General features: G+C 41.3%; 4 protein-coding genes across 4 annotated transcripts; 3 read left to right on the top strand and 1 right to left on the bottom strand.

Annotated features, from left to right (window-relative positions):
* Positions 1-692: 692 nt before the first annotated feature.
* Positions 693-20,230, top strand: LOC308099669 (uncharacterized protein; the record flags this gene model as incomplete). The annotated part of the gene is made up of 5 exons (XM_080448403.1): positions 693-2,079; positions 12,103-12,188; positions 13,577-13,810; positions 14,049-14,358; positions 18,843-20,230. The coding sequence occupies 5 exons, from the start codon at positions 693-695 to the stop codon at positions 20,228-20,230; spliced, it is 3,405 nt and encodes a 1,134-aa protein (XP_080304529.1).
* A 9,824-nt stretch (positions 20,231-30,054) lies between these two features.
* Positions 30,055-32,268, top strand: LOC308098211 (nuclear factor 7, ovary-like). The gene has a single exon (XM_080446471.1). It carries the CDS (start codon positions 30,324-30,326, stop codon positions 31,719-31,721), a length of 1,398 nt encoding a protein of 465 aa, XP_080302597.1. The 5' UTR covers positions 30,055-30,323; the 3' UTR covers positions 31,722-32,268.
* A 1,332-nt stretch (positions 32,269-33,600) lies between these two features.
* tsen54 (TSEN54 tRNA splicing endonuclease subunit) lies at positions 33,601-53,665 on the bottom strand. Its single transcript, XM_080446463.1, has 13 exons — positions 53,594-53,665; positions 50,758-50,916; positions 48,866-48,929; positions 48,645-48,728; positions 46,661-46,759; positions 46,517-46,569; positions 46,307-46,408; positions 45,463-45,619; positions 44,751-45,020; positions 43,493-43,712; positions 43,092-43,152; positions 42,794-42,907; positions 33,601-34,727 (listed from the first exon to the last, which is right to left on the bottom strand). Exons 1-13 carry the CDS (start codon positions 53,647-53,649, stop codon positions 34,577-34,579), a joined length of 1,590 nt encoding a protein of 529 aa, XP_080302589.1. The 5' UTR covers positions 53,650-53,665; the 3' UTR covers positions 33,601-34,576.
* Positions 37,201-39,403, top strand: LOC308098218 (E3 ubiquitin-protein ligase TRIM39-like). Its single transcript, XM_080446479.1, has one exon. It carries the CDS (start codon positions 37,453-37,455, stop codon positions 38,740-38,742), a length of 1,290 nt encoding a protein of 429 aa, XP_080302605.1. The 5' UTR covers positions 37,201-37,452; the 3' UTR covers positions 38,743-39,403.
* Positions 53,666-72,089: the final 18,424 nt, after the last annotated feature.

Here is a 72,089-nt window from a genome sequence, read left to right on the forward strand (position 1 = left end):
CACAGCGGGGGAGTGAGAGTCACATGAGAGTCACATGAGAATATTGATTGATTAGGTCAGATGAGGAGCTGGGGGACAGTGGCTACTGTTGTAGAACAATGCTAAAGCATGTGTTTCCACATTTAAGACAATACACAAGTCACATGATTAATCAACAGAAGGTTACACCCACATGGGTAGACCAAACCCATATAAATAGAGAGAATGCTCATAAACAGGACGAAGTGTTCTACATGCATCAGTGTTACTAGTTACTAGGGTGTTTTTGCTGCATTTGTCATTTTCCATTATGAGCTCCAAGAGACTGACGGTAAGATATGTTTTATAGTTTTGTGTGTATATTTCATGTCAGTAATTTGACGTTGTGTTGGTTTGTGTTTCCCTTTTTATAACCTGGTCTAAAAGTGTTAGTGTGTGTTTGTATTGTGTGTGAGTGAATTATAAAACCATCAAAGACACAGGTCTGAGTGGGCCCCTAACTCGGTTTGCTCAACAACCCTTTACATGGGAGATCTATCTATTGCATAGCCAGTGTGATTGGTAGATTATTGTACAACAGCACTATCATCAGTGTTGTGTTGATGAATGTTTTTTTGTTTGTTTATTCACATATTATTGTTATATCGTGACTGTGAATAACTGACTGATTTCCCTTGCAGAGCAGTGTATCTGTAGCTACACTCTGAGACAAAATGGCTTCCAACGCATCTCGCCCAGAAGAGGATTATTCATGTCCTGTGTGTCAAGACATCTTTAAAGATCCTGTTCTCCTGTCATGTAGCCACAGCTTCTGTAAAGCCTGTCTGCAGGAATGGTGGAGAGAGAAGGTAATAAAGGAATGTCCACTTTGTAAGGAGAGACATTCAGTGGATCCACCCAGAAACCTGGCTCTGAAGAACCTCTGTGAGGCCTTCATACAGGAGAGACATCAGAGAGCTTCAACAGGGTCTGAGGTTCTCTGCATTCTGCATGCTGAGAAACTCAAACTCTTCTGTCTGGAATGTCAACAGCCAGCGTGTTTTGTGTGTCGAGATTCTAAAAAACACACCAAGCACAGATTCAGACCCATCGATGAAGCTGCACTGGAGAAGGCAGTCCATAAATTACTGAAGCCTTTACAGAAGAAACTGGAGGTCTTCAATAAAGTTAAAACAAACTGTGACCAAACAGCAGCACACATTAAGGTCCGGGCCCGGCACACAGAGATGAAGATGAAGGAACAGTTTAAGAAGCTTCATCAGTTTCTACAAGAGGAAGAGGAGGCCAGGATCACTGCACTGAGGGAGGAAGAGCAGCAGAAGAGTCAGATGATGAAGGAGAAGATTGAGGGTCTGAATAGAGAGATATCAACCCTTTCAGACACAATCAGAGCCATAGAGGAGGATCTGAGAGCTGAACACATCTCATTCAAGCAGAACTACAAGACCACAGGGAAAAGAGTCCAGTTGGCACTGCAGCACCTACAGCTGATCTCAGGAGCACTGATAGACGAGGCCAAACACCTGGGCAACCTGACTTTCAGAGTCTGGGACAAGATGAAGGACATTGTCTCCTACACTCCTGTCATTCTGGACCCCAACACTGCCCATCCAGAACTCATCCTGTCTGATGATCTGACCAGTGTGAGACATGGAGATGAACAGCAGCTTCCTGACAGCCCAGAGAGGTTTGACGTATTGTTCAACGTCTTGGGTTCTGAGGGCTTTAACTCAGGGACTCACAGCTGGGATGTTGAGGTCGGAAACAATTCATGCTGGGAACTGGGTGTGTTAACAGAGCCTCATCAGATGAAGACATTCACAGGGGGTCAATTCTGGAGAATAGAGTTCCGTGAAGGTAGATACAAAGCAAACTCCTCACCAGGGTCAGTCACTGTTCTCTCAGTGAAGCAAAAACCCAAGAGGATCAGAGTCCAGCTGGACTGTAATGAAGGACAGCTGTCCTTCTCTGATCCTGATACTAACGCACACATACACAACTTCACACACACTTTCACTGACACACTTTTTCCAGCCATTTACACTACTGATACTGTGAAGATATCACCATGGAAGGTCAATGTAACTCTGGAACAACGCAGTTAGACGTGATGATGATGATGATGATGATGATGATGATGATGATGATGATGATGATGATGATGAGGATGATGATGATGGCAAACTATAATCAATAATAATCAATAATTAAAATACCCTTTGTCTATTTTAAAATGTCTATGATGTAATATCAGTAATAGTAGTAATGCTAACAATAATAACAGGATGTTTTTGAATGATTAAAATGGTATTGCTATTAACATTGCAGGAGTCGAATTATCAAATGTATCAGACTAATTAATATACTCATTATGAGACTTTACTTTACTTGCCGTACTTTACTGTAATATACAAGTTGTTTACACAATTTCCTCATAAAATATAGAATCACCACTTTGAAATACATAAAAAAAACTTTTGGCATAATTCTCCTGACATAAAATAATTCAGCAATATATTTTGCTTAATTTTTTTTATCCCACGATTTTTGTAACATGCAAACTCCACACAGAGTGGGCCCTTTCGCCAACCCCACCTAGGGTATGGGCGCTGATGACGCGGAGGAGAAGACACACTACAATACGGATGTACTCCGGAAAGACGCCGCCATATTTAAATCTTTCAGTAAATTCTGTGACATGCATAGCCTCACCTAAATGATAAAAAATATCACGAGGGTAGGCCCCACTTCTCAGACCATCATTGACCTCATTTTGACATCAGACCAGTCGAGGATTCCTTTAAGTGGGGTCATTGAGTGCAGTCTAAGCGACCATAACATCATTTTCTGCACGCGTAAGCTTCACAGATCTGTAGTTGATTGTCATAGCACGGCCAGCTGCAGAGCTATGAAAACGTACTCATCAGAAGCTCTCACAACAGCTCTTGAGAAAATGGATTGGTCAAATGTACTCAGTGGCTCCTCGGCTGAGGAGTCTTGGACTGGTTTCAAAACTGCTTTTGTGTCTGTTATTGATAGCCTAGCGCCCAAGAAGGTGGTGAGAGTCAGAGCCCGTACACAACCCTGGATGAATGGAGACATCCTAAATGCCATCAAACTCAGAAACAAAATGTACTCTGAGTTCAGGAAATGCAAAAATGTGCAACTACTTGAAAGATGCAGAAATCAACGAAATGTAGTAAACAAATTGGTCAAAACTGCCAAAAATAATTTCTTAAATGAAAGCATTGAGGCAAACAAAAGCCACCCACAAAAGCTGTGGGAAGCGCTACAGAAATTGGGCTGCAACAACAAAATTCAAGCCAAAACTACAAACATCTGCATTATTTCAAGTGGCGTGCTCATTACCGACAAGCAAGCGGTAGCGAACTGTTTTAACAGCTTTTTGACCACCATTGCAACCCAGTTGGTAAGCAAACTTCCTCAGCATTCAGGTTTGTACGGCTCTGACCACATCCATGCTCACTATGTCAAACTAGGGGCTAAAAAAGACTCCTTTTCATTCAAACCAGTAAATGCTGATGATGTGCAGAAAAAACTACTCGCCCTCCAGCCAAACAAGGCCACCGGCCTTGACAATATCCCCACCAGATTCCTCAGAGACGCAGCTACTGCTATTGCCCCCATAGTAGCCCAAATCACAAACCTATCCATCAGCCAGTGTCACGTCCCACAGGATTTCAAGTTGGCAAGAGTAATCGCTCTGCATAAAAAAGGAAGCAAATTAGAACCTGGCAACTATAGGCCTGTTTCCATCCTTTGTTCCATCTCAAAGGTTGTAGAGCGATTAATTCAAGAACAAATCAACAGCTACCTCAGCGAGCATAAACTGTTGTTTGAATTCCAATCAGGCTTCAGAACCTCCCATTCCACTGACACATGCCTACTGTATTTGACCGACTACATCAAACGTGAGGTAGACGCAAATACTGCGGCATGGTCATGTTGGACCTCCAAAAAGCGCTCGACACTGTAAACCATTCAATTTTACTTGATAAGCTGAGGGCGACTGGTTTTGACTGCACATCACTAAACTGGATGAGATCTTACCTGGAGGGAAGAGAACAAGTGGTTGACATCAACGGAACCATGTCCTCATCCCTCCCGGTGAGCTGTGGGGTTCCTCAGGGCAGCATTCTAGGGCCGTTACTGTTTCTTCTATACATGAACGACATGAATGCTGCCTGTAACTGCAAATTGTTCCTGTTCGCTGATGACTTCGGCACTCCTGATCTCAAGTTGAGGAGGCGCTCAGCTCCGAACTCTCAAAAATCCGTACTTGGCTTACCGATAACAAACTGTCACTACACCTTGGGAAAACTGAATCCATTCTCTTTGGGACCAAACATTCCCTCAGACAGATGGATGTAAATTATTTCAAGGTCAAAGTCGATGACACAATTATCTCTAGCAAAGAAGAGATTACCTATTTGGGTTGTATTCTTGACAAAGAATACCACCTGACAGGTGAAAGCATGGCTACAAAGGTGGTCAAAAGAGTAAACCAGAGAACCAAATTTATGGGCAGAGTTTCCTCTTTTGTCAACCCTCAGGCCCTCAGGACCCTCTCTGGGGCCCTGATTCAACCACTTTTTGACTATGCTTGCACCTCCTGGTACTCCAACACCTCAGTGTCACTGAAGACTAAGGGCCCTATTCCCAGGGACATTTGAACAAACCACTAATTAGGGATTTCGGACTAGGCAAGAGGCGTTTCATCACCGTGCCAGAAGCCATTGCCTTTAAGAGAAGACTGCGCTAGCCGTCATCCCGATCCAATATATGCTCTAGCCTATCTACCTGTCTGCACTGTTGCCTGGTCTGATTATTATAAGCCACATTGGGCTTGTTTTCCTTCTTTTTTTTTATTTTATCCAAATACATTTTTATATTAATTTGTAGCCTATTGTGTTCACAATAAGCTTGTCATATTAGTCAGATCCGGAATAGTATATGAAAGCCATTTAAAATATGTATACTATTGGTACACACTGGCTGCTCCCAAATAATTAATTACATCATGTTGCGACAACGCTCCTACGTGGTACACAGACAAACAGTAGCACATGGGTATAATAAATTGGACAGTTTTAGGAAAGGTCTATAGCCTATGTACTCACGTTGGCTGTTATCGTTCTATTTCCACCGTTCTAATGGATTCCAGGGGTGTGTAAACATCTCTGAAGTTGCTCCATAGTTTCCTCTGAAGTGACGCAGTTAAAGTTAACTTACATCCATATTGTCCCCGTTATCTTTCATCATCCACCTTTGTTCAGTAATCCCGAACAGAGCTAAATTTTAAGTTTACATCAATCAAAGCCTCTCAAACCCAGACACATTGCTGCGATGCGTATGTGCGTCGCCTACCTACCCAAAATAACAGACATACAAGCTATCAACGGCGCTGCATCATGTCGTGTCGACAGCTTACATTACGTGGTCAACAACATAGCCTACTAGACATGTAACTTGCTTGGAGCTTTTAATGCAGTGGTTCTCAACCTGTGGGTCGAGACCACAATGGAGCACCCAACGCCTGGCGAGCTTGTAGATCTGCTATTTTCACAATATTTATCTGTGGAACCGAGTCAAACAAAATGGGGGGGTCCCCAGTTCAAATATGGTTATTTTGGGGGGTCATGAACGTAGCGTTTACGCGGGGAATATAATAATAATATAGCAGGCTAATATATATAATATAGGCTATAATATAATATTCCCCCACACGTCCCGCAGCATGGGTTTAATGAGACAGCAGCCAAAATGAAAATCACACTATGATCCGATCATCTTATAAAAAATGTAAGTGCTTAAGATTTTAGCCCAAACCCAACGGGACCCGACCCGGCCCGTCGGCACCGGCTGAGCTGGGTCTACGTTTTTTTTACATCCAAATAAATTCACATATTAAAGGTAGTGTAAGTGATTTGCAAAGTTTCAAATAATTGCAAAATGGGTCTATGTTCTGATAGTGCTCGTTACTATAGAGTGTCCTGTCCATATAAAGAGTCTCCATGTCTCTCCAGCTCTTTATAAAACAGAAAATGTATTTTGTAGTTTTTTTTTTTTTTTTTGTAGTTTCATTTCCAATTTTATCCAACCAGGACAGAGAACTCAATCAGGATACAGATTAAACAAGTGAAATTGGAAGTGATGACACTAAGAAATGAGCATGCAAAATTGGAACTGAAAACTATACAAATTAAGCTTAAAAATGGGTACTTTCTCCTGATTGGCTGAGATTTTGACACCTACCGAAAAATGTATTTTCTGTTTATTAAAGAGCTGGAGAGACGGGGAGACTCCTGTTACTGAACAAACACTCTATAGCAATGATTACGATCAGAATATAGTATTTTAACCTTTAAAAAAAATACTTTTTGTTTTAACCAAAAAATATCACTTACCCTACCTTTAATTAATTTGTAGCGTAGGCTATTGTGTTCACAATAAGCAACTTGTCATATTAGTCAGATCCCCAAGAGTATATGAAAGCCATTTAAAATAGTTATATATTCCTACACAGCTGATGCCAAATAATTAATCAACAGGGCAGCGCAACGCTAAAGTAGCCTAGGTCAAATCAATCACTGTGTTGTCATGACGCAGCAGTAGAGAGCTCCCTTTAAAGTTTAAACCATAACATGACATAAATAATGGATCTTCAGAACTTTCTTCATGTCTTTTTCACCTCAAAGTAAATGTTGGATTACTTCTTCAAATGAAAGCACAGGCAGCGGCCAGAAGGTAACATTGTGATTTCTCCATTGCAAAAATGATTACGGTTATTCTATGAAACATATATTTCATAGAATAACCATAATCATTTTTAAAATGGTTATGGGGAAGTGTATATATTTATATAGCCCTATTTGCTCCAAGCTGTTTTTTAAATAAAATATAGACTGTTAGGGTAGAATGACTCCTGTTCTTAACGAATTACCAAGATTTAATGAGAAATAAGGCTTCTTTAGAAAAATGACTGACGGGCTGGGCTGGGTCTAATTTGTCAATTATTAGTCGAGCCAGGCTGAAATATTTAGGGGATATGAAAGCTCTAGTTAGTAGTTTGAAGTGCTCATGTGGCTAGTTGCTTCTTTTTGTTTTCATAGACCTGCGGACTGCGGTTGCTTATTTCTCTCCAAGGCTGGCAACATGGCTCATGGTCCAACGCACAAAGCCATTGTAGTGTCTGTGTGCACTTGACGGGTGATTTTATAAACCAGCGGGTGCTTTTAGAATCCACTATCCCCCCTCCCCAAGCCGTACCCATGTGTGGGTTGAGAATTTCAATGTGGGGGATATAGCAGCAACACGCCCACGGGCACACCTCCACACGCAAATAACGGCGTCGGCATAATGGTGACGGGTAGAGCAGGTGCTAGAATAACCTATTGGGGCGGCGCAGGTCCATTATCCCGATTTAACGGGGAATTTTTCGCCACAGAATGGGGCCGTAAGCTTCAAACCTCCCAAAACAAACTGATTCGGCTACTCCTCGGATTGGGGCCCATGTCCCACCTTTCTCCCACCCATTTTGCCAGCCTAGGCTGGCTCAGGGTGGAAGACAGGGTTAAACAACTAAAAATGGGACTGGCCTTCAAAATTGTAAATGCAAATTTGCCCGATATGCCCCCTATTCCCGCATATCTGAGTAAATACCTCCAAAAGGTTAGCGACACCCACAGTCACAATACCAGAGGGAGCGTTAACAACAATTTGGTACCACCCACCCATAAAACAAACATGGGCAAATTCTCCTTCTACAGCACTGCCACCCAGGATTGGAATAGTCTAACTCCATCCCTCAAAAAATGCATTTCGCTGGGCTCATTTAAAAGAGCCTTAAAAAATCACCTTTCAGGAGGCCAAAAGAGGAGGTATTACCATTTTTCCGTTAGACAGCAGACCCCCCCCCCCCCCTCTTGTACATATCTTTTTCCCCCTCTTTTTATTTTTTTTGTTGTACATAGTGTTATTTTTTTGCTGTTTTTTTTTGTAATGATATTCGAACTGTGGTGCCACTATATATGTCTATGAATTGAATACCAAGGCCCTCATTGGAAACAAGTCCGCAAGGACTTTTATGAACGGACCTGTTAGACAAAGTATTTTAAATGTAACTGTGCTGTTTTACATTTTTTGCCTAATAAAATATTCAATCAATCAATCAACTGACGCGGAACTGCCGTTGGAGGAGTGGATGCTGCCGGCAGTGACTGCCTGCGGCCGCCGGCGGTGGAGCGGCGGGCTGCAGGGGAGGAGCGGCAGTTGCCGGCAGGGGAGCGGCAGCGCGGAATCAGTAGAACTGTAGTCTATTAATCCTTGTAATAAAATATTACTGGGGTTAGGTTTAGGTATAGTTTCACTGAGGTTAGGGTTAGGTTTAGGCATAGTTTTACTGAGGTCAGGGTTAGGGGTTAGGGTTGGGGGTTAGGGTTAGCTCCGCCGCCGGCATACCACCGCTCTCCCGCCGGTAGCCCGCTACTCCGCCGCCGGCAGCTCCGCGGCAGCTCCATGCACTCGCTGTCCCTCTGAACTACTCCTTTAAGCCTATTTTAATATAACTAGAGGTTCGGGCAGCTATGCGGCCCTCACACCTATCCGATCCGACCAATATGTCTTTGGTCGGATTTGTGCCCATATATGGAAATGTCGATTTCTGTCTGTCTACCTGTGGCCCTTTTATGCCCATATATGGAGATATTTGTATTTGTCAGTCCTTGTCCCCTTTATGCCCATATATGGAGTACCCTGTTGTCACCAGTATATGCCCATATATGGGCATATTGGTCGGATATGGACAACTGGATATCCGATCTACTCGACGGCGGGCACCACACTCCCTCGAGTCCTGTAGCCATTTGAAGCATTAAACATTGCTCTGACTGTTAGAGCAAACCAAAAAAACACTTTTGAGACTCTAACATTGCTGTAGTGTCTCAAAAGTTGTTTTGTTTGTTTCACTATTCTCACGCCAGGCTCCTGAACAATGTTTGTTTTAAGTTTAGTGCGGATTAGAGAAACCTGTGGCCCCGGAGGGCCCATGACGTGCCTTGTACCATGAGTCAAAAGCAGCACATACTTACATACAAACCAAGGCAATATTTATTTAGTTGAACTCTTCCATTGTGTTAGGGTAATTTCTTACCTGTTTAAATAGTTAAAAAGTACCCTTTACATTTCTTTATTGGAAAAGGCTTCATGATATCCTCAGAAACAGCTATTTTAACGCAACAAAATTAATTACCACCATTTTAGTTAATTCTGATGGTCTCTATAAAAAAAAGTGACACCTGTGGTGTTTAGGGTGAAATATGACCCGGCAGAGAAGTGTGGCTCAATTCCCCCAAAATTGTCAATATTCAATGTTTACATGTTTGAGAGTGAGAGAAACTTGTCCTCAATTTGCATTTGCTATTAGGAATAAAATTTTGGTTTATGAAAAAAAAAGGTAATGAGTGAATTTTAACATTTTTATAATTGAAATCGAGCTATATTGAAAGATGAAACCCTAACCCTAACCAAAAATATATTTTTTTAAAGTGTTTACATGGATATGTATGCATAACAAGTCAGCTATGAGGTTGGGGAAAATAAGAATATTATTTTTTGAGTATTTTGGGCTGAGTTAAATCACGGGTCAAATTTAACTCGCTAACACCAAATGTGTCAGCAGGTTTCTTACAAAATGCAATTGGTTAACTATCGAGTCAGTTGTTTACGGTAAGCTGATCTTGTGCAAACAACCCATGTGTCAGTTAGTGGTGACTTGCTTACCTGCAGACACACAGGCGGGAATAGGGTTTCCCCGGGTTGCTCTTCTTGAAGTCGGCTAAACACTGAAATTAATCCTCCACTCCTTGTCACCTGTCAAACTGAACACACAAAGCACAAGGTCTTCATGTTCCCGCTACACCACGCTCAACTGTTGTGCAGTATAGTAGCCTACACAGTGGTAAAATACTATTAATGATGTCATAAAAAATAGACACTCAACACAGACATAGCTGGTGGGTTTGTTCAATGCTTAATGTTCTAATAATTGTATCTAAATGGATGTGAAGTCAAATGCATTGGGACATTTGTCCATCTGAAATCAAAAGTTATAACATTACCTGGATTCTCCATCCAGTAAGTTCGATGATTTGACTAAGCTGATTATTTTTCAAGCAGCTCCGCTGAGAAAAGATTAATGTCATTGTCTTACTCTTATATCTTAGCTAATAAAATATTTAAGAGCAGCATAACACCATCTCTGGTGCCTAGGATTAATTGTTCTCAAACATTTTCATGTCAAAGACCCCCTGATTGATACGTATTAGACCTCAGACCCCCATTTGAAAAGATTTTGTGCCAAGGACCCCATAAGAGATTTTTTTTGAAGTTAGCAATAGTACAGAAGTATGCAACTCTCTTTACTGTAGGTGAAGTGAGTTGAGTGAAACCTATGATCTGAATAATCTTTATTATCCATTCTCTCATAGGACTAACTTGGTAAAATAATGATTTTATAGTTGTATAGTGATTCACTAAACTGTTCCTCATTTTAATGGGGACCCCCTGGAACCCCCTCAGGGACCCCTGGAGGTCCCCATACCTTTGTAAACCACTGGCCTAGAGATGGTGTAGTGGTTTGAACTTTGTTAAAGGGCTCGAACACTTTGGTAGAGGTTTGGGTTGTGTACTTAACTTGTCATAATGTAATTCCAAAGGTGGGCAAATGTACAATTGCATTCATTTAATATTGTTCAAGTATCTGGGTGCGTGCTTTTGTGCTTTTGTGCTTTTGTGCTTTTGTGTGTGTGTGTGTGTGTGTGTGTGTGTGTGTGTGTGTGTGCGTGCGTGCGTGCGTGCGTGCGTGCGTGCATGCGTGCGTGCGTGCACGTGCGTTGTGTGATTACAAACAGGCATCAGGCCATGACAGACATCCCTTTTGACTAATATAAATCGTTTGTAAGCTGACTGTCATTGCAAATGACCTTGCTATTTAATTGCAAGAAAGAGCAGATCCCCATACAGTGTAGGTGGTGGTTGTAAGAGCTCCATGTGATGCTTGTCAGGCAGACTCCTTCCAGAGGCTAGACAGAGGGGTAGAAGGTTTTGATGTGGTGCTAAGGTGGTGATCTTGTGCACTAGGTATGTTGGCTGGGTTGATATATTATAGTGACATTATGCTGTAGGGTAGGCCGTAATGACTGTGAATGATGTCATCGTGTGTCTTTTTGATTTTTTTATTGTGTGCAGATGGTCCTTGTCTCCATGACAACTTTCTCCCTTGAGACCAAATGACAGGGTTGTCCCTATGTCGGACTGGCTAACTAGAAGAGTCGGTGGTTGTGTGTGTGGTTGTTTGGTATTTTTCTTAAACCAGTAATATTCCCAGGGGTCCCCAACTCCCAACTGACTCATCATTATGAGTAAAAGAACAGGACATTTTATTGCCAAAAACCCTCTTCTAGTATCATTTTATACTAATATTCACAAGGCCCCTGTAAATCCATTTGGCAGACCTATTATTAATAGCAACGAACCAATCTCTGAACCATCCTCCAAATGTATTGACCAAGGTATTTAATTAAACCATTTCTTTGCAATAACTGCATTTCTTCAAGACACCAAATACAAATAAAACAACTTAATGAACTACAGATCATTTGAGATGCATGTTTAGTTAATATGGATGCTGAGTCGTTATATACAAACATTCAACACAGCGAAGGCCTTGAGGCACTACTAAGGCACTATCTACAACCAAGACATGAGGATAGCACGTCCCCTAGTGACTTCATTGTGTCACTGACCGAATGGAAACTCCATACTTACAATTACTTGCTAAATGGATTCTACAAAGGAAAGGAACATAAATGGTTATGTCCCACGATACACCCCTCTCCAAAGAGCATTTGTTTTCAGTTACTTAAACACTATTAAATGAATGCAATTGAACATTTGTACACGTGTCTCCATTAATACAGACACGTGTACAAAGGTACAATTGCATGAATGCATATGGATTTAGAAGGACAAAAGCAGGAGGCAAGTATAAAACTTGTTCAAATATTCCCAGTCCTTAGCCTGTGTGCTCTTGGCTCCCTCTAGTGTCAGTGAAGGTGCAGGGCTGTTCCATAGATATCAGTGATGTAGCTTATATGCAGGTCATACAAACTCTGTTCTACACAGCTACTGTAGGTCCCTTCTAGCCTGGTAAACCCTCCCTCCAGAAATCTCATTTGTATTTTATTTCAGGAGTGAATCTGGCCTGCAGACCTATATGGGCAATTTGGCTGTGGGCTGGAGCTGGGCGGGAGTAATGTAGCTTTGATGTCCAGGTGGCCCTTCGATGTCCAATTAAGCCACTTTAGGCTGCAGTGATTATCACCAGGAGTCATTGGTTTGTCTTTGATGTTAATGAGCAGCTTGTATGAAAGGTGTATTGATTATTGATGTGTGAACCATTCGGGTTCCACCTGATTGGCCTACCTCCGCTGTCAATCACAATACAATGAGCGAGGACGCTGATTGCAGAGTCCATTTGGTGGACGAGCAAGAAACGCCCAGATAAGCCTTCAGGCCAGACTCACTCCTGAAATCAAATGGAAATGAGAATTCCGGAGGGAGAGGCTTTACCAGGCTAGGTCCCTTCCACACCATGTCATAAACAACATGTCTATCACTAGTTGATTTAGTCTACTCTACATCAATAAATACCGTAGAGATACACGTAGATACCTGCACCGTGTGTGTGTGTGTGTGTGTGTGTGTGTGTGTGTGTGTGTGTGTGTGTGTGTGTGTGTGTGTGTGTGTGTGTGTGTGTGTGTGTGTGTGTGTGTGTGTGTGTGTGTGTGTGTGTGTGCGTGCGTGCGTGCGTGTGCGTGCGTGCGTGTGTGTGCAGGCTTCAGGCCATTACAGGCATCTCTTTTGACTAATGTAGAACATTTGTAAGCAGACTGTCAGTGCAAATGACTTTGCTGTGACAAATGAGGATTGAATTGCAGTAAAGAGCTGATTTTGACACACTCCTGAATGATGGAACGGTAAGACGATCTATTCAACAAAACTCATTTGGATCCCAGGAGAGGAATTGATTTGTCCAGCCCTGTGTATTTTATTTAAGAAAATCACACATAATATGCAAATAAAGCTTCCTACAGATGTGCATTTCTCATTTTATTTTGTAAGCATATCTCCAATATTAATCTTTCTATTTAGTTTTAAACCTATATTTAATTTCAGTTTAGCTTTACAAAACTACAAAAAAAATATATTACGTTTATTTTTAGAGAGGGAGACAACGGACAACAGTGATTTTGTTTTTTATGAAAATGTCAACTCAATATTCCCAACAAAAGTCAAAAACACTGAGGAGACACCATGCTCACTACTTATCAGAATAGTTCAGCTCCTACATACAGTGGTTTCTGAACGGCAGACAACAAATACAACCATATGTTCTGTTGCTGCCTAAACACCCAGTGCTTTGAAAACCTCCTGATACCGCCCCAATATGAAGGATCACCCATTCTTGGAACCTGATGGTGTGGCTAGGTGAGACTATAACACTGCTAATGTTTAGGAGGCCTGTCAGCTGCGATGGTGCCATGGTGAACTGAATAACTTCAGACCTGTAGTGCTGACCTCTCACCTTATGAAGACACTGGAGAGGCTGATTCTCCACTTTATCAGACCCCAGGTGCAACATGCCCAGGATCCCCTGAATTTTGCATATCGGGAGAGGGTGGGGGTGGAGGACGCCATTCTCTATCTACTCCATCGGGCCTCAACATACCTGGATACGGAAAGTGGTGCTGTGAGGATATTATTTTTCGACTTCTCAAGCGCCTTTAACACCATACAGCCCCCCCTTCTACGAGACAAACTGACCGGTATGCATGTTGACCCACAACGTGTGTCCTGGATCATGGACTACCTCACTGACAGACCACAATATGTCAGGTTGAGGGACCGTACATCTGACACCATAATCTGCAGCACAGGAGTTCCTCAGGGGACTGTGCTGGCCCCCCTTCTCTTCACCCTGTACACAGCAGAATTCAGACACTGCTCGGAGATGTGCCCCCTGCAGAGGTTCTCCGACGACACAGCCGCTGTCGGGTGTATCAAGGGGGGAGAGGAGGGGGATCCCCGAGTACAGGAAAGTGGTAGAGGACTTTGTGGGCTGGAGCCAGCTGAACGAGCTACAGCTCAACGTCTCCAAGTCCAAGGAGATCGTGATTGACTTTAGGAGAACCCGCCTCACCCCACGGCCAGTTTCCATCGGAGGGGTGGTGGTTGAGGTGGTCGAATCATATAATCATATAAGTTCCTGGGCGTGCAGCTTGACCATAAACTGGACTGGTCAGTAAACACAGACTGTCTCTACAAGAAGGGTCAGAGTGGGCTGTATTTCCTGAGGAGACTGGCCTCTTTTAACATCTGCAGGAAGCTCCACAGCACTTTATGCACAGAAGAGCAAGTTCAGTATAGGCTCCTATCACTGCACTGTAGCACGGACAGATTGGGGAACTCTTTCATCCCAAGGACCATTAAGCTGTATAATGAAGCACTGGGGGAGAGAGGAGGGAGGGGGAGGTGTACGTTGACCAGCTAATCTATATTTATTTTTTTAGCTGTGTTCTCTTTTAACTGTGTTTTTTTACCTAGCTTTTTAACTGCTTATAACTGATAGTTTTCCCATTGATGTCATGTTTTTTTTAATGTTCATCATGCTCCTTTTTTATTGACAAATGTATGAATTTGTTGCACTGGAGCTGTTGAACAAAACAAATTTCCTTCTGGATTAATAAAGTATCTATCTATCTATCTATCTATCTATCTATCTATCTATCTATCTATCTATCTATCTATCTATCTATCTATCTATCTATCTATCTATCTATCTATCTATCTATCTATCTATCTATCTATCTATCTATCTATCTATCTATCTATCCATGGCTCCACCACAATGAACAATATGAAAGATTGAAGAAAGTAAAGGTTTGCTGCAATCCTTGTTAGTGGCTTCTGGTTCTTTAAAGGCTCCTACGCACCAAGATGACTTGCTAGGATAAACTGTAACAACAAGGGGTCGTCAGGTCAGGACATGTCTCATGGAAAGGTGATGAAATAAATTAAAAGTAGCTCCCAACACACTGCACACACTACAACTGACGACCAGCAGATGATGCTGTTTTGCACCTGACTGATAACTCAATAAAGTGAATATGTGAATGAATAATGTTACAAAGCGTTTCCACCCAAATGATCCATATGTGCAGGTTTTTTAAATATGGGAAAGCCCCCCAAAAACAAAATAAAAAACAAATAGGGATTGAATCCTTTCCAACTGCCAGTAAACATATAGGTTGTTAAAATGTATATAGAGTACGTTTGTTATTGTTTCTGGTGTGTCACATTCAACCCATATCATAGATTCAGATATATTTGTCACGGTCATACATGTATGTGTGTGTGAAATGTTGCAGTAGTGACCAGAAAAAAGGAGATACAGCTAGAAAAGTGTGCTCCTCGGAGCACAGGACTCCGCCAGGCCAGGTTGCCTACCCAGGGCCTAACCCTTTGGAAAGCAGCCTTAGCCAAATGGAATGGGATCTGAAAAATCATACATATTGATCACATGACCAAAGATATAATGTGCTCTGATTTCTGTGAGTTTTGGACTCAATCTGTAGGAGTAATAGCAAAAAGTGTGTTTTGAATTAAAAAAACATAATAAGAAAATGTAATATGGCACAAACAGGGCCTATAAGTTGTATCATGATCCAAGGAATCCAGGGGAAAAGAGACGTTGATTGTTCGACCTACGGTTCAAGAGTTATGGGCCAGAATGTGAAGTGGGCTGTTGTTGTGCCACCGTGAGGAGATTTGAAATGGGATGGAGGTTCTTCCTTGGCTTAGTGGGAATGTGTGTGCAAAGTTTCCCAGTAATCTGGCACTGCATTCATGATGTGTGCCATTTTGTGAAAAACAGGCCACCCCCCACAAACTTTGGAAGCCAATCGGAATGGAATAGGAGAAATGTAACTGATACGACTTCATCACATGACTACAGAGATAATGTTTACCGATTTGCGTGAGGTTTGCACAAAATCTGTAGGAGTTGTAACAAAAAATGTGTTCTGCAAAAATCTGTCTCATGGTGGCGCTAGAACAGGCCGATTTGAACAACAATTGGGTGGAGCTTCTTCCTTGACCTATTGGGAGTGTGCGGGTGTCCTGGTTCGAAGATACAAGCTCACAAGCGAGCTCGTATTTCTGTTTGTTTTTTTTTGAATAATTTAGATTTTTTTAAACATATATCTTCTCTTCTGGGTGTCCCTCACTCCCGCGACCAAATACATATCAATTTGGGGGTCCATGACATGAAAAAGTTTGAGAACCACTGGTGTAGAGAATGAGATTGCCCATTGGTGTGCCTTGGCCACATAGTTTGAAAACAGCCGTTTCCAACAGTAATAGACAGCACTGTTTTTATGGCATGCAGTGAGTGACATGGCCGTCATAAAAAAATTAAAAAACTAAAAACATCTTATCCCATTATCTCTATTGTTCCCTGTCTACACTAAATATAATAAATAAAAGACTTTGACACATCTCATTCAAAAAATTCAATATGTGTCTTTGGAGCATATGAGCTGCTCAGTGGCCAACAGTATGAGACTCTGTGGTTGTACTGGTCAGCTACCAGATTTGTGAGTGTGTGTGTGTGTGTGTGTGTGTGTGTGTGTGTGTGTGTGTGTGTGTGTGTGTGTGTGTGTGTGTGTGTGTGTGTGTGTGCGTGCGTGCGTGCGTGCGTGCGTGCGTGCGTGCGTGCGTGCGTGCGTGCGTGCGTGCGTGCGTGCGTGCGTGCGTGCGTGCGTGCGTGCGTGCGTGAACTTTGCAACCCTTCTGTGGCGTGCCAAGGTATCGCCTTATCAGACTCAGCAGACAGAAATAGGAAAGAGAAACAGAAACTTACAGCACACTCAGGCCCGGATTAACCCTGTGTGGTGCCCCAGGGTGACCTCAAGTTGAAGTCCCCCCTCCAACTCCCACATTCAACCGAACCGAACAATTACCTTACTTGTAGGCCCGAAAAACCAGAAAAGTTGTCATTATGTGCTTAACCCTTGCATTACGTTAGACACATGCTGACACCTTTGGTGTTAGCGACCCGTGATTTAACTCAGCCTAAAATACTATTTTTTCCCCCCACCTCATAGCTGACTTTTTATGCATTCATATCCATGTAAACACTTTTTAAAATATTATTTTTGGTTAGGGTTAGGGTTTCATCTTTCAATATAGCTCGTTTTCAATTGTACAAATGTTAAAATTCACTCATTACATTTCCTATATTGAAGACAATGGATAATGATGTTATCTAGCTATACTGATATATTATTGATTTCAGCTGTTACAATTCCAAACATGCAAACATGACCCGTTTTAATTACTTCAGTCTAGAGTAGCTTAATGACTAGTATTACATTTCTATTTTTTTTTTATGTCCAATGTATTTGTATTTAAGTTCAAAAAGTTAACATAAGTATAACTAAATGCAATTGAAATTAAAGAAAAAAATTACTTTTCAGGATTTCAATTAAAAAACAGCAAAAATAGCCGATCTACAAGCTCAAAACGCGTCGCACTGCGACGTGTTTTGAGCTTGTAGATCAGCTATTTTTGCTATTTTTGTGTGACATAGAATGGCGAAGTACGGCATTCATTTACAAAAAAAGTTAAAATACAGCGATAAGAGGTTTCTGTACAGTATATGCAATGTGGCCCTCTGGAGTGAGTGTGGAAATATACAGTAGTGGCCCTCTCCATCCTCAAAGTTGCCCACCCCTGCCATAGAAGGTAAAAAGTCATTTATTTTTCATGAACCCAAACTTAGTTTTACTCCTAAATGCAAATGCAAATGCAAATTGAGGACAAGTTTCTCTCTCTCTCAAACATGTAAACATTGAATATTGACAATTGGGGGGGAATTGAGCCACTCTGCCAGGTCATATTTGACCCTTAACACCACAGCTGTCACTTTTTTTATAGAGATTAGAGACCATCAGAATTAACTAAAATGGTGGTAATTAATTTTGTTGCATTAAAATAGCTGTTTCTGAGGATATCATCATGAAGCCTTGTTCCAATAAAGAAATGTAGGCTAAAGCGTGAAACTTGAAAATGGGTAAACAATTACCCTAACACAATGGAAGGGTTAATTTTCTCAAAGTCACGCATCCAACAAGCTTTAAACTGAGCAGATCGGACCTTTTGTTCCAGAGAAAATGGCCAAAACATCTTGAAAACGGCCACATTCGCAGATTTTCGGTCGCAGATTTTCGATTGAGTTTTGGCCATTGACGCCCGTTTTTCTTTAATAACACGTAATAGGAAGGTCGGACGGCAGCAAACTAGATACCTGAGTAAAGTTCACTTTGAGTTGCAGCCAACACATCCACTGCCATTTCCGTCTGCCTTACCGTTGGGCCGCTAGAGGCATTTGAAATTTCTATTTTGGGGGGGTAATATGGTGCCCTCATTGGCTGGTGCCCCAGGCCACTCGCCCCCTACGGCCTATGGATGATCCGGCCTTGAGCACATCCCTCGACACACACAGAGAGACAGACGATAAGATTTACCTTCAGATCATACACACAACTTCCAGTGAGGAGGACAGACTGTCTTTCCACGGTTACAGGAGGGAAAGTAAACTTCAGGGAACAGGAGGGAAAGTAAACTTCTAGAGGAGGGAGTGTTACCGCCACTGACTGGCTGATTTCCTGTGTTTGTTGCTTCATTCAGAGACAAAATGGCATCTAAGTTGTCTCTCTCAGGAGAGGAATATTCATGTCCTGTGTGCTGTGACATATTTAAAGATCCTGTTATCCTGTCATGTAGCCACATGTTCTGTAAAGCCTGTCTGCAGGAATGGTGGAGAGAAAAGGAAATAAAGGAATGTCCACTTTGTAAGGAGAGACATTCAGTGGATCCACCCAGAAACCTGGCCCTGAAGAACCTGTGTGAGGCCTTCATACAGGAGAGACACCAGAGAGCTTCAACAGGGTCTGAGGTTCTCTGCAGTCTGCATGCTGAGAAACTCAAACTGCTCTGTCTGGAATGTCAACGGCCAGCATGTTTTGTGTGTCGAGATTCTAAAAAACACATCAACCACATTTTCAGACCCATCGATGAAGCTGCACCGGATCACAAGGAGGAAGTCCAGAAATTACTGAAGCCTTTACAGGAGAAACTGGAGGTCTTTAATAAAGTTAAAACAAACTGTGACCAAACAGCAGAACACATTAAGGTTCGGGCCCGGCACACAGAGATGCAGATGAAGGAACAGTTTAAGAAGCTTCATCAGTTTCTACAAGAGGAAGAGGAGGCCAGGATCACTGTTCTGAGGGATGAAGAGCAGCAGAAGAGTCAGATGATGAAGGAGAAGATTGAGGGTCTGAACAGAGACATATCAACCCTTTCAAAAACAATCCGAGCCGTAGAGGTGGATCTGAGAGCTGAACACATCTCATTCCTGCAGAACTACAAGACCACAGTGGAAAGAGTCCAGCTCACACTGCAGGACCCACAGCTGGTCTCAGGAGCACTGATAGACGAAGCCAAACACCTGAAGAACCTGACCTTCAGAGTCTGGATCAAGATGAAGGACATTGTCTCCTACACTCCTGTCATTCTGGACCCCAACACTGCCTATCCACAACTCATCCTGTCTGATGATCTGACCAGTGTGAGATGGGGAAAGAGACAGCAGCTTCCTGACAACCCAGAAAGGTCTGATCACTGGCACCGTGTCCTGGGTTCTGAGGGCTTTAACTCTGGGACTCACAGCTGGGATGTTGAGGTTGGAGACAATACATACTGGTGGCTAGGTGTGTTAGCAGAGTCTTTTCAGAGGAAGGGAAACAGAGGGGGTCAACTCTGGAGCATATGGTTACATGAAGGTAAATACAAAGCATACACCCCACCAGGGTCAGCCACTGTTCTCTCATTGAAGCAGAACCCGAAGAAGATCAGAGTCCAACTGGACTGGAACAGAGGAAAGCTGTCATTCTCTGATCCTGATACTGACACACACATACACACCTTCACGGACACTTTCACTGACACACTCTTTCCATACATTAACACGTATGAACATAATCATACTCTTCCTCTGAAGATGTTACCATGGAAGATCAGTGTAACTCTGGAACAACGTAGTTAAACATGATGATGATGATGTATTAATAATATCAGTAACAGTACTAATGCCAATAATAACAGGATTATTTGAATGATTGTAAAGGTTATGGCAATTAATATTACGGGATTCATGTAGAAATTGAATCATCTCAGTATTAATCATGTTGAGGAATCAAGATACTTTACTAGAAAATGCATCAGACTATTATACTTATATATACTTTTACTCTTGTACTTAACTGTACAGTACTTTTTACACCATTATCACCATGTTGAAAAAAAATCTTTATGACATTATAAAGTATAGTTATATGATGGTTAGCAGAGGTCAGTATGTTAAATATTACATTCGTTTTATGAAACCACAAGGGCTGAGGTAGACTATGAACCCTGCAGTCACTTGAATCACTGATAATAAAATGATAACACCATAATAAAATATTAGAACAGCTTACTTGGAGGTATTGTGGTTCTAAATTGCCCTTTTGAAATGTCCCTTGAGAAAATACTATGTGTTTTAACTCATTTGTTTGTAGTGTTCAGTTGACACTGCATGGACTAAAGCAAAATAAAATCTCACACTGAAAGAATTTGTATGGCCAAGTCTTATTATGTGATTTATGAAACAGTGTGAAAGGAGCCCTCCCCACACTAGCACCGTTTCCTAAACAATATGTAAAATGAATCTTGATTATGTTTTAGTAGTATCGTTCCTGCTGTTCTACATACTGCCAACCAGTTGAAGAAATCACAGATTGAGGCTTTAACCTTTGCTTTTATGACATATCCGAGACCATTATGGTTTTATGGAAAATGCCTCTAAACATTTTGACCACTTCAAATGCTGTAATCTTTGAAAATATCAACCGAAAATAGCCGATCTACAGGCTCTCAATGCGTCGCAGACGCATTGAGATTTTGTAGATCGGCTATTTTCTCTGTGCAACATGGTTCCATAGAAGGCATGCTGGCTTCTATCGAATAAAAAAAAAAAAAATCAGTCGTGGCGACTGAGAACTTTAATTCATGTGACATTGTCATATTCTTCCATGGGGAATCTGATAAATACATTGAAATGAAACAGGAGAACATTTACATTGATGCAAAAATCAAATCCTTGAATTGACTGATGTCAGTTTAACAACTTCAATCATGATTGTAAGAGCCATATGAGCCATGTTGTTTCTCATTTTATGACGTCACTGCAGGGCATGGTCAAGGCCAAGGTTGCCAGGGTTACAGGGTATTTAACCCGGTCCCTAATCAGGCGCAGGTTTTGCCAGTGACAGAGGAAAACAGTCTTTGACTGTGATTTATGAGTGCCGGTGGTCTGTATCCTGTGCGTTTGACTGTTTATTCATATATCTATTAATTGTATGAAGTGTCAGATCGGCTACAGATAATAAATTGTTTGTTTATGAGCTCAACGGACACTTTTGGACATCAGTTATTGAGCACACGTCTGAACTTCCTCGGCGACGGCAACCAGTAGTACCTTAAGTATAGGACTTGGGCACTACAATGATCAAAGGACACATCCGCACAGACCCTTTAAAGGCAGCTGCTGAACCCAAAAGAACACAAGATCAAAGATCAAGAAACAGATTTACATACTGTAGTAAACTGAGTCTGAAGAAGAGCTTTCTCCTCCAAACGTCACTCAGGAGGATGCCTAAAAAATACATCTTTGAAGGGAGCTACAGTGTGCAAATCTATTCCTTACCCTTTGAGTTTAACATGAGCTTGTTCGTCTATTTGTGAGCTTGTAGATCGGCTATTTTTGGCGAAGAGATATGGTGTAGAGCAGGGATCTTCAATGTTTTTCAGACCAAGGACCCCTATAGCTGAAAGACACACAACAATGTTATATTGTATAACATTGTGTTGCAGATTAAACTTTTTCATAGATCTAATAGATACAGTAGCTTCATACACTTGTTTGACAGCATTATTATCAGTGTTGTGTAAATACATTTTTGCTTGTTTCTTTGTTTACCCACCTTTTCTTTTATTAATATTATGTTGGATTCATGTTAATGTGCATTTTCAGATATTTAACCACTTAAACCCTCAAATCTCTTCTCCAAAAATAGCCGATCTACAAGCTCACAACGTGTCGTATAGCAACACGTTGTGAGCTTTTTTGCCAGACCCAGAGGGTCGGCCTACAGGAGGCTTTGTCGGTCGGTCGGTCGGTCGGTCTGTCTGTCCCTCTTTTCCTCTGCACACACGTCATGCGAAGTCCGGCCATTCAGATTTCAACCACTAGGGGTCTGGCAGAACCAGGTCTCCTGGTTTCTCTAGTTCGTTGACTGTTCCTGAAACCTCTTTACTATGCCTAGATGTGAGGGCCCCTGACATCTAGTAATTACTATTACTAGATGTCAGGGGCCCGATCCGAGGTTGGTCCAGACAGAGTCCAAGACTCATCAGATGTCAGCACTTGCGCTTGGCGTTTCAGGTCTGACGGCCCAGCGATAGCTTTCTTTTCCGTGGCATGGCTCTGTAAGAGATATTTCTGAACCATGACGGCGACCTGGCCTAATTATAGCTTTGCACACACGTCATGCGAAGTCCGGCCTCTCTGGCCTCTCCTCCTCTTTGCAGCCCTAACCTCTAGTCACATCCTCCCAACCTCGGTCATGTGATAAAGAGGTCAGACTTCCTGTATCTGGTTGCTATGGCAACCTGCCAGATCAGGCTGAGGGTCTGATAGGCGAATCAGAGAATCAATCAAACCGAAAGTCCGATCACTGATCGAGGTGGGGTAAGATGCCTAAAACATAGCCATAGCTCTGATCAACAGTCTGTGACAGGTCTTGGAGGCATGTGGAGTGATCCTGTGCTTGCGAATCGCTGCCGAACTTCGGAGCTTTTGTCAACTATATAGTAGTAAGATAAGATAAGATGACATGCCCACAATAGGGACACTAGAGTTCATGTGGTTAAATCATTTATTTTATAAAAAAATTATCTAAATGGATGTGAAGCCAAACGAATTGTGACATTTTTGGACCTTAAATCAAAGCTTAAGTTAAAAACATGACCTGGATGCTACATCCAGCAAGTGATTTGACTATGCTGATGTTTTCAAGCAGCTCCGCTGAGAAAAGAAAAATGTCATTGTCTTACTCTTATATCTTATCTAATAAACTATTTGAGAGCAGCATAACACCATCTCTGCTATCTAGAACAATGGTTCTCAAACATTTTCATGTCATGAGGGTCTGCAAGAGACTCTGGGGTCTTCTCATCCTTCTCATCTGTGTTGTCATGTTCACCCACCTCTGTTCTTTCACAGAGGGATTCCTAATCAACTTCTGTGTGGCTGAAAAAAGACACACATTGTCACATGCAAAACACCCCTCTTATAGGAGATCTATGTACTGAACACGGGCAATGTTTTTACATTACATACATTGACTTCTATGTAAATACACGATCACAACATAGACATTAATGCATGATCATGTTAAACCATGTGATCGCTTCATTTAGGTTAGAGCCAGACCAACACATCAGTCTGGCCATTATTTGAGTTTTTGATGAGGTATCAGCAGTTATGCAGCCGATTTCGGGTGACTACGAACAAACTGTCCAATTAATGTACTATGAAGGGACGGACCTATCTAATATTATATTCTAGTTTGGTTGACTCCTGGTGAAACACACAGACAAATGCACACACACAGATACTTGGACACTATTAAATGAATGCAATTGAACATTAATATCCACATATCTGCATAGACACATGTACAAATGTACAATTGCATGAATGCATATGGACACACACAATCACGGCAATGATTTAGAAGGACCAAAGCAGGGGGCCAAGAATAGAGCCCTAAGGGACCCAGGTCAACAAAGTATATAGGGTTTAAGTTGTTAAAACAAGTATAAAATGTGTTCAAATATTCCTCAGCCTCACCCTGTGTGCTCTTGGCTCCCTCTAGTGTCAGTGAAGGTGCAGGGCTGTTCAATAGATATCAGTGATATAGGTTATACATGCAGGCCATACAAACTGTGTGTGTGCGTGCATGCGTAGGCTTCAGGCCATTACAGGAATCTCTTTTGACTAATGTAAAACATTTGTAAGCAAACTGTCAATGCAGTGACAAATGAGGATCGAATTGCAGTGAAGAGCTGAATTTGACATACTCCTGAATGATGGCACGGTAAGACTATCTATTCCACAAAACTCATTTGGTTTAAAGGTTTCTTTCATTTAAGAAAATCACAAATAATCCGCAAATAAAGCTTCCTGACTTACAGATGTGCATTTCCCATTTTATTTCGTAAGCATATCTCCAATATCAATCTTTCTATTTAGTTTTAATCCTATATTTTAATTTCAGTTTAACTTTTAAAATTTAGTTTTATATTAAGTTGATTTTAAGAGAGGGAGACAACGGACAACAGTATTTATTTTTTTATATTGTTAAATAAAAATGTTAACTCAATATTCTTAACAAAACTCAAAACTCAAAAACACTGACTGAGACAAAATACTCAGTACAGTGGTTTCTGAACGGCAGACATAACTAATACAACCATTAGTTCTGTTGCTGCCTAAACACCCAGTGCTTTGAAAACCTCCTGATACCGCCCCAATATGAAGGACCACCCATTCTTTGAACCTGATGGTGTGGCTAGGTGAGACTACAACACTACTAATGTTTAGGAGTCTCTCAACTGCGATGAGTGAGTGTATCCACTTTTAAAAAGTGGACTTTTGCGCTAATATGGAGACATAAACTGCAATCTTACATCACGATCCTGAGAGCTCTGGCATTTTTAACAAGAGAATCACTGGCTATGCTTACATTGAACACCAGCATCTCAGTACAATAGTGGGATAAATGTACCTGCAATGTTCTGATAATGTTCAGAAAACAGACGGATGCTCAGTTTGGCAGGACTGCCAATGTACTAACAACCTGGATTCACTAGAAAATCTATACAGTTGTGGGCAGATACAAATGGGGGATTTTAGAAAGCAGGATATTAACCACTTTTCACCCTGGCGTCCATATTTCGGGCATGTTATTATAGACGAAAACTGTCCAAAATTATTTTTAAAGAGTTTCAAAGATTTTCAGATCGGCTACAAGCTCATAGCGGATCTACGAGACTGTAGATCGGCTATTTTGGAAAGTCTTTGAATAGGGCTTAAGTAGTTAAAGACACGTATATAAAGATATATAATATATTCGTCAGTGTCCAGCCGGGACCAACTCCTTTTTCAGTTTTTTTTTTTTTTTTCATAAACCAACGCTATTGAACCCCCTCTACATCTGTGTAATTTTTTTTTTAATAATAACATATGAAAAGTATTAAAAAGCGCCTCTGACGAAAACTCCATTGGACCCTCAAACTGTCCGTCAAAAACAAACAACTCCCCCCTCCTCTCAGGCTCTCGAGAAGCTCTGCTCTGTATGAGGCAGACAGGGAGAAGATTTTTCAATGCTTTTGGGAGAACATAAACTGGGAAGAGAAGAGAATGTATGTGCAAGGTTTGATAGGTGTCACCCCAGTAAAGAGGAGAAGGGTGTCTTCACAAAGGTCATCTGCTTTTTAAATGTTAATGGACAGAGAATGAGTGTGTGCAGGAGTTTGTTTCAAACATCTCCAAGAGCTCAAGGAGATCATGCCAAAAGACTTTCACAGCTTTTATGACAATCTAAAGCACTAAGAAACACCCACCACACACACGCAACACACAACAGTGTGATAATAAAATGTTGATAGGTATATGATAGGTAAATTCAACTGTGGTTGTTATTGTTAGGCTATTGTTAGGCTACAGATTTGATAGGCTAAAGATTCTATTTTTCATGAATGTATTTTGTATTTATATGCCATTTTTTTATTGTTGGTGTGCCATGATCGCTTTTGTTTAATACATGATTGAGTATTGAGGCAGAATTGTTTGTTGCACTCAACTGTAGAAGAACAACAGTGGTAACAGTTAGATCCATGGTTGTTTACAATGCATGTTAAAATAAAAGTTGTTTAAGTACAGAATTCAGCTTGATCTATAGTATATGAGGATGGCGCTCACCATAAATAGCTGATCTCCAAGCTCACAATGCGTTGTGATGTGTTGTGAGCTTTGAGATCCATTGCCAGCTGTTCTTATCAATGATGGACAAAACCTCCTAACTCCACTTGCACTGGATTTGGGTTAAGTGGTGATAATATAATGACACATGCAAGTATCTGATAATATATAAAGTCACAATACCAAGTTTGATGAGGCAGTATTGCTTTGTTTTAAAAATATAAGGTTTTCTTCATTTTCTGTCAAATTGATATTTTGTTTTTCATTTCCTGAACAATTACCATTTTGGATTTAGCTGGTTCCGGCCGAACAGCAGAGATATACAGTATATCCTGAATGAGATCATAAGGAGCTGTTATTTCAGAAATTCAGATGCAGTGTGTATGTACAATATGTACGGTACACATAGTCACTGTGGGTAGAACATCAGAGAGGATTGTTGTATTGTTGTGTTGTTGTCTTCAGGGGAACACGTCAGTGGGCAGATGGAAGTCTTTGAAGGTGTAGAAGGAGATGTCACCATGGTCCACCACAGCAAAGGTGACAGGAACGTCTCTGCTCTGGAAGGCCAGCAGTTTGACAGTCTGCAGATCAGGAACTGGACCCTGGAAGCTGGCACAACATGAACACAAAATGATTATGTTAGGTTAGGTTTTACGATGGCGAGAGAGTATGTTTTGCCCCCTGTCCGTCCGTCCGTCCGTGTGTCCGTCTGTGTGTCCGTCCGTCATTCTGTCTGTGGACAGCTAATCTCCGGCACCGTTGGCTTGCTCGCAGTGAAACTGTGCACACACACTCCCTGGATGCCACAGCAGAACCTCTGCCCCAAATTTTTCACATGGGCCTTTTTTAGCGCAAATCGGTACACAGTATCTCTATAGTCATTAAACGAAAATGGTCTTTCAGATTTTTCATATTCCATCCTGATTGGCTAAACATGGCTTCCAAAGTTTGTAGGAGTGCTCCATTTTGAACAAAATGCCTCAAATCATAAACACAGCATGCAATTTCCTTGAAATTTTGCACGCATATTTCCACTATGCCGAGGAAGAAATGCCACTTGAAATTTTTCAAATCAGCCTCATGGTAGCGCTATAACAGGCCGATTCGTGTTTTTACCTATAACTGCACCGATCTGTGTAAAACTTTGTAAGCGCACTCCCTAGAGGTCAAGGAAAAACCTTTGCCCTGCATTTTTCACATCTGCCTTTTATAGCGCCACCAGGAGGCCAACTTATATAAAACAATTTTTTTTAAATCACTCCTTCCGATTTTATCCAAATTTCACGCAAATCGGTACACATAATCTTTATAGTCATGTGATCAAGACGGATGTGTTTGATTTTTCATATTCCATCCTGATTGACTAAGATTGACATCTAAAGTTTGCAGTAGTGGCTTGTTTTGTGCCGCAAAATGCCGCAAATCATGAACGCAGCGTCCGATTGCGGTCAAACTGCACGCACATTCACACTATGTTGAGGAGCAAATGTCACCCTTTTCACATTGGCCTATTATAGCGCCACCAGGAGGCTACAATAACCTACTTGACCTGGCGGAGACCTGTGCTCCGAGGAGCACTTTTTTTTAGTTTTTATATCAGTTTATTTGTATTTATCCTGGTTTGGTTCTATAGATCTTTAATACCTCTACTGTGTTTCACACTTACTAATGTTGCTGTTGACACCTGAATTGCCAACAATCAAAGTTTTAACTTAGCTTATCTTATCATAGTGTGTAGAGACAATATTTATAATAGTTCAATACAGTAGTATAGTATAGTATAGTATAGTATAGTATAGTATAGTATAGCATAGTATAGTATAGTATAGTATAGTATAGTATAGTATAGTATAGTATAGTACAGTACAGTACAGTACAGTATATAGCATAGTAAGTTAAGGTCAACTGGTCTTAGTATGTTGGCTCCACCATGAACAATATGAAAGATTGAAGAGAGTAAAGGTTTGCTGCAATCCTTGTTAGTGGTTTCTGGTTCTTTAAAGGCTCCTACGCACTAAGATGACTTGTAAACTGTGACAACAAGGGGTCATCAGGTCAGGACATGTCTCATGGAAAGGTGATGATACAATAAAAGTCGCTCCTAACACACTGCACACACTACAGCTGATGACCAGCAGATGGTGCTTTTCTGCACCTGACTGAGAGCATATAAATCCATAACGTGAATATGTGAATGAATAATGTTATAAAACGTTTACACACAAATTAGCAAATATGCAAAGCCCCCTCAAAAATCAAAATAAAACAACAAATAGAGGATTGAATCATTTCCAACTGCCAGTAAACATATAGGTTGTTAAAATGTATTATAGAGTATAATGTTTGATATTGTTTCTGGTGTGTCACATTCAACCCAGGCCAGATCATAGATTCAAATATATTTTCACGGTCATACATGTATAGTATGTGTGTGAAATGTTGGAGTAATGACCAGAAAAAAATTTATATAGCTAGAAAAGTGTGCTCCTCGGAGCACAGGTCTACTACAGGTTGATTACCCAGGGCCTAACCCTGTGGAAGGCATCTTAGCCAATTGGAATGGGATCTGAAAGATTTGACTCATACATCTTGCTCACATGACCCAAGATATAATATGAACTGATTTCTGTGAGTTTTGACAAAATCTGTAGGACTAATAGTTATAGCACTTTAAAAAAAAGAATAATAATAATCTGGCTGGCTGGCACAAACGGGGCTTATAAATTCCATCATGATCCAAGGAATCCAGGGAAAAAATATGTTGATTGCATGATTGATGTACTTTATTTAGTAAGAAAGACATGAGAACAACAGTACATGGAAGTACAAATTCACAATACAATGTCTAAACTGGAAGACTCATTAAGCACTTAGCTTGTTTAAGATGAGATCCCCATGACTTATGTTTCAAGAGTTATAGGGCAAAATGTGAACTGGGCTGTTCTAGCGCCACCATGAGGAGATTTAAATAATTTGGAATGGAGGTTCTTCTTTAAATTAGTGGGAATGTGCGTGCAAAGTGTCCTTGTAATCGGGTGCTGCATTCATGATGTGTGGCATTTTGTTCACAATGGGCCACTCATGCAAACTCTCAGTTTGGGGAGAAGAAAAGAAAAGTAGGAAAGGAAAGAAAGAAAAGAAAATGCAGACGCCTTCGTCTGGGCAAGACCAGGGTGCCGGAGATTAGCTGGTCACAGACAGACGGACAGACAGACAAACGGACGAACGGACAGACAATTTTATTATAGGATAGGAAAAAAAACACTTCATCCATTTATATGTTGGTTTTCAAAAATAGCAGATCTACAAGCGAGCTTGTATATCTGCTATTTTTGAGGGGTCTCTTTGAGGGGTATATTTTGAGGGGTCCGGGACCAAATAAATATCAATTTGGGGGTCCATGACATGAAAAAGTTTGAGAACCACTGGTGGTGTAGAGAATGAGATTGGTGTGCCTTGGCCACTTAGTTTGAAAACCATCGTTTTCCAACAGTATAGACAGCACTGTTTTATGGCACGCAGTGACTTACATGGCTGCCATGAAAAAAACTAAAACAAAGGAAAAACATTTCATTGGCTGTACTGTGTGTGTGTGTGTGTGTGTGTGTGTGTGTGTGTGTGTGTGTGTGTGTGTGTGTGTGTGTGTGTGTGTGTGTGTGTGTCTGTGTGCGCGTGCGCGTGTGTGTGAGTGAACTTTGCAACACTTCTGTGGTGTGTCAAAGCTCCGCCCCTATCAGACTCAGCAGACAGAAAGCAGGAAACAGAAACTTACAGCACACTCTTCACTGTCAACACACACAGAGAGACAGACGAGAAGATTTCCCTTCAAACACACAACTTCCAGTGAGGAGTAAAGACTGTATTTCCACAGCTACAGGAGGGAATACTAACCCAGACCACTGTAACCTGCTGCTGACTCTGTCAGCTGAATGGACTTTTTGACCACGATTCAAAGTGAAAGTAAACTTCAAACTTCAGGGAACATTTTACCACCACTGACTGGCTGATTTCCTTTATTGAGCAGTTTTTGTTGCTTCATTCAGGGAAAATGGCATCTAAGTCGTCTTTCTCAGAAGAGGATTTTTCCTGCCCGGTGTGTCATGACATCTTTAAAGATCCTGTTATCCTGTCATGTAGCCACAGCTTCTGTAAAGCCTGTCTGCATGAATGGTGGAGAGAGAAGGTAATAAAGGAATGTCCAGTTTGTAAGGAGAGACATTCAGTGGATCCACCCAGAAACCTGGCCCTGAAGAACCTGTGTGAGGCCTTCATACAGGAGAGACATCAGAGAGCTTCAACAGGGTCTGAGGTTCTCTGCAGTCTGCATGCTGAGAAACTCAAACTGTTCTGTCTGGAATGTCAACAGCCAGCGTGTTTTGTGTGTCGAGATTCTAAAAAACACATCAACCACATTTTCAGACCCATCGATGAAGCTGCACTGGATCACAAGGAGGAAGTCCAGAAATCACTGAAGCCTTTACAGGAGAAACTGGAGGTCTTTAATAAAGTTAAAACAAACTGTAACCAAACAGCAGAACACATTAAGGTCCGGGCCCGGCACACAGAGATGAAGATGAAGGAACAGTTTAAGAAGCTTCATCAGTTTTTACACAAGGAAGAGAAGGCCAGGATCACTGCACTGAGGGAGGAAGAGCAGCAGAAGAGTCAGATGATGATGGAGAAGATTGAGGGTCTGAACAGAGATATATCAACCCTTTCAGACACAATCAGAGCCATAGAGGAGGATCTGAGAGCTGAACACATCTCATTTCTGCAGAACTACAAGACTACTGTGGAAAGAGTCCAGTTCACACTGCAGGACCCACAGCTGGTCTCAGGGGCACTGATAGACGAGGCCAAACACCTGAAGAACCTGACCTTCAGAGTCTGGGACAAGATGAAGGACATTGTCTCCTACACTCCTGTCATTCTGGACCCCAACACTGCCCATCCATGTTTCATCCTGTCTGATGATCTGACCAGTGTGACACGTGGAGAGATACAGCAGCTTCCTGACAACCCAGAGAGATTTGACCATTGGTACTATGTCCTGGGTTCTGAGGGCTTTAACTCTGGGACTCACAGCTGGGATATTGAGGTTGGAGACAATACATCCTGGGTACTGGGTGTGTCAGAGTCTCATCAGAGGAAGGGAGACAGAGGGGGTCAACGCTGGAGCATATGGTTATCTAAAGGTAAATACAACACATTCTCAGCAGGGTCAGTCACTGTTCTCTCAGTGAAGCAGAACCCCAAGAAGATCAGAGTCCAGCTGGACTGGAACAAAGGAACGCTGTCATTCTCTGATCCTGATACCAACACACACATACACACCTTCACACACACTTTCACTGACACACTCTTTCCATACATTCACACTGATCATACTCTCTCTCTGAAGATGTTACCATGGAAGATCAGTGTAACTCTGGAACAACGTAGTTAAGCATGATGATGATGATTATGATGACGACGATGTATTAATAATATCAGTAATAGTACTAATGCCAACAATAACAGGATTATTTGAATGATTGTACAGGTAATGGTAATTTATATTAGGGGATTCATGTAGAAATTAAGTTATCTCAGTAGTAATCATGTTGAGGAATAAAGATACTTTACTATAACATGTATCAGACTATTATTATGATACTTTTACACTTGTACTTATCTGTACTGTACTTTTTGCACTATTTCCTAATATAGTTGGATGAATGTCTTCATGACATTATAATTTAGTTATATGATGGTTAGCAGAGGTCAGTATGTTAAATATTACAATAGTTTTATGAAACCACAAGAGCTGAGGTAGACTATGAACCCTGCAGTCACTTGAATCACTGATAATAAAATGATAACACCATAATACAATATTAGAACAGCTTACTTGGAGGTATTGTGGTTCTAAATGTCATTTTGCCCTTTTGAAATGTCACTTGACAAAATACTTATGTGTTTAACTCAATTGTTTATAGTGTTCAGTTGACACTGCATGGATTAAAAAATTAAATCTCACACTGAAAGAATGTGTATGGCCAAGTCTTATGTGATTTATGAAACAGTGTGAAAGGAGCCCTCCCCACACTAGCATTGTTTCCTAAACAATTAACACAACATGTAAAATGTAAAATGAATCTTGATTATGAAAAGAAAAATGTCATTGTCTTACTCTTATATCTTATCTAATGAACTATTTGAGAGCAGCATAACACCATCTCTGCTATCTAGAACAATGGTTCTCAAACATTTTCATGTCATGAGGGTCTACAGGAGACTCTGGGGTCTTCTCATCCTTCTCATCTGTGTTGTCATGTTCACCCACCTCTGTTCTGTCACAGAGGGATTCCTGCTCAACTTCTGTGTGGCTGAAAAAAGACACACATTGTCACATACAAAATACCCCTCTTATAGGAGATCTATGTACTGAACACGGGCAATGTTTTTACATTACATATACATTGACTTCTATGTAAATACACGATCACAACATAGACATTAATGCATGATCATGTTAAACCATGTGATCGCTTCATTTAGGTCAGAGCCAGACCAACACATCAGTCTGGCCATTATTTGACTTTTTGATGAGGTATCAGCAGTTATGCAGCCGATTTCGGGTGACTACGAACAAACTGTCCAATTAATTTACTATGACGAGACGGACCTATCTAATATTATATTCTAGTTTGGTTGACTCCTGGTGAAACACACACACAAATGCACACACACAGATACTTGGACACTATTAAATGAATGCAATTGAACATTAATATCCACATATCTGCATAGACACATGTACAAATGTACAATTGCATGAATGCATATGGACACACACAATCACGGCGATGATTTAGAAGGACCAAAGCAGGGGGCCAAGAATAGAGCCCTGAGGGACCCAGGTCAACAAAGTATATAGGGTTTAAGTTGTTAAAACAAGTATAAAATGTGTTCAAATATTCCTCAGCCTCACCCTGTGTGCTCTTGGCTCCCTCTAGTGTCAGTGAAGGTGCAGGGCTGTTCAATAGATATCAGTGATGTAGGTTTTACATGCAGGCCATACAAACTGTGTGTGTGCGTGCGTGCGTGCGTAGGCTTCAGGCCATTACAGGAATCTCTTTTGACTAATGTAAAACATTTGTAAGCAGACTGTCAATGCAAATGACTTTGCTGTGACAAATGAGGATTGCATTGCTGATTTTGACATACTCCTGAATGATGGCACGGTAAGACGATCTATTCCACAAAACTCTTTGGTTGAAAGGTTTCTTTCATTTAAGAAAATCACACATAATCCGCAAATAAAGCTTCCCGACTTACAGATGTGCATTTCCCATTTTATTTCGTAAGCATATCTCCAATATCAATCTTTCTATTTACAACAGTATTTTTTTTTTTATATTGTTAAATAAAAATGTTAACTCAATATTCTCAACAAAACTCAAAACTCAAAAACACTGACTGAGACAAAATACTCACTACAGTGGTTTCTGAACGGCAGACATAACTAATACAACCATTAGTTATGTTGCTGCCTAAACACCCAGTGCTTTGAAAACCTCCTGATACCGCCCCAATATGAAGGACCACCCATTCTTTGAACCTGATGGTGTGGCTAGGTGAGACTACAACACTGCTAATGTTTAGGAGTCTGTCAACTGCGATGAGTGAGTGTATCCACTTTTTAAAAAGTGGACTTTTGCGCTAATATGGAGACATAAACTGCAATCTTACATCACGATCCTGAGAGCTCTGGCACTTTTAACAAGAGAATCACTGGCTATGCTTACATTGAACACCAGCATCTCAGTACAATAGTGGGATAAATGTACCTGCAATATTCTGATAATGTTCAGAAAACAGACAAATGCTCAGTTTGGCAGGACTAACAATGTACTAACAACCTGGATTCACTAGAAAATCTATACAGTTGTGGGCAGATACAAATGGGGGATTTTAGAAAGCAGGATATCAACCACTTTTCACCCTGGCGTCCATATTTCGGGCATGTTATTATAGACGAAAACTGTCCAAAAAGATTTTTAAAGAGTTTCAAAGATTTTCAGATCAGCTACAACCTCATAGCGGATCTACGAGACTGTAGATCGTCTATTTTGGAAGGTTTTTGAATAGGGCTTAAGTAGTTAAAGTCACATTTATAAAGATATATACAGTATATCCTGAATAAGAACATAAGGAGCTGTTATTTCAGATGCAGTGTGTATGTACAGTATGTACAGTACACATAGTCAGTGTGGGTAGAACATCAGAGAGGATTGTTGTATTGTTGTGTTGTTGTCTTCAGGGGAACACGTCAGTGGGCAGATGGAAGTCTTTGAAGGTGTAGAAGGAGATGTCACCATGGTCCACCACAGCAAAGGTGACAGGAACGTCTCTGCTCTGGAAGGCCAGCAGTTTGACAGTCTGCAGGTCAGGAACTGGATCCTGGAAGCTGATACCACATGGACACAAACACACACAACATCACATTATTATGTTGGTTAGGTTTTACTCTGGACATGAAAGTTGTAGGCACACAAGTGGGGAAAATTTTGTCACGGTCATACATGTTTGTGAGTGAAATGTTGGAGCAATGAACAGAAAAAAACTAGATAGAAAAGTGTGCTCCTCAGAGCAAAGGTTGCCTACCCAGGGCCTAACCCTTTGGAAGGCAGTCTTAGCCAATTGGAATGGGATCTGAAAAATTGGACTCATACATATTGATCACATGACCAAAGATATAATGTGTACTGATTTCTGTGAGTTTTGGACTAAATCTGTAGGAGTACAAGCAAAAAGTGTGTTTTGAATAAAACATACTAAGAAAATGTAATCCGGCACAAACAGGGCCTATAAATTGCGTCATGATCCAAGGAATCCAGGGGAAAAGAGAGAAGTTGATTGTACGACCTACGGTTCAAGAGTTATGGGCCAAAACGTGAAGTGGGCTGTTGTTGTATATAGAAATTCTTTATTGGAAATAACCCCTTGAGATGTACCATCTCGTTTTCGAGGGGATCCACAGATTACAGAGATACATTTTTCATACATTTAGACACAACATTTAACAGGCAGATCAAACAACATCAACAAAACAAAACAAAACAAACAAAACAAACAAAACAAAGCAAAACAAAACAAAACAAGACATACAACAATAACACAACAACAACAACACTTACAACAGTAATACACAGATTACTTAGATGGATCATTGGTTAATAGGTATATTGTGATGTTTAGTCAAAGCATGAACAGGTAATCTCAAGGTGAGAGGACAGCGCAGTTTTAAACAGTTTAAAAGATGTTATTGACCGAATGTGAACAGGTAGATTGTTCCAGTCAGAGGGAGCTTTAAATTTAAAGGATTTTTTGCCAGCTGAGTTAGATACTTTTGGGACTATAAAATAGATCTGTGCACAATGTCTAAGTTGATGTGTAGAGGTGAAAGGTTCCATATACTGTTTTAGATACTGTGGATAGTTGAAATGAATACATTTGAAAATGAACTGTAGCCAGTGCTGCTGTCTTCTCACTGTGGGAGATGGTAAGTTGAGATTTTCATAAAGGGTGCAGTGGTGAGTCATAAATGAACAACCAAGAACAAATCGACATAAACGGTTATAAATTGTATTGAGAGGAAGAAGGTTAGTTTTAGTTGCAGTTTGATATACAACATCGGCATAATCGTGTAAATAATTGTGCCACCGTGAGGAGATTTGAAACATTTGGTATGGAGGTTCTTCCTTGGCTTAGTGGGAATGTGCGTGCAAAGTTTCCCAGCAATCGGGCGCTGCATTCATGATGTCATTGTGAAAAATAGGCCACCCCCCAAAAAAAATTGGAAGCCAATCATAGCCAATCGGAATGGAATAGGAGAAATGTAACAGATACGACTTCATCACATGACTACAGAGATAATGTTTACCGATTTGCGTGAGGTTTGGCCAAAATCTGTAGGAGTAGTAACAAATAATGTGTTCCGCAAAAATCTGTCTCATGGTGGCGCTAGAACACGCCAATTTGAAAAACAATTGGGTGGAGTTTCTTCCTTGACCTATTGGGAGTGTGCGTGCAAGTCTCATATGATCAGTCCAGCGGTGCAGCATGTCGTGCAAAACGGGCCCCTCCGGCAAACTTTGAAAGCCAATCGTAGTCAATCGGAATAAAATCCAATAACTCTGACAGATACATCATGATCACATGACCACAAAGATAAGGTTTACCAATTTTGGTGAGGTTTGGACAAAATCGCTAGGAGTAGTAGCAAAAAACTATGTTTTGCAAAGAAAATGCAAAATGGCATTAATATGTGGAAATATATTGTGTAATGATCCAAGGAATCCAGGAGGAGTGGAATATTGATTGTATGACCTAGAGTTCAAGAGTTATAGGCCAATATGTAAATCGGCCTGGCCCGGACGGTATCGGTCCGGGCACCTAGGCTGCTAATGCGTGTCGCAGGTTTGAATCCCAGGTTCAAAGACATACAAGCTCACAAGCGAGCTCGTATATCTGTTTTTTTGTTGAATAATTTGGATTTAAAAAAAAAAAAATCTTCTCTTCTGGGGGTCCCTCACTCCCGCGACCAAATACATATCAATTTGGGGGTCCATGACATGAAAAGGTTTGAGAACCACTGGTGTAGAGAATGAGATTGCCCATTGGTGTGCCTTGGCCACATAGTTTGAAAACCACCGTTTCCAACAGTAATAGCAATAGCAATTTTATGGCATACAGTGACATGGCCACCATGAAAAAAAAACAAGAAAAACATTTTATCCCATTCTCTCTATTGTTCCCTGTCTACACTAAATATAGTAAATAAAATACCTTGACACATCTCATTCAAACAATTCAATATGTGTGTGTGGAGCAAATGAGCTTGCTTGCATGCGTGCATGCGTGTGACCTTTGCAACACTTCTGTGGCGTGCCAAGGTTTTTGATTGATTGAATACTTTATTTAGAAGGCAGCAGAGAAAAAGCACATGGAAGTACAGTTTACAATACAAGGCCAACTAAGATGGATCGCTCATAAAAAAGACAGATATACACTACTATGCAGAACATCGTACAAACAGTAAGAAAAACAAAAAAAATATGTACAGTAAACAGTCGCCGTACTCTGTCCTCAACCCTGAGCCATCCGACCCTAGCAAAATGAGCAGGGGTTAGATGACGCCCCTAATCCCCCTATCAGACTCAGCAGACAGAAATAGGAACGAGAAACAGAAACTTACAGCACACTCCTCACTGTCGACACACACACACACACACAGAGAGACAGACGACAAGTTTCACCTTCAGATCAAACACACAACTTCCAGTGAGGAGGACAGACTGTCTTTTCGCGGTTACAGGAGGGAAAGTAAACTTCAGGGAACATTCAGGGACAAAATGGCATCTAGGTTGTCTTTCTCAGAAGAGGATTTTTCATGTCCTGAAGCTGCACTGGATCACAAGGAGGAAGTCCAGAAATTACTGAAGCCTTTACAGGAGAAACTGGAGGTCTTTAATAAAGTTAAAACAAACTGTGATCAAACAGCAGAACACATTAAGGTCCGGGCCCGGCACACAGAGATGCAGATGAAGGAACAGTTTAAGAAGCTTCATCAGTTTCTACAAGAGGAAGAGGAGGCCAGGATCACTGCACTTAGGGAGGAAGAGCAGCAGAAGAGTCAGATGATGAAGGAGAAGATTGAAGGTCTGAACGGAGACATTTCAACCCTATCAGACACAATCACAGCCATAGAGGAGGATCTGAGAGCTGAACACATCTCATTCCTGCAGAACTACAAGACCACAGTGGAAAGAGTCCAGTTCACACTGCAGGACCCACAGCTGGTCTCAGGATCACTGATAGATGAGGCCAAACACCTGAAGAACCTGACCTTCAGAGTCTGGATCAAGATGAAGGACATTGTCTCCTACACTCCTGTCATTCTGGACCCCAACACTGCCTATCCAGGACTCATCCTGTCTGATGATCTGACCAGTGTGAGATGTGGAGAGATACAGCAGCTTCCTGACAACCCAGAAAGGTCTGATCACTGGTCCCGTGTCCTGGGGTCTGAGGGCTTTAACTCAGGGACTCACAGTTGGGATGTTGAGGTTGGAGACACTACATACTGGTCACTGGGTGTGTTAGCAGGGTCTTTTCAGAGGAAGAAAGCAGGAGGGGGTCAATACTGGATTATATACTTAATTTTCGGTAAATACAGAGCAGACTCCCGACCAGGGTCAGTCACTGTTCTCTCAGTGAAGCAGAAACCCAAGAAGATCAGAGTCCAGCTGGACTGGAACGAAGGAACGCTGTCATTCTCTGATCTTGATACTAACACACACATACACACCTTCACAGACACTTTCACTGACACACTCTTTCCACACATTGGCACTGGTCATACTCTCCCTCTGAAGACATTACCATGGAAGATCAGTGTAACTCTGGAACCACGTAGTTAGACATGATGATTATGATGAGGATGATGAACTTGATAAAGACAAACTATTGAGAGGGGAATACCAGTCCATTTTAAAATCTATATGATTGTTATGTTGTCGAGTACAATGAACAACATGTAGATGATGATGATGATAATGATTATGATGTCATGTTATAGATAATTTCTACTGTGTATTGTCAATAATCAATAATGACCAAAGTTATCTAATATTTAGTGTTCTGCTATCACTTTTCAATATAGTATTAATAATATCAGTAACAGTACTAGCCAACAATAATTACAGGATTATTTGAATGATTTTAAAGGTAAGTTAATTAATATTAGGGAAATTATGTAGAAATTAAATTATCTCAGTAGTAAACATGTTGAGGAATCAAGATACTTCACTATAAAATGACTATTATACTTATATATACTTTTACACTTGTACTTAACTGTACTGTACTTTTTACACTATTTATAATATAGAATCACCACAATGGATGAATGTCTTTATGACATTATAAAGTACAGTTATATGATGGTTAGCAGAGGTCAGTATGTTAAATATTACAGTTAGTTTTATGAAACCACAAGGGCTGAGGTAGACTATGAACCCTGCAGTCACTTGAATCACTGATAATACACCATAATAAAATATTAGAACAGCTTACTTGGAGGTATTGTGGTTCTAAATATGTCATATTGCCCTTTTGAAATGTCCCTTGACAAAATACTTCTGTGTTTTAACTCATTGTTTATACTAGTGTTCAGTTGACACATTGTCATGTTCTTCCTTGGAGAATCTGATAAATACATTGAAATGAAACAGGAGAACATTTACATTGATGCAAAAATCAAATCCTTGAATTGACTGATGTCAGTTTTAACAACTTGAATCATGATTGTAAGAGCCATATGAGCCATGTTGTTTCTCATTTTATGACATCACTGCAGGGCATGGTCAAGGCCAAGGTTGCCAGGGTTAGAGGGTATTTAACCCTGTCCCTAATCAGGTGCAGGTTTTGCCAGTGGCAGAGGCAAACAGTCTTTGACGGTGATTCATGAGTGCCGGTGGTCTGTATCCTGTGTGTTTGTTTATTTATGTATGTATTTTTTGTACTATAATAACCCCAATAACCCACAAACCAACAGTCAGAAGTTTAGGAGTAGTTTTTGACCCATCACTATCTTTCACACACCATATAAAAAGCATCACAAAATCTGCCTTCTTCCATCTGCGCAACATAGCCAAAATTCTCCCAATACTCTCACTTCCCGATGCCGAAACCCTGGTTCATGCTTTCATCACTTCAAGAATAGACTACTGTAATGCCCTCTTCTCCGGTTTACCATCAACAGCAACACATGGCCTTAGATTAGTTCAAAATGCAGCAGCTAGATTATTAACCAGGAAAAGGAAATATGATCACATCACACCAACACTCGATACAGGCCAGAGCCGATTTCAAGGTACTACTCCTGACCTATAAAGCCTTAAACGGACTTGCCCCATCCTACATGTCCAGTTTAATAGAACCGTACATCCCTGGACGTTCACTACGCTCCCAGGATGCTGGTCTCCTCACAGTCACAACAAATAACTAGAAAAAGTGCTCCTCGGAGCACAGGTCTCCGCCAGGTCAGGTTGGTTATTGTGGCCTCCTGGTGGCGCTATAATAAGCCAATGTGAAAAGGGCCGGCATTTCTTCTTAGGCCTTGCACGGTAATCGGACACTGAATTCATGATTTGAGGCATTTTGTTCCAAAAATGTGTTTTGCTAAATTAGACCTGCTGGTGGCGCTATAACAGGGCAATGTGAAAAGGGTGGCATTTTTTCCTCTGCCTAGTGGGAATATGTGTGCAAAATTTCACAGAAATCGCACGTTGCGTTCATGATTTGAGGCAGTTTGTTCAAACGGACCTATCCAGCAAACTTTGGAAGCCAATGTTAGCCAATTAGGATGGAATATGAAATATCGGACACTTCCATCTTGATCACATGACTATAGAGATACTGTGTACCGATTTGCGTGATTTTTGGACAGATTCTGAAGGAGTAATAGCAAAACATTTGTTTTCTCCTGGTGGCGCTCTAAAAGGCAGATGTGAGAAATGCAGGGCAAAGGTTGTTCCTTGGCCTCTAGGGAGTGTGCGTGCAAAGTTTCAAGCAGATCGGTGCAGTTATAGGTAAAACGTGAATCGGCCTGTTATAGCGCCACCATGAGGCTGATTTGAAAGTTTTTAAGTGGCATTTGTTCCTTGGCATAGTGGGAATGTGTGTGCACAATTTCATGGAAATCGCATGCTGCGTTCATGATTTGAGGCATTTTGTTCAAAACGGACCAATCCTGTAAACTTTGGAAGCCAACCTTAGGCAATGAGGATGGAATATGGGAAATCGGACAGATTCCTGTTGATCACATGACTATAGAGATACTGTGTACCGATTTGGGTGACTTTGGATAAAAATCTGTAGGATTGGGTTTTGCACAAATTGGCCTCCTGGTGGCGCTATAACAGACCCATGTGAAAAATTTGGGGCAGAGGTTCTGAATTGGTATCCAGGCAGTGTGTGTGCACAGTTTCGCAGCGACCGGGCCAACGGTGCCGGAGATAAGCTGTTCACAGACGGACACACACACGGACACAGGGACACACGGACACACACACACACGGACGGACGGACGGACAGGGGGTAAAACATACTCTCTGTCCATGCCTTTCGGCCTGGCGGAGACAATAAAGTAACAGTTGGGGGCAGAGCATTCACACATCGCGCCCCCTATCTCTGGAATGCTCTCCCGCAAGTTGTTAGAGATGCCGACTCTCTGGGTATTTTCAAATCCAGGCTAAAAACATATTTTTTCCCTGCATTATGGTTCCCCCTAGTTTTATTGAACTTATTGCTACGTGGTTTATTGCCACGTTCTTGCCCTGTGGTTTTAAATATTGTTCAATATGTATTCTCTTTATTTTATTTTTAATTTATTTTTGTCGTTCTGTACTTTTTCTGAACCGTGTACTGCATGGTAACTTATTTAACCATGCGGGCACATTTTACGGTGTTTTTTGACTACTATGTATTTTTTGTATGACCTGTTGTGCACAGAGACCCCTTGGGGTGATGTTGCACTATAAATAAAAATAAACTGAAACTGATCTGATTGTATGAAGTGTCAGATCAGCACAGATAATAAGGTCAATCAAAGGTCAAGAAACAGATTTGCATACTTGTAGTAAACTGAGTCTGAAGAAGAGCTTTCTCCTCCAAACGTCACTCAGGAGTTTAACACAAGCTTGTTCGGCTATTTGTGAGCTTGTACATCGGTTATTTTCGGCAAAGACATATGGTGTAGCAGGGGTCTTCAAGGACCCCTTAGCTGAGAGAGAGATGAAGCAGGGTCCCCCACAAATTGTATAAACTTATGTTGCAGATTAAACTTTTCCATACATAGATAGCTTCATAGACTTGTCTGACAGCACAATTATCAGTGGTGTAAAAACATTTTTGTTTGTTTGTTTACCCATTATCTTTTCTATTATTATGTTGGATTCATGTTTATGTGTATTGTCAGACATTTAACCACTTAAACCTTCAATACTAGTTAGTAAACTTGACCTTTGGCTCTGTACTTGGTACTCTGTACTTGCTCTTTTTTCCCTCTACTACTATTTGGTGTAGAGTCTACACCAAATCTCTTCGCTGAAAATAGCCGATCTACAAGCTCACAACACGTCCCAATGTGCCGCATTATGAGCTTGTAGATCGGCTATTTTTCACCTGAGCAATGACTACACCAGAATTGACCAGACTAGACATGTGATTACACCAGATGCATCCCAGAAGTGTGCATGTGTGCATGTGTGCATGTGTGCATGTGTGCAGCTGAAAACCTGCTACTGGTCAATTGTTTTCTTTGAATTGAACAGGACTTGAACCGTGAGACGTAAGCAGCGCAAGCTTAAATCCAAGGCAAAGTTTATTTAGTTGAACTAGAGTCAGTTGTTTACGGTAAGCTGATCTTGAGCAAACAACCCATGTGTCAGTTAGTGGTGACTTGTTTACCTGCAGACACACAGGCGGGAATAGGGTTTCCCCGGGTTGCTCTTCTTGAAGTCGGCCACCGTGTCGGGTTGGTAAACACTGAAACTAATCCTCCACTCCTTGTCACCTGTCAAACTGAAGCACAAGGTCATCATGTTCCCTCATTACTGTGTTATTATGTGAGTCACTGTGGTAAAATACTGTTAATTAAATCATAGGAATAGACACTCATACTTCATACACATACTGTAGGGTTTGTTCAACAATGCTTTGTTTTATAATACATTGTGACATTTGAAATCAAAAGTTAAAACATTACCTGGATGCTCCTTCCAGAAAGTTTGATGATTTGACTACGCTGATTTTTTCAAGCAGCTCCGCTGAGAAAAAAGACATGTCACTCTCTTAATCTTACAAGCAAAAAAAACACATCTCTCCCTCCCTCTCCCTCTGCATCTCGCCCTTTGATATCAGACATATCCATGTTGAGGCATAAACTGGCGAGCTGGTGATTTGTGCTGACATTGCTTTGGGCATGTTCACATTAAATGTCCCAAATTTTGGGCACAATCCTCCCGCCCACCCACCACAGACACACACATTTAACTTTATAATATAGTAGATTTAATAAACTATTCCAGACCAGCAAAACACCATCTCTGGTGCCTGTAGATGGTGTAGTAGTCATTTTGTATAACATGGGTCAGTGTGTGATCGTACCAGTCGGGGTGTAATGGTTGGGGTCGTGCAAGGGAACGACAGAGCCCTCCCATAGGTGGGGAGGTCTGTTGCCGTGGCGACGGCGTCTCCTCCTCCCCTCCTGCAGCTGGTGGTACTCTGTCCAGTTGCTGCAGCGTCTCACCTCTCTGTCCTCGTTGACGTCCCGCCTGTACCTGTCCCTGTCCTCCTCCCTCCTGCGCTCCCCCGCCGACATCCTCACCTGTGGGGGACAGGGACGTAAAGTACATTTACTTGAGTACAGTACTCATGCGTTAACCCATTAAGACCTGAGGCCGATTCTAAAAATGTCTTCTAAATCCTTACATTTTTTTCTGAAAAACTTATGTTGCTATATCAGTGGAGCTCAAACTTGTTCATGTGAAGGACTTCCAAAATTATATATATTAAACATATTTTGTTCTAGGGACCCCCAGTAGCAAAGATTTGAGTAAAAAATGTTTGTTAAAAAATATATACAGTATATACATACGTATTCAAAGATTTTCATAAAATGTCACGATAAAAAATAAAAAATAAAGATCTACAAGCTCATAGTGACGTGCTATGAGCTTGTCACTTTATATCTGCTTTTTTTGAATAGCCAAAGTATAAAATAATGGTTAAAGTGGTTAAAATCTAAAATGACACAGATGCTTTCCCGGTTTTAACAGGTTAAAGCTAAATAAAATCTCACGACAGAAAGTGTTTGTAAGACCAAGTCCTAATGTGCGATTTGTGGAACAGTAAAGGAGCCCCCCCCCCACCACTAGCCCTGATTCCTAAACAATTAACACATTATGTAAAATGATGATGTTTCAATAATATGGTTCCTGCTGTACTACATACTGCCAACCAGGTGAAGAAATGCGCTATTTTATAGCAACATGTAGCAAAGAATAGAAGACATGTTGGCTTCGATGGAATCCAAAAGACTGAAATCAATCGTGTGGCGACTGAGAACTTTAATCCACGAGTGCATAAGTACATTTATATCTGCACTTTACTTGAGCGTTTGTATTGCTTGTGACTTACACTCTGCTACTTTTCAGAGACAAATATTGTACTTTTGACTCCTACACATTTTCTAGGAAGGGAAAAAAGGGAAGCCCGATTTCAAATATAGTGGAAATAGCAGATCTACAAGCTCTCAGCGAGTCGCGTCGTGGAAAGTCTTTGAATTTATTTGGAGAATAATTGTATTTTTATACAGCAATGCATTGATACTAAAAATAAAATGTGCTTTCTTTGTAATTTGTACTTTTGACAGGTTCAGCCTGCGCAGCCAGAGGGCGACGTCACAGTGGCCCACGGCCAGAGCCCCGGGCAGCAGAGAAGGGTCCGGGGAGGCCAGCCTTCTGGAGGAGCTCCTCCTGGAGCCCAGGTCTGGAAAGGGAATGGAGTGGAAGTCCCAGCGTGGAGAAGAGGCGGCGGCCCTGGGGGAATGCTCCGGTGGCTCCGGTGGTCCCGACTCTGAGGACGCATCTAGGGACGTCCCCCACCAACTCCTGCCCCCGTTGCAGGGACAGGCCTGTCACCATAATGACATTTCAGTTGACCATTTATTTGTCATACATGTAGTTGTAATAAATGATTTTAATTGTGTTTTTGTCACTGAAAAACACATGAATACAAATGACATGTATTTAATCCTATTAAAACATTGATAATAGTTGTATATGACACAGGGAAACCCGTGCCCTATAGACAGTAAGGACTCCACAGTGTAAAACTCCAACTGCTACAGTATACAGTAAATTTCACAAATAGCAGATCAGAAGGCTAAGCTCAAAACACGTTGCATCGCGACGCATTTTGAGCTTGTAGATCTGCTTTTTCTGCTATTTTTTCATCTTTAAAATATATGAAACATTTTCAACAGATGAATGCGAACGATTCTGACTAATATGCAAAACTACAACGATTAGCTCAAATAATTGCGATCAGGCTGTTATGTAATGTAATAGGCCTACACTGGGGTCAGTCTGCAGCACGTTCTGGGTCTCTGAGGTCTCAGGGGTTGGAGGGTCTGCAGGAGACTCTGGGGTCTTCTCATCCTTCTCATCTGTGTTGTCATGTTCACCCGCCTCCGTTCTCTCACAGAGGGATTCCTCCTTAGCTTCTGTGTGGCTGCAAGAGGACACACATTATGTAAAACACCACTCTTACAGGAGATCTATGTACACAGGCAACGTTTCTACATGACAAATACATAGATGTAAATACATGATCATAATTATGTTAAAGAATGAGATCTGTTCATTTAGGCTAGAGTAAGATAAACATATCAGTCTGGCTGATATATCGGTTATCATCTGACTTTTTGACGACGGTATCTGCATTTATACGCAGCAGCCGATGTGTTCAGATTTTTAACCTCTTCCATCCTAGCGTCCAAAATGTAAACAAATAAATAGAAATAGCAGCTCTACATAAATCCATTGTGCTAACGGTACCTTGGCATAGGGCTAGTGATGAGTATTGGCAAGAGCCTCACGATACGATACGTATCACGATACTTGGGTCACGATACGATTGTGTCACGATATATTGAGATGCGATACATGTTGCGATATATTACGATATATATTGAGATATATTGAGATGAATCACTGGAAGACGGACTAGATGTAGACAGTACAACGACATCTAGAGGAGCAGAATGTCACGACCGGACTTCTACCATTGGTTTCTATGCATTGGAACAGAGTTTCTTTTCTCCAAAAGTCGCGATACTATGGCCTGGAGTATCGATACAGTATTGGGAAATGAAATATCACGATATATTGCCATATCGATTATATTGCCCATCTCTACATAGGGGAGGGGCTGTCACTGCGTTTCCTCTTCTGATGCCTCCTTGCTTGGTCGTCAGAAGGCGGCAGGTTCAGCTGGTTCTCATATGAGGATGACACCGTACTGTGAAGAGACCCAAAATCAATGTCCCCTCCAAATCCTCCACAACTCCCATTGTAAGGTCAAGCATGACGTTGTAAAACCAAAAACGACACACTAGCAGTGATTTACCTGGGATCGAACCGGTTCACAACGTAGCCGAGTCTCTTCAAATGCCCAAACACCTTGGTGATGAAAAGGTTGTGACATTAGGTGAGTTGAGAGGAAATAGTTTTTTTCTGTTAACAGAAGCAGTGCTCCCCTCATCCCTGATACCTGATACTGCTGCAGTGTGAGCGTCTTGGAGGACAGAAACCTCTCATATCCTTCCTGGATGGACAGAGGAAGGTCATGATAAAACACCTGCAGGTTTCCCTGAAAACAAAAGACACAAGACATCTGTTAGCCACAAGTATTCTTCACTCTTCATAACACCCTACCACCAGCCATCAAACGGTGCAATTCCCTATCCTCATTCAAAACCACCATAAAAGAGCACCTGTCCGCAATTTACATCAGGGCCTAGATAAGTCTTCTAGCTTGCCACCCACAATGGAAACAAGCCATCAAGGCTTTTTTGTGTTATCCTTTTAGCAGTGCTTGCGTAATTGTACTTGCTGTACTGTTTGCAAATTGTTAATAAAGTATTCAATCTATTCACTACAACTCAGATTCTTTCTTTGATTTGTTCTGTAGGACTATCCTCGACTGAAGAAATTCTTACAACAACGCATGGTTAAATGTTTTTACAAAAAGGTATAACACATGATGTTGAGAAAATATTTCAATGGGACCAGAATGGAGATCAAACCTTGAAAGGGATGAAAACCATTCCATTTGATGGCTTCAGAACAACAACAAGTTGGCGCTACAGTCATTTACGGTAAAGACCAGTATATTGAAGAGGATTGACGCCAACTGAGCAATACTATATACAAGTCATTTGATTTTGAACCCATTGGATGAACTGTGAACTGAGGCAAATGTTAGGCAATGCTTAACAGAATTATCTCTGGCTATTTCTGGCCAGAGCGATTTTTTCTTTTTTTCTTTTTTTTTAAGTAAAAATAAAGTGCTTAGGAAGCGAGATACAGCCTTTTTCAGTTATAAGTTAAACAAGGAGTGGATGGAGCTGCAAATTCTTTGTTCTGAACATTAAAAAAATAAAAATAAAAAATAAAACGTTGCACCATAGCGGTAAAACACGTGAATGGCACTCAATGAGTTAAGATGAAAAATGGATTACAGCAAAAGAACATTTTTATTGCCAAAAACCATAGTCTATTATCATTTTATACGTCGCCTAAAATTCCTATTATTCCTATTATTAGTATCAACGAAACAATCTCTGAACCATCTCCTAAATGTAATGACTATTTCATTAAAGCCTTTGTTTCCACCCTACCTGCGTTTCTTCAATACACCAAAAATGTTCTTAAAAAACTGAATGAGCTACTGAATATTTGTGAGGTATTTTTAGTTACAATGGAAGCTGAGTCGTCATACACAAACATTGACCACAGCAAAGGCCTTGTATTGAGGCACTAAGGCACTACAACCAAGACCTGAGGACAGCACGCCCCCTAGTGACTTTATTGTGTCACTGCATGAATGGACACTCGGAAGAATGACTTTCTAAATTAATTCTACAAAGGAAAGGAACTTGTTATGTCCCACATCCCTCTCCAAAGAGCACCCGTTTTCAGTTGGATATAATCACGGACCCAAGCAGTGCTCCTTTATCTCAGGTGAAATTGAGAACTGAACATTCTTATATACATTTAACAATGGCTACTGGATATTTGTCTTTATAGACTGGGTGAATTAAAGGGTTATATCTAGAGTTTACAAGACATGTTCATGGGGGAAAATAACAATATATATATATTTTTTTAAAGTCTTGGTCGACTTATAACAAACAAATTAATAGACATTTGTTTTCCTTCTTTTTTTGGGGGGTGTTTACCAAACATTTTCTTTTGTGCAGTTTTTGTTTTTGGTGTCATATAATCCCGTAAGGAATGGGTCTTATGACAAAACATGTAAATAAAAATGCATTCATTTATTCATGAGGGGACAGCCTTATTTATTATATTATAATTTGATTCAGTCCTGGTAAAACACACACACACACACACACACACACACACACACACACACACACACACACACACACACACACACACACACACACACACACACACACACACACACACACACACACACACACACACACACACACGTCTTATTTGACACTCACACATTCCATCAGGTACAGAGCCTCCTCTGGGAGCAGACATTGTTTCCCGTTGGCAGAGAACCCCATCGTCTGCCAAAACTTTCCCTGTGTGGATTAGATCAAAAAAGCAGTAATTAGCTGTACGATACAATATGTATCTGACAAAACATTTGTGATTGATGGGTAAGAAGGTTGTATTCTCTTTTGCTGTCTTATCTCCCATCATGTGGTGATGTACTCACAGCAGGAGACTGCAGTTCCACTGTTCTCTCACTAGGAACCCACACAGCTTTCACCAGGTTACCTCTGCAACACAGAGCAAAGCATTTAGAGCTCGGCCGATACATCACTTTGGTCAATTTATCGGCCATTATTACATTTTTTCAATGCAGCCAATGTGTCACTTTTTTTTTTTACCATTTAAAAGGTCCTCTACATTTTTGAATAGGGTTTAGGTGGTTAAATAAAGTAAAGTTTATGTGTGTATTTTGTATTTACTTATTTGGTAATTGATTATATAGTGATGTTTAATAAACTTAATTAATGTGTTTGCCTACCGTATAAGCAGTGGTGTAAAGTAACAAATACATTTACTTAAGTACTGTACTTAAAGGACAACATTGTTTTTTTACAACCAAGGTTTATGTTTTAGCTTGTAATTAAAGTAAATAAAAGATGAGTGTTAAAAGATTTTCATTTACTGCCTTCTATAGTTTTTGCGATCTTTTTTTACAGTGGGCGGGGGCATTCGGGCAGGTGGCTAAATATGTATTTTTTTACACAATAACCCGGCGATTTCTTTATTATTATTTACAGTAGCTCTGCTAGCCCCCAATAACTCACATCTGGCCATCAAAGACCACAGGACCTTTGTTGTTGTGTAAAAAATACATATTTAGCCACCTGCCCGAATGCCCCCACCCACTGTAAAAAAGATCGCGAAAATTGCTAAAACTATAGAAAGCAGTAAATGAAAAAATTTAACACTTATCTTTTATTTACTTTAATTACAAGCTAAAACATAAACCTTGGTTAAAATATTTTCAAACAGCCTAAAAGCCAAACAGAAATTCATTTTTTATCCATGAAGTTCCAATGTTCAACGACGGAAACACAATTAAATCGTTAATCGCAATTATTTGAGTCAAGTAAAATGTCATAATCATGACAGCCCTATCATATATCCACGTAGTATTAACATGTCACTTTGGTTCAGCATGTTGTTGTTTGTTTCTTTTTATATCCAAATTTAAAGGGATAGCTCAGCCCAAAGAATATTTTTTGGGGCTTTTGTCGCATTCCTAAGCCAATTATTTGATGACCGGCAGCGGTTCCGGTAGGAGACACAAAGAGTCTCCTTCAGGCCTGGAATTTCGTCATTTTAGGGGCAAGGGCACTTGGCCTTTGGTGTTGAGGGCACAAAGGCCAAATCCCAGGACAGGAAGGCCATCAAATAAAACAAGATTTTAGTCCATTGAAATAATTAATTGAATTTAAGAGTTAAGGATACATTTTAATTTAATATATAGACTATCTGCAGTGAAATAAATAAATTATGGTATTTACAGTACAATCTGATTCATGCTCAGCCCTGCACCAATCACAGTTACTGGATTGGTTTAAAGATAGGGACTCAGGGGAGTTAAGAATTCAGAATCTCAACAAAAGACACTGGTGTCTACGTGACAAGAAAGAGACACTGGTGTCTACATATTGACAAGAGACACTGGTGTCTACATATTGACAAGAAAGAGACACTGGTGTCTACATGACAAGAAAGAGACACTGGTGTCTACATATTGACAAGAAAGAGACAGAGGAGAAAGCAGGGGCATTAAGGCCACTGTGGCCTCAGGTCAAGCCATTTTTTTGAGGGGCACAAGGCCAAACTGAGGGGCAACGACGGCCATGGCCTTCGTGGCCTCCCTGACATTCCTGCCCTGGTCTCCTTTGTGTCTCCTACCGGAACCGCTGCCTACCGGTCTACTGGCCATCAAATTATTGGCTTAGGAATGTGACAAAAACAAAAATTATCCATGAGTTCAAGTCTCCATGGGGTGACTAATCGATAGGAAAAAAATATTGTTTTGGGTGAACTATCCCTACAGTTCACACAGAACTCTTGTCAACTCACAGTCTCTCCACCCGCTCCTCTGACACCAGGCTCCAGTGTTCATCCAAGCTCTGCTTTAAACGGCGTCTCTGATGCTCCGAGTCGTCTGGGAAGAAGTCCTTCTGTCCCCGCACCGGGATCTTATGGCTCCTGGCCCGGGCCGCAAACAGCTCCGAGGGACTGTAGTCACAAAACAAAAGATTGTTATTACGAAAGATAGATTTCCCACTTCAGCCCGATATACATTTCGGCCATTTGAAAATAGCCGATCTACATGCTCACAATGCGTCGCATTGTGAGCATGTAGATCGGCTATTTTCAAAACATGTTTATACATTTGAAAACTTGTGAAATGGGACAATCTACATAATGAATACTTTCTACTTTGATACTTTAAGTACATTTTGATACCAATACTTTTGTACTTTTACTTTTACTCTGATGTTTAATTGTAACAGAGTATTTCTACATTGCAGTATTGATACTTTTACTTAAGTAAAACAATGTAGTACTTTTTCCACCACTGGCTGTTAACAGACGCTCTTATCCAGAGCGACTTACAATAAGCAAAGCATGTCAAGGACCCCCAAAATATATGTATTTGGCCACGGAACCCCATCTCAAAATATATTTGTGCCAGGGAAACCCATACACGATTGGTCTTATCCAAATCTTTCACATTTATTACAAGATTTTTTTGAAAATAGCAGATACAATGCTTATAGATACGATGCTTGTAGATCAGCCAGGATTTTTTTCTGTGTGTGAGTTTGGAAGGGCTCATTTTAAATCACTCTGGTGACGGTGAAAATATCATCGTTTAAAACAATCACACAGGACTTTTCTGTTTCATGAATGGTTTGTCAATGGAGGGTATAGCAACTTTGATGCAGATAGTATCTATCTAAGTTGATTGTGTACATCCTGCTGTGAACTGTGTGTAGGACACATACTGGATGACAAGTAGTACTGTCTGAACTAAAGCTCATACACAATCCTGAGTAGGACATGTAATTTACGGATTGCACCTTTAAATAACAGAGAGAGAAAAATATCTGACAGCATCTAATTTCAGCATAAACTATTTTTTCAGTCATGGACGTGTTGCACATAGTAATTCTCCACAAAACCATTCATTGACCTGATGAGAAATCTGTGTGTGCAGATATTAATGTTGAAATATCTTGTATTGCTTTGTGACTGTACCTAGATGAAGTTGCTTGTGGCTATAAGAGTTATTAAGAGTTAAGAGGAAGAGAGTTCTAGATAAGGAAATGAGTTTTGAGGTGAGTGTAATCTCATTGTGTCCACTGTGCTTGTCACTGCAACTACTGTATTTGCCAATGGTGGAAAGTAACTAAGTACTGTACAATTTGAGGTATTTTACTTTGCTAGAGTACTTCCAATTTTCAATACTACCACTACATCTCAGAGGTGAATATTGTATTTTTACTCCACTACAATTATTTGAAAACTTAAGTTACACTGCAGATATAAATCATTATATCATAAAACATACATTAACCACTTTATCCATATTTTACACCTCGATTATTTGAAAACAATAAATCTACAAGATCACAACCATCGCGACGTGCTGTGAGCTTGTAGATCTGCTATTTTCAAACATTTTAGTAATTTTACTTTTGGTACTGTAAGTAAATGTTGATGTACTTTAATTTGTAACAGTATTTTTATATCGCGGTATTGCTACTTTTACTTAAGTAAAATACCTTAGTACTTCTTCCACCACTGCTACTTGTCAAAAGAAGATGTAATGTAATTACAATGTATGTAATTAGATATTTAGATGTATTTTATCGAGTCTGACTTTTACTTTCGTATCGACGAGAGTCTTAGCGAGCACTCCCCCAGTTTGCCCTGGAATGTCACTAAAGCCCGTATTTCTCCGAACATGTACAAATGTAACATATAAGGTGCTTTCCCGCTTGCCCCAAATGTTAACTAGGTGTCCGGCGTCTTTGTGCAATGTATTAGTCCATAAATTTCAATAAAGAAGTGTTTAATCCCGTCTGTGGCCGATTCTGTCGGAAGTTCCCAATGGGCAGTAGTGACGGGGCGCATCCGGTGAAAAACGGAATTACACTCAATGTAAAAGGTAAGTAAAAGAGGGGGTGGAATGGCATCCGGCCACAGACGATTAAAACACTTCTTTATTAAAAAATATGGACTAATACATTACACAAATACTCCGGACACCTAGTTAACATTTGGGGCAAGCGGGAAAGCACCTTATATTTTGTATTTGTACATGTTTGGAGAAATACGGGCTTTACTGGTGACATTCCAGGGCAAACTGGGGGGGGGTGGAGCTAAAACTCGTAGATACGAAAGTAAAAGTCAGACTCTATAAAATAGTCTTTATCTAAGGCTTGATCTGAGTCTTCCAGACCTATTGGGATGTAATGGATCCCAAACCCACAAAACAAAAACATTGTCACTTGTTACATAATAATAACTTGAAATAATACAAATAATAGTAGAGGAAAAGTACAATATTTGCCTCTGAGATGCAGTGGGGTAGAAGTAAAAGCACAGAAAATTGGAAATACTCCACAAAAGTTAAAAACAATACCTCAAAAATGGTACTTAAAGTACAGCACTCGAGTAAATGTACTTAGTTACTTTACACCACTGCAAGCGACACCTTCATATACATGAGGCTTCAGTGTTGTTGTGTAGCACAGCTGTCACTGGGTTTCAACAATTAAGGAACGTTACGCGAAAAATAAGCTATTATATATTATATAAACCACTGGTCCATGACATGAACCAGGCCAGGGTGTTTCATAAGGTGTCAGTAAGGTTTAATTATGAGTTATAAAGACATTAGTACCTCAGTATCTCACTGTAAAGCTCAGCTTCAGATGCAGACATGTTTTGGTCCGCCATGTTTGATATAGGGTGCGTTCGGAAATACAGCAATGAGCACACTGGCCAATACAAACTAATAGGCGAGTGGGCTCCGGTGCGCAATTTCCGAACGCACCCAGCCTCTCACTGCTGCTCCTCCTCCAGCTCTCCTCAGGGTCCTAGTGCACGTTGGACATCCCATAGCCCAGGGGGACCCTCTGTCGCGCTCTCATTGGCCAACCTGGTGTGGATCCCATAGCCCGGAGGCATGGTATGACTTTTATTTATTTATTTATTTATTTATTTATTTATTTATTTATTTATATTACATTACATTACATTACATTACATTACATTACATTACATTACATTATTATTATTATTATTATTATTATTATTATTATTGTTATTGTTATTATTATTATTATTATTATTATTATTATTATTATTATTTTTAGAATTGAAATGAAAGATGAAAGATTCAAGTGCCTAGATGCCTCACAAAGGTCACAATAGAAAAGTGACCCATAAATAAAGTAGATGAATGCATTTCAGTGGTGTAAAGTCACTCTGTAGTACTGTAGCCTACTAAAGTACAATTTTGAGGTACTTTTATTTTACTTGAGTATTTCCAATTTTCAATACTTCTACTCCACTACATCTCTGAGGAAAATATTGTACTTTTACTCCAATACAATTATTAGAAGATGTGAGTTACTAGTTACTTTGTAGTTTGTAGATTTTGATTAATATTACAAAACATACATTAACCACTTCGGCTATTTGAAAATAGCAGATCTACAAGCTCACAACGCGTCGCGATGAGTCGCATTGTAAGCTTGTAGATCTGCTATTTTCAAAAGATTTGTATGCATTATTGAACTTGTGAAATGGGACATACAGTACTTTTACTTTTAGTACTTTAAGTATTTTTTGATGCCAATACTTTTGTACTTTTACTCAAGTAAATTTTGAATTCCGGACTTTCACTTGTAACAGAGTAGGTCTACATTGCAGTATTGCTACTTTTACTTTAAAGTAAAAAAAAAAAGTACTTTGTCCACCAGTCTCTGCGTTCATGTAGCTACACCAATTGGTCGCTAGAGGGAGCCAAAGCACAAGATGTACAGTCTCTGAATGACCTTTCATGTCATGCAACACATGTTTGATTCCAGGAATGTTGTAATAATTTAAAGGTTCACCATTAAAAAAAAACATGCTTTTAAAGTAGTCTCCGAAACTATGAAGGTTATGAGAACCTAATTCACATGTTATTATGTATTATATTTGTATTTATGTAGTTTGTGTGATACAACAACCACTTGTTTTAAGGTGGAAAGGACACACTTTGTATTGAAATCACAAATGTAATTATTTCTCTCTAATCCCACACATATGTTGCTGATTACCACAGTAGAAATAATAACTAAGTACATTTACTTAAGTACTGTACTTAAGTACAATTTTGAGGTATTTGTACTTTACTTGAGTATTTCCAATTTCCAATACTTTTACTTCTACTCCACTATACATCTCAGAGGCAAATATTGTACTCCACTACAATTCTTTGAAATCTTAAGTTACTAGTTACTTTTCCGATAAATTATGATATTATGAAACATACATTAACCACTTTAGACATATTTCATACCTAGGCTATTTGAAAATAGATTTACAAGCGTCACATCGTGACGCGTTGTGAGCTTGTAGATCTACTATTTTCAAACATTTTAGTACTTTTACTTTTGGTACTTTAAGTACATTTTGATGCCAATACTTTTCTACTTGAAGTAAATTTAGAATTCTGGACTTTTACTTGTAACAGAGTATTCCTATATTGCAGTATTGGTACTTTTACTTAAGTAAAGAATTTGAGTACTTCACCACTGAAAATATGCAAGTAACACAAGGTGTAATTAATTATTATTTCTCTGCTATGGGGTACATTCGTCTAAGTCTGTATTCCATGCACCAAATAATGTCACAATTGTGAAATTTAAAGTCAATTAGTCTGTAGTGAGTTTTGACTGTATGCTAATTGTGAGACATGAGTTCCAGTGTTAAGTAAACTAACTCCATTTACTCAAGTACTGTACTTAAAGATAGGGTGATATTTTTGGGAATATTTTGTTTTTTTGTTAAAAAGGTTAAAGTACTATATTCTGATAGTCATTGGCAATGAATGAATGAATGCTACAAAGCGTTTGTTTGGTCACAGGGGTCTCTCCAGCTCTTTAGTAAACAGAATGATGTACATTTTCAGGTAGGTGACAACATTTAAGCCAATCAGGGAAGAGCACTGAAAATGCATTTTCTGTTAAATAAAGAACTGGAGAGACATGGAGACTCCTTTTACTGAACAAACACTCTATAGCAATGAGTACTATCAGAATATAGAGCTATTTAACATTTATTTTAACCAAAGTAAATCACTTACCCTACCTTTAAGTACAATTTTAAGGGACTATTACTTTACTTGAGTATTACAAATCTGTGATGCTTATTACTTCTACTCCACTACATCTAGGAGGCAAATGTTCTACTTTTACTCCACTACAATTATTTGACAGACAATTTTTGACAAGTTATTTTTGCAGATTTGGATTATTATTACAAAACATAGATTAACCACTTATACTTCGGATGTTTGAAAATAGCAGATCTATAAGCTCACAACGCGTTATGAAATGGGACATTGTGAATAATGAGTACTTTTACTTTTGGTGCGCTGAGTATATTTTGATGTCAATACTTTAGTATTTTCACTGAAGTCAAATGTTCAATACAGGACTCGTACTTGTAACAGTCAGAGTATTTCTACATTGTGGTATTGCTACACACACACACACACGCACACGCACACGCACGCGCGCACACACACACACACACACACACACACACACACACACACACACACACACACACACACACACACACACACACACACACACACACACACACACACACACACACACACACACTACACTACACGCGCACACCCCTCAGACACAGCCACCCTCCCCTCCCCTTCCTGAAAGTCAACCATAAAGCAGGTTTCCAGTAAGCCGGATACCTCTGTGGGTCCTTCACATCTCCATGGTCACCACTACCAGCAGCCTGGTGGCTGTGTGTGTGTGTGTGTGTGTGTGTGTGTGTGTGTGTGTGTGTGTGTGTGTGTGTGTGTGTGTGTGTGTGTGTGTGTGTGTGTGTGTGTGTGTGTGTGTGTGTGTGTGTGTGTGTGTGTGTGTGTTCGTGTGCGTGTGCGTGTGTGTGTGTGTGTGTGTGTGTGTGTGTGTGTGTGTGTGTGTCTTCTCCAGTGGACACACTACAGGCCACCCATGTGGAGGAACACACCAATATATTTACCTAATATACGAACACACTAGATATTTACCCAATATATGAACCCACTATATATATTTATATATGGGTTAAAATGTCATTTAGATAGACTGTAGACAGAATGATGCCAGGTTCATATGTTGTCCTGGCATCCTAGTTTGTATAGATTCAATGTACAGATTTTTATTCTATTTTTATATTATACTGATAGACTGATGATAGCTTCTTGTTTTATTTATGATCCTAGGTTACTATTTCTATGCATTTGATGTATTACCTCGTGTTTACCTTGCTTACTGTAGCCTACATCACTCTGGATAAATGGCTAAATGCCTACATTGCAAGACACTATGAATACCTAATATACAAGAAGACTTATGTATTTACTTAATATATGGAGACACTATAATATATTTACCTTTATGAAGACACCACAGTATATATTGTGGCAGGCAGCTTGATCTTGTGCATATTTGAGTGCCGAACTAAAACACAGGTGGGGGAAGTCCGTTTTCAGCATATAGTCACTAAGTACATTTACTAAATGGCTGTGCTTTCTACATTATACTTATTATACTTATTATTAATACATCTCAGAGGCAAATATTGTACTTTTCTATCCACTACAAGTATGTGACAGCTTTAGTTACTAGTTACTTTGCAGATGTAGATTATTAATGCGAAACATACATTAAGTGATAAATAATTATGTATTATTGCAGGTTAATCTACCCAGCAGCACTTAAAGTCATTAAAACCACCTTTACCAGCTGCGCAGCATTAAAGTGATGAACTCATTAATGCATTACTAATTACAATCCAATAATATGACTGTGAAATGGACCATTGTGCATAATGAGTACTTTTATGTTTGGTACTGTAAGCAGTGGTGTAAAGTAACTAAGTAGATTTATTCAAGTGCTGTACTTAAGTACAATTTTGAGGTATTTTTACTTTACTGGAGTATTTCCAGTTTTCAGTACTTTTACTTCTACTCCGCTACATCTCAGAGGAAAATATTGTACTTTTACTCCACTACAATTATTTTAAAGCTTTACTAGTTACTTTGTAGATTTTGATTATTATTACAAAACATACGTTACGCCCTAAATACATTTCGGCCATTTGAAAATAGCCGATCTACAAGCTCACAATGCTTAACATGCCGCGATGTGACCAATTGTGAGCTTGTAGATTTGCTATTTTCAAAAGATTTTACACATTTGAAAACTTGTGAAATGGGACACTCTGCATAACGAGTACTTTTACTTTTGGTACTTTAAGTACATTTACTCAAGTAAAAGTTTGAACACACCCCGTTATATTTTAGGGCTCAACGTCTCTTTTTATGAGCTGGGATGACGTCAGCGCTCCCCTTCTCTGGTGCGTGAGTGACACGCTACCTTTTGTATTGGAGTCTCTGCGTGACGTTCACAAGGCGCTTAACTCAACTCCAGGGTCCCGGGGCTGCGTATGTGACACACACACACACACACACACACACACACACACACACACACACACACACACACACACACACACACACACACACACACACACTCAGGAATTCTGAAAGGTCCACACATGCATACACACATGTGCGTGCGTGCGTGCGTGCGTGCGTGCATGCGTGGACCTTTCAGAAATTCCTGATTCCTTAATCCGTTGGTCTTTTTAAGGCTGAATAAGTGACTATTTGCATGCTCAGCCCAGGGGTGGCTTTTATACGCGAACTGTTGACTTGCAAAACATGCCCTAAAGGACCCCACTGATGGGATGACTGCCAGCAAGGTCGTGGCGAAAGGTCATTTGTGTCGCTCACATGTTAAACGGTGCCAGGAAAGGAGAGCAAAACAAACAGAATGTGTAATTTAAGTACAGCTCTGCAGTGTAGAACTGTATGTCCTAATGCCACCGGTTGTGGAATGACCAATCTATACCTATAGGTATTGTTTGAATAGTATTATATAGTAAGTAAGTACTCAAGTCAGTACTCAAGTAAGTATGTAAGTAAGTAAGTAAGTGAGTAAATAAGTAGGTAAGAGAGAGAGTACGTTTGCAAGTAAGTACGAGAGTAAGAGAGTAAATATGTACAAGAGTAAATGACTAACTAAGTACTGTAAGTAAGTACGTAAGTATGTAAGAATGTAAGAATGTAAGTAAGTATGTATGTAAGTATGTAAGTACCAAGTACGTAAGTAAGTAAAGGTCTTTACCCATGTCTCTTTCCTTTGATTTATTTTGCATGAAAATATTATATTCTTTATAACGAATATTATGCAACGATAAAGCGACACCATATTGTTGTTAATTCATTACTAATACTGACTAAATTGTATATTTAGTCTTCTTCCATACATCAATCAACATTCAACTGTATTAGCTCATGCTGTCCACACTATGATCCACCAGAAAACGATTTTTACCACATTAAATGGTAACTGGTGCATTTATTAGCGCCTTTACCAAGCAGCCGCTCTACCACTTGGATCACTGCCGACCCCTAGAATGAACACGATTGTGGGTTTGTGTCATTATATCAGCACATTTTCCAAAAAATAGCAGATCTACAAGCTCCAAGCTGTGAGCTTGTAGCTGCTATTTTTGAATAGCCAAAGTACTACTGCCTGCTGCCATTCAAATGCTCATTTGATTGAAATTGCATGTAGATAATGGATTTTTTTTTGTGTTTGTAAGGCCTATGTGTAAAATAGGGCTTAAGTAGTTAAAACATCCAGCATCCTCATGGCCATATCCTCTGTCTGATGGCCTGAATTGTTTGCAAACAGACCTTGAGGGCTGTTTCAGAAAGGGAATGACACAGCCTAAGCCATTAGCAAACAAAGCCACACCAGGCCCTAACACCCTCGCGCTCCCTTTCTCTCTCCCCGTCCCTCCCTCATCCATACACTGCGTTCACCGTCACTAATCTGCTAAATCTGTTGTCGTTTGTCCCTCGTTTGTCATTTTGTCCCCTTCGCCCTCCGTGCACTTTCATTGACAGCTTTCCCTCTGGCCCTATAAGGAAGGGGCCAATCCAGGGCAGCCCCCCCCCCCCACAAGCCCCTCCATACACCCAGGCAGTGGTGGAAAGTAACTAAGTACATTTACTTAAGTACTGTACTTAAGTACAATTTTGAGGTTTTTGTACTTTACTTGAGTATGTCCAAATTTCCAATACTTTTACTTCTACTCCATTGCATCTCGAATCGAAATATTGTACTTTTACGCCACTACATTTATTTGAAAACTTAGTTACTAGTTACTTTGTCGATTTTGATTATTATCACAAAACATGCATTAACCACTTCAGCCCTATATACATTTTGGCTATTTGAAAATAGCCGATCTACAAGCTCACAGCTTGAAGCTCACAGCTTGTAGATCTGCTATTTTCAAAAGATTTTTTAATATTTGAAAACTTGAAATGGGACATTCTGCATAATGAGTACTTTTACTTTTGGTACTTGATGCCAATACTTCTGTACTTTTACTCAAGTACATTTTGAATTCTGGACTTTTACTTGGCAACAGAGTATTTCCATATTGCAGTATTGATACTTTTACTTAAGTAAAAAAGTTGAGTATACTTTTTCCACCACTGCATCCAGGTTGTCACAGGCTTGCTATCAGGGATGAGGAGGAAGGTACAACAGGTGTTTATTCCCTCACCATGGCTACTCTCTGACCTTTGAGACTGGCACCTGTGTGAACCTCACCTCACCGCCACGGCGACACGGAGCAAAACACGTCACACATGACAATGACAAAATGAGGCCTTTGTTTCAAAACTAAAGACACCTTGCACTTAAAAATACAAATGTCGCCAAAGTTACTTGGTATCAGTGGTGGAAGAAGTACTCAGATATTTTACTTAAGTAAAAGTAGCAATACCACAATATAAACATACTCTGTTACAAGTAAAAGGCCTGTGTTCAAAATGTTACTTGAGTAAAAGTACAAAAGTATTGGTATAAAAATGTACTTAAAGTACCAAAAGTTAAAGTACTAAAATGCGACGTGTGTGAGCTATTTTCAAATAGCCTAGGTATAAAATATGGCTGAAGTGGTTAATGTGTGTTTTATAATATAATAATTTATACCTCCAAAGTAACTAGTAACTAAAGTTTTCAAATAATTGTAGTGGAGTACAATTAAAAGTATAGACAATTGGAAATACTGCAGTAAAGTAAAAGTACCTCAAAAGTGTACTTAAGGACAGTACTTGAGTAAAAGTACTTAGTTACTTTACACCACTGCAAGGACAAAATGAGGCCTTTGTTTCAAAACTAAAGACGCCTTGCACTTAAAAATGTCACCAAGTGACTTGGTATCTCTGACAAACCGTCCTGGGAAATACTAACATTTGGGAGGAGCTCTTTCATAAAGAACCAAAGACGAACCCATTGGAGTTGAAGAACATGTGGATTGGCTTTAGTTCTGTCATTGGACTGAGTACATAGGGCTTTGAGTGGCTACATTAACATTCCAGATTGTTGCGTGTTTATGGAGGTCTGTCATACATGAGGCCACCACGTTGTGGGCCCTCCTCCACCATGCAGAGCCCCATTGTCCAGGATGAATCCCTCGGTGGGGAGTTTACAAGATGCTGGGGGGGCCACAGTTACTTCTCCTCCTCTTCCTTAGCCCTCCTTCCTCTTCCCCTCGCCTCGTCACCCCCCAGTGGTAACTAAGTACATTTACTCAACTGTACTTAAAGGTAGGGTAAGTGATATTTTTTGGTTAAAACAAAAAGTATTTTGTTAAAAGGTTAAAGTACTATATTCTGATAGTAATCATTGCTATAGAGTGTTTTTTCAGTAACAGGAGTCTCCCCGTCTCTCCAGCTCTTTAATGAACAGAAAATACATTTTCCGGTAGGTGTCAAAATCTCAGCCAATCAGGAGAAAGTACCCATTTTTAAGCTTCATTTTTATAGTGTTCCAGTTCCAATTTTGCCTGCTCATTTCTTAGTGTCATCACTTCCAATTTCAGTTGTTTAATCTATATCCTGATTGAGTTCTCTATCCTGATTGGATAAAACTGGAAATGAAACTGAAACTGAAACGAAAATGCATTTTCTGTTTTATAAAGAGCTGGAGAGACAAGGAGACTCCTTTTACTGAACAAACACTCTATAGCAATGAGTACTATCAGAATATAGAGCTATTTAACACTTATTTTAACCAAAGAAAATCACTTACCCTACCTTTAAGTACAATTTTTTAGGTATTTTTTACTTTACCGGAGTATTTCCGATTTTCAGTACTTACTTCTACTCCACTACGCCTCAGAGGCAAATGTTGTACTTTTGCTCCAATACAATTATTATTTTTTTGTTCTAGTTACTTTGTAAATCATTACGACAAAACGTACATTACCCACTTCAACCCTAGTATATACAGTACATTTCGGCCATTTGAAAATAGCCGATCTCCAAGCTCACAATGCGTCACGATGTGACGCATTGTGAGCTTGGAGATCTGCTATTTTCAAAAGATTTGTATACATTTTAAAACTTGTGAAACGGGACATTTCTTCACAATGAGTACTTTTACTTTTGGTACTTCAAGTACATTTTGATACCAACACTTTTGTACTTTTACTCAAGCAAGTTGTGAAATCTGGACTTTTACGTGTAACAGAGTATTTCTACATTGCAGTATTGATACTTTTACTTAAGTAAAGAATGTGAGTACTTTTTCCACCACTGCTCACCCCAAACCCCTGACCCCCCCATCCCTCTGCATCCCCCCGTCCCCCCGTCCCGCCTGCCTGCACTGCACTGCCTGCGTCTCAGCTCAGCTCTCGGCTTGTTTGCATTCCTCTCAGTTAATAAGTGTTTGTCTGATTCCTGTGCGGGGTGGTGTGTGGGAGGGGGGGGGGGTGGCTGGGGGCGTAGGGGGGGGGTTATAAAGACCCCCCCCCCGCCACACACACACACACACACACACACACACGCACACACACACATCCCTCCCCTTCGCCCCGGCTCACCGGGCTGTAAAGAGAACATGTAGCGCCGATGAAGCCGCCGGGCTTTGCGTATGGGTCAGTTATGACGGCCATAAATCTCATATAGACGCATGTGTGCTCGTTAACTTGATAATCCGGAGAATACGCCCATATGCACACACATACGAGCGCACGCACGCACGCACGCTCGCTCGCTCGCTCACTCACTCACTCACTCACTCACTCACTCACTCACTCACTCACTCACTCACTCACACACTCACTCACTCACTCACTCACTCACTCACTCACTCACTCACACTCACTCACTCACTCACTCACTCACTCACTCACTCACTCACTCACACACACACACACACACACACACACACACACACACACACACACACACACACACACACACACACACACACACACACTCAGTCACTCACTCACGCACGCACGCGAGCACACACACGCGCACGTGTACGTACACACGCACAGCTGTTACTTAACACTCTGTCCATGGGGGGGCTTCGGACTACGATTTGAACATAACGCTACGATTCATAAACTCAACAGCATCTTGGTTTTGGACAGAGCTCTGTGAACGCCCCGCGGTGATCCTGTGTGCATTGGACGGACCAGAGCAGAGGGACGGTGGCAGAGGACTGGAGTGCCAGTCCCAACCGGTTTTTGTTGGCAGGTCTGACTGGGAAAGGTGACAAAGAATGGCCATATCTGCCTGGCACCGCCACAACCCTGCACTGCACTGGCCTGATAGGGCACAGAGAGAGAGAGAGAGAGAGAGAGAGAGAGAGAGAGAGAGAGAGAGAGAGAGAGAGAGAGAGAGAGAGAGAGAGAGAGAGAGAGAGAGAGAGAGAGAGAGAGAGAGAGAGAGAGAGAGAGAGAGAGAGAGAGATGGGCAGAGAGACAGTCAGAGAGAGAGAGAAACAGAGAGAAACAGAGAGAAACAGAGGGATGGCAAGCCCCAGGGTGACGGCTGCCAGAAACATCCCAGCTGGGAGCAGCTCCCGGGGAACAGGCCAGGAAAAGGCCTCTTTCACGTCAGCTCTGATCAAGTCATTTAGTACGTACGTAAACCCTCTGCAAACAGCACGGCTCTTTGCCGAGGGTGAGGGGCAACAACCCAGTGAATGGAACTGGACTCTGGAGTGGCGGAGCGGAGTGCCCGAGAGCAATCCCTGGCTGTGACGCTCGGCGAGGGGGTTCCAAGGCTCGGACCGCGGGCCGGTGGAATGGGCTTTTTGTCACCGCTGTCACCACGGCAGCTCACCTATTGAGGGGCCCCGAGTCTAAGATATGTAAAGCAGCAAGCGTTTCAAAGCCTCCCCCTCCACTGTGAAACAAAACAAAGAAATAAAGAAATCAAATTAAAGTCTGGAAAAGGAGCGAGTAAAGTATAAAGGGGGGTGGATTGGAGAAAAGAGAAAGTATCCTCTGTGGTAAATGCTTACAGGCGCCGCCAAGCTATGTGCTGGAATCGGTTGGGTGGAGATAAATGAATAAAATAAAAAGACGATCAATAAATAACAGAATGTGGTGAGGTGAAGGGAGCGTACTATGCCCTTGTTTGCCCAAGAGTGTGGTATTTCTTATTGAGCCTGGCCAAGTCCTGCAATGCAAGCAGCTTGGTGCTTGGGTCGGTCTCCCACCCAGCATTGAGAGGCAGGCCCAGGCTTGCCCGTTCCAAAATGACGGACTATGGCCCCCGCCCGCCAAGAACGCACACGGCTCAGCCTGCACCCAGCTGCCATGGCCTTTGTTTATGTTTGTTTTTCCTCCTCCTCTCAGTACATTTCCCTGCGCTCCGTGGGGAGGGCCTATAGAGGCAGCTCTCTGCTCTCCAGAGAAGCGTGCGTGCGCGCGCGCACACACACACACACACGCACGCACACACGCACACGCACACACACGCAGGTGTCAGGTGACTTGCTTCCTCCTCCAGAGGTATGTGTGGCTTCTGCTGATGCATTTGTCTCCTTGACAGCTTCCCCCTGTCCCTGCAGTTGTCACCTGGTACACAGTATAAAAAGAGTGTACAGTGTGTACAGGGAACCAAATGGACCCTTATCGGGGTTACTGGGTATACTGTATCAGGTCAAGTGGAACAATGGTAGTTTGTTTAGTTTTAGTACTAAAATTAGCTAGTAGCAAGCAAAAGTGGCCATGTAGAAATACTCGTTACAAGTCAAATTCCTGTGTTCAAAATGTTACCTGAGTAAAGCACAAAGGTCCATGTGTGCGCGTGTGTGCGCGTGTGTGCGCGACTGCGCGTTTGTGTGTATGTGTGAGAGAATTGTATACACTAAGCGCTTTGGATAACGGTGACATGGATATGCAACATTTACCATTTTCAGCTAATCCTCACTCCATCCTAGTATCCTAATATCCTCTATTATAAATGAGGAAACCAATGTCCCTCCTTCTGTCTGTCTGTCTGTCTGTCTGTCTGTCTGTCTCTGTCCTTCAATCTGTCTCTCCTCATCCATTTTTCTCCTGGGTGGGTTGACCAGTTGATCTGAAATTGCACATGGGCAATGACCTTGAAATTAATTTTTCACTTTTCCCCAATTTAATAACATTTCTGAGAACTCACTCAATTAAGACTACTAACTGGAGAAGGGGGAGTGACTCATGGGACCAATGTCGGGTTTAATTGATCGGCAGGTGTTTCCAATTGTCTAATTGTGTTCTCCTCTTTATTCACCTGTTTCCTAGGCTGTGTGTTTTCCACTTCCTGTCGATTTGATCCAATGAAATCCAATGAAACTGGTCAGATGACCAATGATATCCAATGAAATCGACAGGAAGTGGAAAACACACAGCCTAGGAAACAGGTGAATAGCATGCTGCCGATCTGGCCTGCAGGGCGACCCACAACACTGGCGAAGAGACATATCTCAATGGAGCAAAGTTAGAAAGGACTTTGATTTAAACATGCAATACAGTAGCAAGCAAGCAGACCCTAGGCTGGGCACGTAGCCTTTATAGACTTGGTGCAACAATATGTAGCGTGTGTGGTCAATAAAGCACAGACGCTTTAATTACAAAACAGTCAGAAACAACCCACAGTAGCACTCAGTTACAGTGATATATGTACCTGGGGTATGGACTAGTTGGGAAGAATTAGGACTATAGTGAATGTGTTTTCTTTGGAGCTTGGAATGGGCTCTATGCACAGCAGCCATATTGGAAAGAAATTGGGCCTCTTCTTTACTTCCTTCGCAGGTGATAGAATGATTATAATGAAAGCTCTGTTCCATTTAGTGTAGTACAGTGGTTCTCAAACATTTTAATTTCAAGGACCCCCATAACTCTGAGAGCGTACAAATGGAACGAAATGGACCCTTACGGGTCCATTTGGTTCCATTTGTACGCTCTCAGAGTTACACACCCGCAAGGGGCCATTTGGAACCCCCTCAAGGAACCATGAGGGTCCCCTGGACCACACTTTGAGACCCACTGGTGTAGCAGAGTGTTTCCAGTCAACATGCACACTATCAGCACCCTGACTCTGTTTGACCAGAATGGAACAGAGCCTTCATTAGTATCATTGGTAACACCTGTGAAGGAAGTAAGAAGAGGCCCAATTTCATTTCAATATGGCTGCTGTGCATAGAACCTATACACTCCTACAACCGCTGTGCTGCTGGTACCATGTGTCATTTACATCAAAAGAAAATGACTTGCTGCATGTAAAGCTGAAAATAGATCTACAAGCTGACACGTGTCACTACACGACGCATTGTGAGCTTGTAGGTCTGCTATTTTTGCACGCGACACTCCCATGAAACTAAGTACAAATCACGCTTAAGAGGAAACAATGCACCATGCCGATGTGAAACGTCCTTGACAAGGAGTGTAAGGTGAGAATATGTTTGGTACCTGACGCTAGTATTTCAGCAGCATCAGGGACCATTGTTCTCTCCCAGGAATGACTCACTTGTCTGCATGTTACCTGGACAGCATAACACAGCACACACACACCAGGTAAATAACAACAGGCCCAAACTATGGCAACTAATAGGCAAGCATCATTTTCCAGGAATCTGGTTTGATTGTGTGCCGTTTACCTTTCTACAATAGTGCCATTGAGGTTTGAGGGCATTGGCGTTATTCATTCGATATCTTGTAATCCGTTTGGATAAGCCTGCTGATAGTATGCTCTATACTGTCACTTTTTTTATACATACTTACTTTTTTATTCCAAAATGAAAACTTAAAGGATCTACACCATGCATTTAAAAAAATATATATATATTTAATATCATATTGTTTATGTCCCTCAAACATTTTTCAAAAGATTTGAGCCTAAATCAAGCCTCAGATATACTCATTCCAACTAACTTCTCTCTGTTTTATAAAGCACTTTCACCTGCAATACCACATTGTCCTTATTTGGCACGTGGCGCTATTGAGCCAGTTTGTATGCATGTTATCTCCTAGTTCTGATATATTTTTTTTATGTCGGAACTGAGGAGGGGGAGGGATTATACAAAGTAGGTATCGCATGTGACGTCACGGACGGGGGCCTGTTGACCTGTTTTGAGACCAATTTACATAAAACCCCAGATATGCTGTGAAAGCCTGAGTGCTCAAACTGGGGTATTTTTTGGGATAGAAGAGAGGTAGGGGAGAGCAAAAACACACAAACGTGTAGTCCCTTTAAGAAACCAGCATGGAATGAAAAAACGTTCTTATCTCTACAAGAAAATGTTTTCTCCCCATACCTGAAAGCTGTGCTGATACTGTCGATATGTTAGACACAATTAGAAATGATATGGAAACAATAATGGAAAAACATTGTGTGACAAAGAAAAAGAAATAAAAGAAAAAAATATGTGTGCGCGTGTGCGCATACCTGCACAGTGCACACATGTATAGATTTGTTGGGCATATGGTAAGGGTGCATTGTGAGCTTGTAGATTGGCTATGTTTGGCAAAGAGATTTGGTGTACAGAGAAAAAAACTACAGAGACAATTCAGCTCCAGTTTGCTATGTCTAGAGGGTTTAAATGTTTGAACTTGTAGGGTGTGATGTCATTGATTGAGTCCCAATGATAAGGAACAAAGTGTGTCCCTCAATAAGGGACACACACGTCTTTCAGTTTCCAAATAAGGGACGATTCCTTATGTCGAAGGACAGTTGGCAACCCTATAGCCGTGGCAGTGGTGGCCTAAACGTGAGCCATCACTCAAACGTCACCCAATCTGATCTCCCGATGTAGTCGCGCTTAGTCAGGACAAGACAGCTTGGTCTGTAAAGGCCTTAAAGGTTAGAGGGCCGCGCCACCGGTGGCCCAAAAGGTTCCCCGGGTTCGATCCCCCCCCCGGGAGCGGGCAGGAATGGTCCGGACGAGGGAAGTGAATGACCAACACTCACCAAACTGCCTCAGTGCCAACCGTTGAAGTGCCCATGAGCAAGGCACTGAAGCCCATACTGCTGTTCGGTGGCCGACGGTGGAAGACCGTGTGTGTGTGTGTGTGTGTGTGTGCGTGTGTGGTGTTATACTAACATCCCCACAAGTATAGTAGAATTTCGGAAACAGACATTGTGAGGTCACTTTTCCTAGTCCTCACAACATACATTGTGTTTTTATGGTTTTAAACGAGATTTGTGGAATTAGGCTTACAACGTTCACAAGCTTTTAGGCCTAAAATGTTGATGTCCTCACAAGTGTAGTAATACAATATGTGTGTGTGTGTGCTGTGTGTGTGTATTTGTAGATGTGTAATGGTCTGCTATGGGGGGAGGTGGTCTCTTTCAGGTCTTTGTTTGTGCTCAGCCAGACTCTTGTTCTCCATGCCGTTTGCCTCTGCGGTCCCCTCATTGGTGACCGTGTGGGGTCTACCAGGGACAAGTGTCCCACGGCCCCATATATCATCCCCCCCCCCTCTCTCCCATGTCGGTGCGGGAGGGACCACACTGCCTCTTCCCCGAACCCCACCGGGGGGATTATAGCGAGGTGGCTCGCGTTCAAGAGAGTTCAATGAATAGACGGACGTAATGAAATGCAAATACGGAGCATGTCAGAGCGCGGCGGCCGTGGATAGATGTGGGGCCGATCGGTGACTGCGCGTCCGTCCGTCTGTTGTCATGTCATGGGTGCGGTAATCGTGGAGGAGAGATGGAGGACAAAGATAAGTCCCTGTAACACTACACCTTCCCTATGATGGACACCCAATCCTCCTCTGGAAGGGGGGGTACCATCCACCGTCCTCATGCCCGGGCCTATACGGTGCTCCGTTCCTGGAAAGGAGAGCTGCCGTTATCCCACTTCCACCCCCATACTGTCCACACGTAGCTGCTCTCAGCCCCCCTGCGTGGCTATTACATGCAGGAGTTAGCTCTCCAGGTGGATTGCAGGCCTGGTAATTATAATGCGAGAGCAGGCTGGGTTAGATGAGAGGCCCGCGGTAACCCGATGCAGGTATTATTCCCCGGGCCTGCTGACGGCCTCGCGGTAACGAGAGACCGTGCAGGGTGAAACGCTAACCTCTCTGCCGCAAAGGTTCCAGTCCAGAAACGCTGCAAACCGAAAGTGCTAAACGGCAACACCGGCCATTGGCAAGGAGGAGGGGATGGTGATGTGACACGTTCACCATATAAAGCCATTCCACGATATGTGGAAGGATCCGGCTACCGCCGCGCTTCAGGAGATGTTCCGCAAGAGGGTTGCCGATAACGCACGAAAATTACTTTCAAAGTTTTAAAATATTAGTGGTTCTCAAACCTTGAGTCAAATTAATATGTTTTTGGCTGTGGACCCCCATCTGAAAATAGTTTGTGTGCCAGGGGACCCCCATACAAGATTTGCGTTTAAAAAATATCCCACATTTCTAAATCTACAAACCTTGCTGATCGGCGATAGATGTGTAAGAGTTAAAGGGATTCAATCGATTTTGATGCCACGTCAACACATTTTTCTGTGGACCCCCTAGAACCCCCTCACAAGGACCCCCTGGGGAGTCCCCGGATCCCACTTTGGAGAACCACTGGAAAATATGAAGTCGTCAGGAGCAGGCAGTGATGGCGTCAGGCTGTATTTCTCTCCCGTTGCCCCACAACTCCATTGGCATTCTAAACTGTGTACCGCGAAGAGGAATGGAGAGAGAGAGGGAGAGAGAGAGAGAGAGAGAGAGAGAGAGAGGGAGAGAGAGAGAGAGAGAGAGAGAGGGGGAGAGAGAGAGGGGGAGAGAGAGAGAGAGAGAGAGAGAGAGAGAGAGAGAGAGAGAGAGAGAGAGAGAGAGAGAGAGAGAGAGAGAGAGAGACCCACACACTGGGCAGTTTGGGGGCAGCCCTCGCGGGTTCAGCTCATCCACGGTTTCCCAACACCCGCCCCCCCCCGCCCCATCCCCCCCACACCGACCCGCCAAAAAAAAGAGAGAGAAAAAAGGAAAACAGGAGAGGAAAAAAGTGAAAGAGGAACGGGGGAATACATCTTTTTTATCACACGGCTAATGAAAAGGCCTGTATCCGGGGAGACCACTGGTGCTATTGTCATGTAGACTGGGGTAGGTGGGTGGGGCGGGGGGGTGGTCTGTTACTGGTCCCACCAGGGCCCTGAGGTTGGTCAGGGTTGTGGTGGTGGTGGTGGGACGGTGTGGCCGACAGAGAGACGAGGACGACGGAGGAGCCCCAGATTTATTGCGGTGACGGTGTGAGACGGTCTTTGTGAAAGTGCACCTACCTTATACCCAGAGCGAAGCCTCCTACATGGAAGCCCCTCCATCTTGGGGGGCGGGGAGGGGGACATGTCCACAGGGTTTGCTTCGCAAACACTCTTTTCCCCTCCTCTCTGACAGCCCTGCCCTTAATAAGAGGAGGAAGCGTCGTACGTTTGCTCAGTTGAGTGAATGCCTCAGATAGCGTGGGTGAATGGGCACACTGTGCCGTACATACGTGCACGACGTGGAGAAGATGAGTCGTGCGCCCCCCCCCCCCCCCCGTGTTGCATAACCATTGCTGTGAGTCCTGGCCGTTGCCTGTGCGTTGCCCTGGTAAGGGGGCTGGGGGGGAAATGAGCCTTATCTTATATTCACAGCGACACGTGAAAATCAACCAGGTTGCCAAGCGCCATAAAATGCAACCGGAGAGAGAGAGAGGGGGCTCTTAAGTTTTACAGTGCTTGCCTTTTGTCTGGGCTTTGCGCTGCGAGCAGCAACAACCTCTGGAAAACAAGGAGCGTCACATAAAAAAAACGCCTTGATCCAAGTTCATCAGCGGCAGAGTTCAATTGGGCGAGAAACAACGGCCATAGCGATGGTTTGAATTAAGTGAAGCAATGTCAACGTGACTAAGTGAAGCAATGTCAATCCATGAGCTTATAGATCTGCTTTTTTCGGCTTTATGCTGATTCCCTCCCAAACATTTGTAATACAAACGTGTGTGTGTGTGTGTGTGTGCATGCGTGTGTTTGTGTGTGTTTGCGTGTGTATCTTTCTCTCTCTCTTTGTCGGAGGCACACAGGCCGAAGGGGTAATCTGACATCCATCACCAGGCTTACCGAGCAATACACACTGAGTGTAACAAGGAGGAAACAATACCCAGGGACCCTCCCCCTGGCCCTCCCCTCCTCTATTCATTACACAAGGCCCGGGGATGCTCTTTTGTAGGTGTTTAGGCAGGAGGAATGATGCAGCAAAAAACATCATAATGACAAAGCCGTTTTTTTAGAGTGACCAGTAAAGAGAGAGGAAGGTTTAGGCTCCTGTAGGGAAAGTCTAGACGTGTTGAGAGGCTACTATATCAGTGGCGTACAATATTTTATCATCTTTATTAGGTTTATTGAGCGTCGAATGCTCCTTTTTTTTCCCTGACACCCTGTTTAACACCGTGATTCTATGTCTGCTGCTGTTTATATCTGCTGCAAATGTTTCTTTCCGTGCACGAGACGCATATTATCCATCATTTTATTTCCTTTGTTTTGTTTTGACCATTCACATTATATATATTCAACACAGTGTCTTGCTGTTATCTGACATTGCTTCCCTTGTTTCTCTCGCAATTATTTACCCTAATAATTTTTTGGACACTGCAAAATGTTGGGAACTGGTTCCAAAAGAATATTTCACCGACTCTTTTACATATAACCTTGTGATGTGACAAGAATGTTGAGGTTGAAAGGTAATTATATATTCAAGCATGGATGTCGTGT

The sequence above is a fragment of the Gymnoscopelus braueri genome (assembly GCF_963280865.1).
Source record: "Gymnoscopelus braueri genome assembly, chromosome: 13".
Taxonomy (NCBI): Eukaryota; Metazoa; Chordata; class Actinopteri; order Myctophiformes; family Myctophidae; genus Gymnoscopelus; species Gymnoscopelus braueri.

Excerpts from the sequence above, each read along its gene's own strand:
- tsen54 (XM_080446463.1), bottom strand. The coding sequence starts at position 53,649 with ATGGCGGACCAAAACATGTCTGCATCTGAAGCTGAGCTTTACAGTGAG. Across the intron at positions 50,917-53,593 it reads CTTTACAGTGAGATACTGAG|TCCCTCGGAGCTGTTTGCGG; the intron begins GTACTAATGTCT and ends TTGTGACTACAG. Across the intron at positions 34,728-42,793 it reads TCCCGCCTGTGTGTCTGCAG|CTTCCAGGATCCAGTTCCTG; the intron begins GTAAACAAGTCA and ends ATGTGGTATCAG.
- LOC308098211 (XM_080446471.1), top strand. The coding sequence starts at position 30,324 with ATGGCATCTAAGTCGTCTTTCTCAGAAGAGGATTTTTCCTGCCCGGTG.
- LOC308098218 (XM_080446479.1), top strand. The coding sequence starts at position 37,453 with ATGACGCCCCTAATCCCCCTATCAGACTCAGCAGACAGAAATAGGAAC.